At 40.6% G+C, this 60824-nt stretch overlaps 3 protein-coding genes across 3 annotated transcripts; all 3 read right to left on the bottom strand.

Annotated features, from left to right (window-relative positions):
* Positions 1–471: 471 nt before the first annotated feature.
* On the bottom strand, positions 472–25132 carry LOC110984758 (GMP reductase 2-like). Its single transcript, XM_087138421.1, has 9 exons — positions 24907–25132; positions 20340–20459; positions 18805–18888; positions 16739–16912; positions 11050–11131; positions 9394–9500; positions 8918–8960; positions 7058–7217; positions 472–5498 (listed from the first exon to the last, which is right to left on the bottom strand). Exons 1-9 carry the CDS (start codon positions 24991–24993, stop codon positions 5309–5311), a joined length of 1047 nt encoding a protein of 348 aa, XP_086994547.1. The 5' UTR covers positions 24994–25132; the 3' UTR covers positions 472–5308.
* A 302-nt stretch (positions 25133–25434) lies between these two features.
* nedd8 (NEDD8 ubiquitin like modifier) lies at positions 25435–33281 on the bottom strand. The gene is made up of 5 exons (XM_022245255.2): positions 33132–33281; positions 30078–30095; positions 29603–29632; positions 28793–28875; positions 25435–27257 (listed from the first exon to the last, which is right to left on the bottom strand). Exons 1-5 carry the CDS (start codon positions 33147–33149, stop codon positions 27170–27172), a joined length of 237 nt encoding a protein of 78 aa, XP_022100947.1. The 5' UTR covers positions 33150–33281; the 3' UTR covers positions 25435–27169.
* A 5511-nt stretch (positions 33282–38792) lies between these two features.
* Positions 38793–60179, bottom strand: LOC110984775 (uncharacterized). Its single transcript, XM_022245261.2, has 22 exons — positions 59613–60179; positions 58293–58656; positions 53560–53682; positions 52983–53102; positions 51743–51862; positions 51346–51480; positions 50214–50345; positions 49513–49638; positions 49265–49387; positions 48517–48639; positions 47399–47518; positions 46570–46695; positions 46215–46337; positions 45357–45482; positions 44743–44835; positions 42933–43028; positions 42274–42369; positions 41355–41450; positions 40941–41042; positions 40438–40543; positions 39841–39957; positions 38793–39325 (listed from the first exon to the last, which is right to left on the bottom strand). Exons 1-22 carry the CDS (start codon positions 59949–59951, stop codon positions 39259–39261), a joined length of 2973 nt encoding a protein of 990 aa, XP_022100953.2. The 5' UTR covers positions 59952–60179; the 3' UTR covers positions 38793–39258.
* Positions 60180–60824: the final 645 nt, after the last annotated feature.

Genomic DNA, 60824 nt, shown 5'->3' with positions numbered 1-60824 from the left:
CTCTCTCTATTTCAAAGACCATTCAAAAGCATTTATTATTGCCAAAGGAAGCTTGGACTCGTGGTGCTATGAAAATTGGGCCCTAATGTGCTGTCTATGGCGAGGGTAGACCCAAGGTATTTTACAATCACCTAGTTCTTCTGTGAGCTCACTTTCATCCCATTGGATCAAAGCCTGGTCAACAAGTCTGCTGGTCTGCATGTGGAATTGATGGTTGCTTCCACCCAGCAGGTCTATCTTGTCAGCAAACCCGAGGTTTCACGGTGGTTCTCACATACACCGAGATGGTGGAGTCCTGTATGGTGTTTTTGAGGTAGTCAAGCAGGATGGAGCATGCACATTGAGGTATCATCACAAATAATTTGTTCCATTAGAGTTGAACAGGCGGAAATGTACACGCAGCACGATAAAGTGGTTGCTTGCTATATCTGCTATATTTAAAACAGAAATGAAAAACACGAGCCTGCCAAAAAAGATACCACAGCAGTACTTTATTGTCATTGTATGGAGTTCATTCAAACTTCTCAAAAGCACACATTTGTACATGTCACACATACATGTACATACCGAATCACTTGCAGTAAATGTTTATGACCAGCAGGTCATATGCTGCAATTACCTTTTCAATTTCCCTGTTTAATGATAAAATTCCAGCTACATTGTTTCATGAGTGTCACGGGCAGCAGCATGCATAACAAATGTGTCCAACTCTCTCGTTACAACACTGTTCAAAACACAAAAATCATAAAACTTCAATGACAAGCACCAAGACTCATCAAGAGACCAAAAATTGGAGACGGACAGGTTTCTGCATTAGTACTTTCAGTGACATTTGTTTCTGTACCATGATACAGAGCACTTTGAATGCCGAGTAGCTACCTATAAATACCTAAAACAAGCTGGAAATGCCATGCTTGATTTTTTTTTGGGGGGGAGGCTTTGATACTCAAAAGTCTGTGCCATTTCTAGAACACCTTCCTAAAACAAACCCAATTGCGAACAAGGTTCTGATGGCAAATATGGTTCTGCTAAAACCTTTAAAAGTGTAAATTGTGCTGTAGTGAGGGGACAAAATGATGCAGCCCCATATAAATACAACTGAGTTGCACTATGACACCGTTCAGCAAGGGCTGCAGCAATACATGTAAAATCATGACTGTTGTTGAGTGGCAAGATAAAAATAATTTCACGAGGTGACATAGAACGTTCTGTTCCACAAGGTGAAGTCAAGTGGAATGGAGCATTCCACCTGTCACCTGATGCCACTCTGTAGAGTGCAAACGAAGTGCAAACAAATGGAGTACATGCACATGTTGGTCCTTGCGCTGGTTCTCCCGCTATTTTACACACGTAACTGTATGTGAATCACTTTTGTACCCTATGGCCCGCTTGTCTGACATTGCTCACATGGTCATTCCAAGTCGAGGGTTAACCCATGGGAACTACTTCAATGCACCTACTGTATATGATAGTTATGCGCCAATGTACAGTTGCATTTCCCTATAAGCTGGTGATAGAATTGTGCCAATGTGATGCAAATCTTTTCATTCTATTCCATACCATGCAGTCATGTTATAATCTGGGTAGTTGTGTCATGCTTTGAAGTATTTGCTCCATGGTGGTACAGCTGTGCCTTAGATGGTTTTGGAGCTAAATACAATTGATCCCTATCACCTGATGTAATTAAAGACTTGTACGATACCTACATACAATGTATATACAAGTAAGTTGCTTCCTTCCAGTTGAGGCAATTACAGCATAAGTCAACAGTGGGATACTTTGAGACGCTGGTGGCAGCAGACATACCGGTCCTTATTCAAGCGCACATGCTCATAACTGGTAAACGGGACCGGTATATTTGTCGCCACCACACGTCTCAAGGTCTCCCATCATTTGTTTTCAAATTACCTTCTTTTTGAATTGATCATATACATGTAGTTGTAAAACTGCAGCAGAACCAGAAAAGCTGAGTTAAATACCGAAGGAAAACAGTACAATTACATCGACACTTATACTTGCAAATATATTGGAACTAGACAGTCATTTATGCGTCTGCATGAGCTTCTACAAATTTACCTTTTAAAATTTAACCATAGAGTATTACATTGCTTTAATTCCCCCTTACGTGGATGGAATTCCATAAACAGATGACAGTGCCTTCCAACACCAAAAAATTAAAATTAAATGTCAAACGTCAACACAGACAGTGGTTAAAATATGCAATATTCATTTACATGTCAATGCCATTGATGCGTACAATATTAATTCAACTTCTTTTAAAAGTACAATTTGCTAAAAAATAAACTATTTTTTCAGTTCTGAGGACATTAAATCCTAAAATAAAATTTAAAAATACAATAACATTTCAAACAAGAATTATTCCATGAATTCAAACATGCATGCACATCAATCGCACATGGTTAAGCGACTACAATTGTTTTGTTAACACCTGATATGCACGTTTCCAATTTCTACTTACAGTGGTTATACGGTGTACTGAGACCCCTTAAGCAATCTGTACTTTATGGGTATTGACCTTATACCCAACGTTTATATTGATAATCACTGTATGCTCAGTGCTTGTCAGAGAGCTTGCGAAAAAACTCCCAAGCTTACTCGGGTGGGACTCGAACCCATGACCTCCTGCTTACTAGTGCAGACGTCTTAACCACTGGACCACCCGACTTGGCAAGCTCGATCAGCTGTGCTTTCAAAGGAATCCATATCAACTTCATCCACTTCCCAACCCAAGAACCTCGAGCCTTCCTCTTCCACGCCTCTGGATGACATCACAACTTCCAACAAAATAAGCGGCGAGTTGATATGCTCCAGTGTCAGCACTTGTCGTTTGCCACACAGTGAAGAGGAACCAAAGAGCAGTTCCATTACTGGTGGTTTTGACGGCCCTAATAAAGAGCTTGCCAGTAAGAAGTTGACCCCAGAAAAAGGCCTTCCCATACACCATCTCAATAGCAAACTCTGGATCCTCCTCAAGCAATGGAGCAGAAGTAAGTAGGCTAAATAGTTGCTATCCGTACTCCGTGTTCAAAGAATTGGAGAAGTACATCCGAGAAACGGGCAGAGCTCTACCCCATTCAAACTACCCAAGGGAGGTTGTCCAAGTGGAGTCAAAGTACATGCATTTTGCTAACAGTGGCCAAGCAGTAGAGAATGCCTTTGACATACCATGGGAATTGTTGGCAAGGCAAGACAACATTCAGATGTGGTTGTCAAGGTATCAAGGCACAGGTATGAGCTGCAGGGACTTGTATAACAAGCTGGATTACATCAATCGTGCTGCTAAATTTGTGTGCACCATGAAATTACAGAAGCTCAGCAACAGGTTTATCACATTTGTCTCAAGCCCTCTCTCCAAATTCCATCCCCAAAAAAGCAACATGCATATGAAAAAGGAGCAAGAGAAGGAGCCAGCCAGTCCTTGATCTTCAGAAGGTGTACCACAAAATTCTGGTGGGGGAAGATGTCCTCAACGTCTTCAGTGACATCGTTCATGAAGCTGAAAGCAGCAAGTGGCCACTTCCAAGTTCCCATTTTCTCATAGCAATGAGGGTGGTGATGGCCCATGCCTTGATTGGCATAGTCTCAAGGCCAAGTGGAATCATCTATATGCATATGTACCGTAAGATGCACTCAAGCTTTCCTGTGGCACGTGTGACGAGAAGAAGACAGTAAATTTCAAACAAAGTGCACAAGACTATATATATAAGTATGCGTGGTGCCTTAATGTGAGGCTTTCATTTCAATTTCGATTTAAAGTACAATAAAACTACTGTAGAGTGTCCAGTGACCAGTGTTTGTTTTAGTTTGAGTTTTTGTTAATAAATATCACGATAGATAAAAAACACCCTTTATTTGATGAGTTCCCTGATAAGGGGCAGAACATACTGTCCAAAACATTGAGTTTTTCTCTAGGGTACTTTTGATAATCCCACAAACAAAAAGAGAATTTTTACATGGCGCTGCCCCACTTACACCCGTTTCTTGTGGCACCTTCCACACTTCAAAATGTCACCCTTAACTAAGGCTTTCTCTTCCATATAAATATTTTTCTCCCTTGATCAGGGTGTCATTGGAGGGTACGAGAAAGACTAGCGTGTGGCAGCACAGTATATCTGCTATGTACCGCCAAGATCACCTTGGACTTGTGAAAAGGATTAGGTTTTCTTCAAAAGTGAAGGGAAACCTCTGAATAACTGTGGATTTTTCTAAGGCACTCGAATCGGTGCAGAAGACAGCAGGGTACTCTGGTGTGTGAGCAAACCACCTCCAGAAAGCTGTTGTGACATGCCTTATTAGGCAGGTAGTGCATGGGGTCATGGGCCGATGTGTGCCAAAACCCGGTACTCAAAGCCCACGACCATGCGCACATCCATGTATCTGGGCTGAATCAGCCCAGCACGCTGGATCATGGGCAACTTTGAACTGGCTTAGCACTAACTGTAAAAGAACGCAGCATGCTGGCTCATATCAGTTGTTCTTGATGACAACCATTACCAACTATTAAACAACTTGATTTCAAGTCTAACTATTAATAGGCAGTTTCTTGACCCCTGAACCCTAGAAGCAAACACCCCCCCCACCCAAAAAAGCAACCAGTACACAGCAACAGGTCAAAGGACACTCATATTCATGTACACAAACTAGAATTCAGCAAACCCACATAGGAATATACATGTACAACTACAGAGTAACGACTATAGCTATATGCTCCACATGTGAACAGATTGTCAGTGTTTTCACAAAGTGACAACAACCCCAAAATCTTACCAAACGGACAATTTGAGATAAATGCATCTGAAAATACCAGCCTTTTCAATACACATTTTCAATCACTTTTATGTTACGGATTGAAGAATTTTTTACAAAGTCATGAAATGTAAGACTTGGAAAATGGTAATTCATACCTAGTTGCAGATACATGTTCACGTACATGTATACATGTACTACCCAGAGAATTCACAGTGGGCAAAAACTTGTACGCCTTTTAACACAACTCCCTAGTTTAAAAGTTTAATTGTTTGATCTGCTAAGAACTGTCGTTAATTTAAATGTACTTTCTAACATTGGGCAAACTGTTCTTAAAAAGCTTGCCGCACATTGGCTGTGATTTTCCACGAGCTTTCCTCCACTTCAGGTTTGTTTTTCCTTTCAGATTGTTTACTAAAAGTATCCGGACAGCTTGTGAAACACTATCTTGGAAGTAAAGCTTTTTTTATAGGTTGAACCAGCATCAGCGAGGATGCATGGAGCACAGCAAACAGGCACAATTTTCTGTGCTGGCCACGTCTTATGTTGTGGTGCCAAAGATATCGTTTGTCTGTTGGGTGACTCGGATGAAAGTGGTCCGCCTGCTGAGTTCCTTGAGCTTCCCCGCCCCTATGTAGGTGCATGCTGAGCGCAGCCCGCCCAGGATGTCTTGCACGGTGTCCGTCACATCACCCCGGTACTTGACCTCAACTGTCTTGCCCTCGCTGGCTCTGAATCCAATATCAGTAATGATTATATTGATGATGAAAATACATGTAACTGTGTCCTGCTACAGAACAGCACTGCTGTAAGGCACACCAAACATTTCTGTATAGAGTACTGAAGTGAATACATCACAATTATGGGCGTAAAAGCCATTAGCGTGTATTAACCAATACATGCGCGTACTCGTTCATTTCATACTCATTCGTATTAGTTCATTTGCACTACACTTTCTGGTTCACTGTGACATCGCACTTTGGTACTCTATACCGAATTCAATGTACCAAACTTTTCACTTGGCACACAATCAATTTTCCGTGCACTTTTACAATGCATTGAATTTGCCTTAAACAAACATCATTTATTTACGGTGAAAACAAACCGACTGGCGAAATAAGGAAGGAAAAGAACATATATTCAAAATATGCACAAACTTTGGAGTTGTTTATTTTAAATTTGATTTTATGAGTTGGCCAGTTTTTAAGTGTAAAAGCTGGTCACAAATCCTCATGTAGACACATTCGTGAGGCAGGCCGCCACACATTTGAATGGGCCAGAACCAGGTGCATCACTAACAAAATTGCTTTACTGAACAACCGCTATACATGTACTGCACATCTTTATGCACCCAGTCATGTCATTCAACGATATAAGTACATGTAGGGCATTTTACCTACACATTTGAACCATATGCTGCGGGGTTTAATTTGAAGGTGCATGACGTATTCCTGGAGGATTTTCAAGATTTTCCATTTACAAAATTCTTCAAAAATTCATAACTTCATTTACTGGACCTTTACATCCACACGAATGACTGTCTGGAGGCTCCTCTAATCTGAGGACAACATCTATGGACCAGATTAGGTATTGTATCGCTCATCCCTGAAGCGCTTTTGTCCCCGGTAATAATCCGCTCATGCTGAATGCCACAAACACTGTTATAATCATTCAAAATAATGACGGATTTCCTCCGCAACTGACAACTGGAAAAATGTTGGCTATTCCCAGCAGCCAGTCTTTTGTTCCCAAGTATGGTCTTTTGTTACAAGGCCAAGCTCCTTTGTCCGATTTCGGGCACCGCTGCTTTGCGTACAAGCCAACGTCTCCAGTACAAGGCACCCCGGCATGAAGTGGTTAAAACACCTTACAATTCAAAAGATACAAGTGTACTTTTTTGTATTACACACATTTCAGTTTACTTCAACATCCACTAAAGCTTTGAATCTTTATGTTCTGTTTTTCAGAGCTCCATGGGTGCTCTTCAAATGATTCTGGAATCATTGGTACTGGACACTTTTCCTCATTCAGGCAGTGTGGAAAGCATGTACATGTGAAATACCAATGCATGGGTGAACCACCTGGAGACAATTAGTTCTGGTCAAATTACATATAAGCCAGATTTGTATGACAATGTTCCCATTTCAAAGCTACATGTACATCATGAAAAACTGCAGATTTTGTTTTGCATGTGGGAACTTGGTTCACCATGCACACATTGTACACTTTCCGTGCAGGGATTTTTTTCCTGGGGGGCTGGAGGTGGTTGGGGGAACCACCTTGTACTCACCGGTAATCTGCTACTCCTCCGGCATGTTTATTCATGGCAGTCGATGAGCTCATGCCATAGAACAGCTTCAACCTTTTGCCACTGCGTTCTATAATTTCCCCTCCGCTCTGGTCGTGGCCTGCCAACATGCCGCCAAGCATCACGTAGTCTGCCCCGGCTCCTGTTAGAAGCAGATCAGTGCCATTCACATGACAAACATGTGCTGCAAAATACCACTTCAGATATGGAAAGTGTGTCAGATCTGTCAAATCTAGAAAACTGCACAACACGAGAGCAGGTCCCTATATGTGATACATCAGTCTGTAGTGTGGCTCAGGCAGATGAAAGGATTGTCATGATGACGCTCTGACAACTGCAGTGCTCACTTGTTTAAAATACTGGATCAAAATATGCACTTCGTGTGCAAATAAAGTTCACCGTTATTAGAGCAACAACATATAAAAGTCTGATCATGCACACAAGGCGCATCTCTCATTTTCAACAAATGGACCATCTATCGTGTCTAGAAACCTTACAATTATAATTTGTTACAATTGGAACATCCAACCTAGAATGGAGGCTAGCTGAAAAATTAGGGAGTGCACAACACCATACAATTTCATACATGTATTAGGCCATCACTTCCACAGCACAACCGTGCTGCCGGTAACTACGGTAACTTCTCTAAGTTCCGTAAGGGATCCGGTTCAAAAAAGGGGTTAATGTATCCCTTGGTACATCTACGTGTACTCAAACTGTGTACGAGGGCTCTGGGCATGCTTGAATGCATAATCTGATTGTCATACATTTGTCTTGCATGGTGATAACAGATGGCATTTTATAATGTAAACAACAGGTGTCCTAGTTTGCCACCATGCTGTTACAAGCACTGTGCGGTCTGCTAGTTGTAAAAGACTGACAGTAAAAGAGACCGAAAGCTTGTTTGGGTGGCAATCAATTATCAACTGCAAAATGCACATGTAGTTCAGAATTCTTAATCAGTTCACTACTAACCCTATCTAGCCATTTGCTTGAATTCTGCTTTAAATTTTAACATTGGCTCGATTACAACCTCTGAAACTCTGACACTGTGATGTCAGTCAATGGCCTGCAGTAGAACAGGGGCTGTCAGGCACATGCCAAAAAACATCAAGAAATTAGCCTGTTCCGCCAGGTTTCCATATACAAGTAGTGGTAACGAACACCAACAGTACGTACGTGTAAGAAGTCATAAAGCCAACAATCATGGGAGAGACACTGCATGACGTCATTCCACCCAAAAAGTGTAACAAAATGGCATCCAAAACTGGAAATACATGCATGTCATACGAAATGCCTTTTTAGGCGCCAATACCACCTCTAGAAGCCAAACTGATACTCCCAGTTTGATGTGTTTTGTTTGTGATTAACTAAATTGTTACCACTGGGCTACATATGTTAGTAATAAGGAGAAATGGGCAAAATATGAGGTACTCAGCGAATGAGACACTTTTGTAAGCCCTTCATGCCAGCGTACGTATTTGTATAGGCCTACCCTGGTGACTCAACGCAAATGGTCGGCGAAGTTGAATAAAGTTCAATTTCACTGACTGTTGCTGTCTCTGTTTGCATTGCAATAATGTGTTTCCTATTACGATTGTATATCTTCGGGAACTGATGGGTGATGCTCGCTGCATCTGTTTATGTCGATATGGAAACTAGGCTTGTTGAAAAAAAGAAGGCACACCAACTCCAGTGGTCCCAAACTTCCAAATCATTTTCTGAACCTGTCTCTCAAATTTTGTTATCCTGACTAATAATGCAAAATGACTTTAAAAGTTACTTTTGGCAAGGTCTTATGGTGTGACCTGAAAAATTAATGGCAACTATTGTTCTCCTTACCAAACGCCTTTACCACATCCCCAGGGCAAATGCAACCACCATCCTGCAAAAAGAATTAAACGTTGAGAAGACATGATATCATACAGGTTTCAACATATCTGTCATACTGCAAAAAGGCAGATGTGCCTGAAATGGCCTTATGCATTCGTTTTCCTCAACAGCCCTAGCCTTTAGTCAAGGCGTCTGGCACACTAGATGCTGGCAATACAACAGCCACGAATGCTTTAACTTGTGGAGCTAATCAGCACTTATTAATTCAAGTTGTTTCACATCACACAGTAAAGCAAATGCAAGTAATTCCACATTTTATTGGTCAATATCCACAGCATGTAATGCATTATGCATGAGCATTTCTCTACTGAATCGGTAGATGAATATACAGAAAAACACAAGCCTTCCTCAAAAGATAGCAAAGGCACTTATAGCTGCGCTACTCGCACTGTGCACAGGGGGCATGTACATGTTCATGTACTTACTGATATGATGTGACCACCTAGTCCATGGGCCGCATCAGCACACTCCAACACGGCGCTGAGTTGAGGGTAACCCACCCCGGCCTTCTTCCTTGTGGTACAGACAGATCCTGAGCAAAGGAAAACAGTACTGCTTGATAAGCAGATTTGTATGTACTAGAGTCCTAAGACCTTGAGTCTGAGTTACCCCAGTTGAGTCCAAGTCCTGAGTCACCTACATGTACCTGTACATGCACATTCAAGTCTGACCATGCCGACAGAAAGTACAGTGTTCAAGTCAGAAGTAGAAAGTGTAAGATTTTTTAAAGTCTCAAACCAATTACTCATCCCTAACGCACCTAAATCCAAAGAACAAAAATAGATCACCTATATACAGTTATCAGGATGTAATGAACAAATACATCAGCCACAAAGGATTTGCTGAGACAATATACAAGTACAGTGGGTTTAGTAGTTGGTTTGTTTGGTTTTGGCTGTTTTTCCTGAATTCAAAATTATCAGTATTACAGTGTCCAAAGGGATCGGTCTGAGCCCAAGTCACGATCTGTATTCCACGGTCATCAAAGAATTTCACGGTTCATCCAAATGTGAATGGTATTTGACTTCAGCTGAGTCCACAAAACTCGTAACCAAGATATTTGGAACATACATGTACCCGTAAACGGCAGAAGGAAGTGAAGGCAGATTAAAGAGGTTCGCTTCAAAGTTCAAATCAAAGCATGCTGGAGATTTTTATCATCATCACTTTTCATCTTTTATTTGCCCAGGGATTTTCTGTATTTCTTTGTTTTCATGTTTACATTCAGGTACATGTTGCTGCGCCGATAATAAATAATATTAATGAGGAAGCATTTATATTGCACAGATACTATACAAATATACTCAACTGCACATGACAACGCCCATCACTGTAAATTAGGTGTTGGAAAAAGCTTCCTACAATAGATCAGTTTTTTGAACAATGCATCCATGGATTTGGCATTTCTTACATGAAAGGACAGGCTATTTCAAAGCCTAGGAGCTGCACAAAGAAATGCACGGTCTCCAAGAGTAGCCTTAGTTCTACAGTAGGGATGGCTCAGGATCAACCTGTCCTGAGGATAAACCGATAAATCCGTTGGCCAAAAAAATACCAACCTCTGAAGAAGAAAAGTGCACTTGTACCTGAGTACATGTAGTTGGCCAAATGATTCCACTTATACATGTAGATGTTAATGTGCACTGTCTTGCTTTGTATCTAACATTATATGGACTTGACGAAAATTAGCGCAGCTTTCTATGCCAGTATTTTTGTGATGATGTCATATACTAAGAACTGAAGGGCTCACAGGACATTCAATTTAAAACACGCAAAGCCTGTAAATAATTACACATCAGTTGAAATATTTTTTTAATGCAACATTTTTGCTTTCTTTGCAAATAAAAAAAAAATTTTCACAAGTAGTGATTTTTTGTAAAATATCATTTAATTTAAATCAAGGTGATTTAAACAGCCAACCTTAAGCATAATCCTGTCATGCCAGTCATGTATAATAAGGGGTCATTAGGGATTAACATTGAGGCAAAGTTGTACTTTAATGAGAATTTTAAGGGTGAGATGTTCATAGTAAGAATTGATGGCAACAGTCTGGACAGATGAAGATCTCACATTGTTCTTACCAGGTCCAATGCCAACCTTAATGATGTCAGCCCCAGCGAGGATAAGCTCTTCCACCATCTCGCCGGTCACAACATTCCCAGCCTGTCAATAACAAGGGGGACAGCGATGCATAACATTAGTCATAAAGTATTCTGAATTATGGTATTTTGAAGGTTTGGCAGCACATCCTTGGAGAGTTAGGTTCCTGCCTTCCACCTCTGCGGTCCGGGTTCGAATCTCGGCCTGGTCCACATGTGGATTAGGTTTCCAGTCCCTACCCGATTTACGTGGTTTCCACCCAGAATATTCCTCTGGGGTTTTCCTCCTACCTCTAAAACTGTAACTGCTTCTCCATGTCTCCCCTTTACAGGTTTCTTTGGGCTTGCGAGCTACAGTGCTAGGGAATTTTGAGGAATCTTTGGTGTCATTACCAGAAAGATTTCAGAATAATAATAAACAACAGAATAAGAATGTCAATGCCGTTGCTAAACACATGTCTGTACTAAATTCACGCAGACATTTTGCAGTCACGTTCATGTCCCCCCTCCAGGGCATGTTGCTTTAAAACTTTACTAAACTGGCTTTGATGACTCATTGACTTGTTGCTGCAGGTGACTAAAACAGGCCAGCCAATCCGACTGCTTGGCAGTTAAATATTAATAAAATGAAAAATAGTAATGATAAGACGGAGTGGCTCAAGTACCCAACAAAAATAGATGAAGGAAGTTTGTCAGTTCTTCCGTAACAGGCTAGCAGTGCTTCATCCCCCACCTCAAGCCCGTGCTGTGTGTCATCATGCGTTAACTTCTCATTCGTCTCAGCATTTTCATAATTGCCTGTGTCTACAGGAACGGTTACTTGTCTCGGTCACAGCCATTGTTACATACTGTATTTTCCAACATGGACATAGGACAGTAAATGCACAAAACCATTAGACACTCCCAGTTTTGTAATAGTTAAGTTTTAAGGAGAAAAGTAATCGAATACAACTCGGCTGAGTACGGTACTTTCTGAGTACTTTTGTAATAAAAACTTAATCTTTTAAAAGTGATGGTTTGAAGTCATTTTATTCTGTAATCTTGATGTATCTTTATGCATGTACCAACATTTGCATACATTCTTCAGCTTTTTTCCCACATAACTAGTTCAACATTTGGCTGAGAATTTGGTACTCAAATATTTCTCGACTACAACACTTTCCTCCCTCCCCCTTCCCAGGGACAGCAACGCCCCCTCCTGATAACGCCTGTCATTATGACGGGGGTACATGCACTCAGATACATATGGTACTACTCCCGGTATATGAATGTTATCAAAGTTTTTCACAGATGTCAATTCGTGGCAATTTTCCCCAATTGAAATAAAGTACATATGCCATCAAATTTATAGGAAAATGAATTTTGCATTTACCAAGCCATATCTAACTAGTTGACGATACTACATGTAATTTCCTTGGTACATGTAAGTGCAATGTCATCACTTTGTCTCGAGAGGAAAAAACCATGTCTTCTTTTAATGCATTTACTTTTCTGCGATCAATCAGATTTGCCACTGTGAGCTGTCTATTGATTTGATGGAACAGAGCTTTATAAGGGTGACCATGGTAACGGCTAGCATTGACATTTTACCGGCAGACGTGTACTAAGATGTCTACACGTAGTCCTAGTAAGGCTTCCTTTTTACTGCCAAGTTTTTTTAATTAAATTGTCCTCCAAAGCTGCTTTCCTGCATTGTTTTTTTTGGCAGTGAGCAAATTTGCTTTAAGAGGATTCCCCTTACCCATGTTTGCCACATCTGGCTTCGTTCACACTGCTCACTGCTTGCAGGTGACTTGGTCAATTTTACCTTAACTACATGTAAGAACGTTCATGCATGTACAATGTACATGTAATGTACCTTCACATAGATTCTCTGAAAGGTCCGTCATATGAAATCCAGATTAGTTTCACCTCTTGACGATTAAAGCTACATCGTGCCAGTAATGGTACATGTATACATGTAAGTTCTTGTTAGATAGGAACCTTTTTCATTCTTTAATCCATAATAGCAAAAACTTGCAGGCTTTATAATGATTGCAACACACTCATCAAACATTGTACGCATGCCTCACTCTAAAACCTCTATTCGTTTTGAGTGAACATTTACAGGTACAAAAATTGTACAAGTAATGTACATGTATAAAACTGTGCACTGACTTTTTCACAAGCTGCCAAAAAAAGTTGCTCCCATTATTTTTCATATTTACCTGGTACTCTAAGTCAGCATGTGTCATGTACATAAAAAAGAAAAAACTGCCAATTTCCTTAATTATTTATTCATTTATTTATCTTAGCATGCCATGCCCTATTCACACCGTGTAGTGCAAGAAGACAATGTTTTTTTCAGAGCTTAATTGATTGATGATTGCATTATACATGTACCTGCCTCAAGGACTTTGACAAATGACTTGAAAACTGCTCCTAAGTGTCATTGACCTTAAAGTGTAGTAGCACTGAATTTTTCTAAGAAACAATGTTTCTATAATTTTATACTCTTCTCCAAATTTATGAAAAATATTTGAAATCTTTTTTGTTAAATTCATTAAAAAGTGCCATATTCAAACACTAAAAATTGCCATTGCTTTCCTAGACAACTGAGGGCGCTGTTGCTGTGATGTCATCCAGGATAGATGTTTTTTTTCAAAGTGTGAACCAAAATTTAACTCAATGAATACATAGCTTATTGCTGTGGATTTACACAACAACAAATCACCAAAGAAAAGAAACTTGAGGCCAGCAACATCAAAAAAGATTTCAGCAGTTTTTGTGCTCAAACCAATGCAACATTGAGATTCATTTCCTAAGATGACATCACAGTTTTGCTCACGAATATGGTAATTCTCACTAGTATAAAACAAAAAGGTAGTGAAATACCCTTTAAAATAGTGAAACAGAAATTGCAAATAAGGCTAACTTTTTATTAAAACATCTGCACTGCAGCAACCCTTTAAATTTTTGAAAAAAATTCTTTGATGTTTTGAATGCCATGCTGATTGAAAATATCCCCTAAGAAGTACAAGTCACAAAGACTTATGGATACAATCCATCACTCCAAGGTCTGCAAACATCCCGCTGAAGCATTTTAATGAACTGAGCGGACACCTACATGTACATGTACAGGTGGAATACACCCCTGTAGCTTCCTAAGCACTCACTAATGCACCTCATCTGGTGCATATAATATAAATTTTTAGTTTCTTATCTTTTATACATGTTTTCCAAATTTCCGTCTCAGCGGGTGTCAATAAACTGTCGGCTATTAAAAAAAATGGTAACGATTAAAACGTATACATGCACATACATGTATATGTAGAGTACATGAAGCATTTAGGCCCAGTACATGCAGGAGACAGGGATTTTGAGCGAGCAGCACAACACGCCACTGCGATATGTAGTTGCTATTTTTAACAGGCTTTTAAAATACATGCATCAGGGTACTGATGCGCAACTAATGTCAACAGGTCAATGAAATTGCAAATACAAAATTTTGCAATTGTGTACTGTGTTTTATGGAGTGAACTTTATACTGTAATTTTTAACAGTATTCAATGCATGTTTCACCTTTACAATTGTGGATTTATGGATGTGTATGCATACCAATCTTCGGCTCGGTTCATTATCGTAGTCAATCCCCTATCCAGTTTTAAATGTATTATAATAGTTTGAAACCACTCCATCATGCTTTTATGCCCTTAATAATGACTTCAAAACTTCTATGTTGATGCCCTTTTTCCAGTAAACAGACAGCATCTGTTGCGCTAACTACTAAGTGAGTCAAAGACCGTGCATCAAATCGCAATGAAGAAAAATGGGTGCATCAACAGCGATTAACATTTCAGCAATGGAAGGGTCTCTGGTAATGAATCAACCTGCTGGATTGATCTGGCATAAGGGAGTACATGTGCGTAAGCCCAATTGGCCTTTTGCGAGTGACCTTTTAATAAAATCTGGTACTCTGGGTTCTTTAAATTCACAGGAACATAACAATTTCTATTCTCCATACTAAAAACCCTGTTGCTGTACCTCGTGATTTGGGGCAAGCTTTTGCTTAGTTACATAAGAGATGCCTTGCAACAATACACTATTCCCAATGGATAAGAAGGGCACAAAGGAACCAGTCCATTCCAGAGATGGTTGTTGCTATGCAAAAGCTTGTCCCAAATCATGAGGTATAGCAACAACGTCTTGGTGAATTAAAATTGTTACGTTTGTGTGCAATCAAATAACTCAGTGTACCAGATGTTATTCATATTTAACTCGCAAATGGCTTATTTTTACAAAGCCAAATTTGTGGGTCAATCTGAATTCGGGAATTTGAATATTCTTGAATGAAAATGTTGCACAACGTGTGGAATGTACAGAAAGTGATGCGACGGGACAAGTGCATTGTAGCATTTTTGCTTCTTTTCTGATAATGATCTGGATGGTCTTTTTTTTGGTCACAGTAGGCAAAACGATACTCCCAGCTCATTCCGTAAGGCCGTATGTAGGTAAAGAAATGTTGCAGAGTCGAATGGCAAGGTTGTGTTGGGTCAGGCAGACTTTATGCATCGAATGAAAGTGTATGACTAAAGAAAATGAAGTGTAATCAGGGTGCTTTCGTGAACTCCACAATGAAGGACACAACCACTTGTACATACCGGTATTGTAAGCACAACAGCAATTTGCCGAGTGGCAGCTGGGGGCTACCATAGTTGTCAAGTAGACAAGTACCCAATCTTCAGCCAGGGCTGATATTCAACACTACAGCCTAGCACCAGACCATTCACAACCTGTATAAATATGCGCTGTGAACAGGAGACCGCAGGTCCTCAGTTCCCTATACACCCTTCTAATAATGACTGTGATAAAAAGCCTTTTGCGATTTAAATTTGAATAAAATCTGGTACACTGAGTTATCTGATGCACATAAGTTGAATTCCCTAGACTTAAAACACTGTTGCTATACCTCATGCTTTGAGGCAAGCTTTTGCATAGTGACCAGCATCTCTGAAATGGACTGGTTACTTTGTACCCTTCTCATCCATTGAGAACAGTGTATTGGTGCAAGGCATCTTTCATGCAACTAAGTATGGCAAATTCAAATTGTTTCCCAGTATGTTCGTGTGAATTTGAAGTGTGGATTTAAAGAACATGTACATGTAGCTCACAAAAAGGCTTATTGAAGCTATCATGATGAGAGAATAAAGCCTCACTGGAGATGAGACACAGTCTTGTTCCAATTCACAGTTGAGTAACCCATCCCACTACCCCTTCCCTGCCCAAGTGAACGTGTGGAGTTGCAACATTTCTAGGGTATTTGAGGTAAAGAGTGGCGCTATGTACTGCGCTTGGTGGTATTGTAGACTACCCCAAAACGAGCCTGTTCCCTTGGCATTGCTTGGCCTTCTTAGTTAGAACACTCCCCGACGTCGGCCGAGGACGGCTCTGGGTTTCCGTCAGTACAAGACTACTACAATATGTTATGTGCTTGTAGGGTACTGATTCTTGTATATGACAGGAAGTACATTTTTCATCCAAATACATGCAAACCAAATAATGCTAGACGTTTAGCAGCAATGGCAGTCAGGCATTTTTGGACATTTAATAAATATGTTTTTATGACATAAGAGCGCCAACTGGTGATTTTTTTTCACAATTTCATATATCAACAAGGGTATACTTCTCTCACCAGGATCGTGAGCTCGGGGAACTTTTCACGCATGTCCTTCACATGCTGGACGAAGAGCTCTGAGTAACCGTTGGCAACATCGAGGCAGAGGTAATTTATGGCTGGTACAGCAGCAATGATCTCAGAAGCCTTGGTGACATCACTCTGGCTGGTGCCTATACTCACAGCTACATTCTGGGAGAAATTTACAGTATGGAAGTTTTTTGTTACTTTACCTCTTTTAGATTCTAATAATAGAATGACACAGTTGTAACAAGTCACTAAAGTCAAGTCATTTCAACATAATGACTCGAGTTGAGAAGTCGAGTTGAGTCATAGTGTGTGGCTGAGTCAAGTACTTAGCTTGAGTCAATGCAAGCCTCACAATTAATTGAGCACAATACACTAGATAAACACAAGTAGCAAAGTCATTTTTTGTATTTACACCACGGTTACTACATTAGGTCACACCACATTTTACTTTTGTTAAAAATTTGAAAGGGTTGGCAGCTGATTGCCACCTGTCTAAGGGAGGCACAATTTGAACTGTGCAAACCATCTGTATACACAAATCTGAAAGAGACTTGTCGGCAAGTCGAGCCTGGTGTCGTCGACCATGGAGGAGGAACAACGGACATGGAGGATGCCGTATTCATGACATGACACAAAAATTACCAACCACTACCATTCGTCACATGTTGCAAATCCTTTGCAAAGAATTTGTCGTTGGGACTCGAGTCTTATAACCTTTTGCTTGACTTATGTCTTCTCAGTGACTTGGGCTGAATTGAGTCATTTTCTCACAGTGACTTGAGTCAAGTTGAGTCATTTACACGTCAGGACTCGAGTCAACAAAAAATGTGACTGGAGTTGGACTTGTGTCAAGTTATTGACTCAATTTACTAAAACTAGGCAGAGTGGTAATGGCATGTGAAAATGTGACCTTTCCTCCTAATACCTTGTAAAATCTAACCCAATCTACCACCAATCTCAAGGAAGTAAACTTCTGATACAAATTAAACATCCAATATCCTGAAGTCACTTCAAAAGCTAGTACTGTGACTATGATGGAACAAAGTATTGGTCAAATAAAATGCCTTGAACATGTTGAATGTCATTGCAACCAAGTTACAAGTATTTTCCAAGCATTTTACTTCATGTATTGTTTAATATCAAATTCTTTGGTTGCAAAAGGAAATAAACTGGTTACTAAAAATCATGCTCATACTCCAGAAAGCAAAATTTCGTTTGTCTATACACAAACAATGTACAAAAATATATGAGTGAAGAAAAATCTTGTGAACACAAAAGCCCCGCATTGCCACCAAGTACATGTACATATTTTCGAAAAGGGGAGTATTTTTTCCAGCTTCATTTTTACGAGATACATTTTTCTAAATTTTGTTTGTTCCTGACATACATTCCCCAGTTAGTTCTAATGAGATCTATATTTAGAAACACTGTTTCTATGTTGAGATAGCAAATCATTTTATGAATTATACATGTATTTTTCATGAAGTTTGTTTTTATGAAATATATTTTTTCTAAGGTAATATTCAGGAGAAGTACATGTACATGTACATTATCAGGTTTGGATTTATTTCTCACCAAACAAACTTTCAAAAAAAATATAACTCATAAAAAGGAATATGAAAAACTCCTAAAAATGAACTTGGCAAAATATATCTCGTAAAAACGATTTGTTTCCAAAAATAGAAGAGCATTTCTTTTAATAGATCTCACGAGAACGAAAACCTCAAGTGGAGAGTAAGTATCCCGAACAAACTATCATGGGAAAAATACACAGTTATCTCACAAAAATAAAGTTGAACAAATTTAGTTCATAAAAACAAACTTTGAAAAAATATACTTCACTCTTTGAAAATATATACTTAACGGCACTCCAGGGCTTTCATAATTAAAAGTATCCCTAATTCTAATATGGGCAATTTACAATAGTGCACCACCAAGAGTCTGCAACGTGCTGGCTAATCTAACGCACAAAATCTGTCGACCCAATGCACCAACGCATTGCAGACTCTTGGGGGCTCACTCTTGTGAATCGCCCATATTGCATGAATATGTACCTTTATTGTGTCAGGATTTTCAGCTGCAAACTGTTTCCATTCCTCTGCTGTGTAATGCTTGTGAATACAGGTGAACAGCCCATGCTATAAAAATCAAAAATATTCCACTTAAATAAACACTGACACAAAACTCAAACAGATGGCACTAATGAGATTGCACAGGTACATGTACATGTATGTCCCATGAAAGTTGAGGGCCCAGTACTTGCTGCAGCCAGTTGTGAGGGCAGACGATTCTACAAACCAGGTTGGACGACATGTTTGTTACATTGTCACTGGCATCCAGGGTATCAATTCAGCTTTCCAAAGCAAACTTTTTACAACACTTTTTCTCTCAGTTTTAGTTGAAGGGGGCACCTGAAATTTCATTCACATGTTCCTAATGCCTGGCATGACGTAATGTACCTAAATGCTTGGCCTAGAAAAATTACATGCAGGTACATGTAAGACCTTGTGTAACATGTTTGTAAAAAAATAAAGACTTACACGTGCGACACACATCAAATTAAGTAGCAACTCATACCAAGAGATACCACACATTATTTTGAGCTACATTATCTTTGATGCAGCAAGATTCAGCCGGCATTAGTTGAAAGCCTTCACACTCGAGGTTCATTAGGGATATCTACCGGTACAGTGGAAGCCTGGAGCTGTGGTGAATTTTCTACAAATACGTCGCCTAAGGACGAATTTACTCATTCCAAGCCAAGCATTTTGTCGTCGTAATTTTCCGACAGAAGGAATCTGTGAATGAAATTTCAGCTGCCTCTGTCAGATACAAAAGGGTGAAAAATAAGTGTTGCCTCCCACACCCCCATGATGCGCTTGTACATGTATCCATCATATGGGATGGTGCCGGGCCATTTTACATTCCATGCCTCACTTTCAATTTCTTCAAATTCTTCACACAATATTTTTAATAACAAATTTTAAATCAGTCATTGGCATACATTGGTATCAATTTGTAATGAAGTTTCAATGGTTTTATTTCTACAAGTACAGTACTTTCAGGTTCCCAAAATGAGATTTTAATGTCACTTTCCATTCAGTCATCATGCGATAATAAAGAAACTAGATATTTCTTTTGTCTACAGTATGTCCAAAGCGCAACAGGTAGGCTGAACGTAAAAAACTGAAAGAATAATCCACAAAATGTTGACATTTCATGTAAATTATATTAAAACACTACATGTAATTAATGAATGCTCCTATTAAATACATGTACAAACAGAAAATGCAACCCATGTTGACAAGGCTGCATAATGCCCATTTTGAAGCAAATGAAGGTGACTTTCCTGTGAATTCAGGCCCCCCTACAAAATGGTGGTCAGTGTTTGTAAATAACAAAAGGTCTATTGTTGTCTATTTGATATCCACATTTGTGGGTTCTCCCTCAGCTATGTGACATTTACATACACTCCACCTCTTAGGGCTAGATTCCCAACAGTTCCAAATCCTCTGATTTCACTATGATTTTACGTACACCCTAGGGAGTTAGGGTTAATTCATTACAACATGTATGTATTGCACCGTACCTTGGATAGGGTTTTGGCCATCTCAAAGGTACCAACAGTGTCCATGTTGGCAGCCATAACAGGGATGCCATCGTAGGTCTTCTTGGAATTACGGAAAATAAAGGACCTCGTCAAATCCACCTAGACATGTACATTATTAAAAAAAGAAAAGAAGTTGCATGATGGCAATTGGCCAAGCTTGCTACGCATTTCCGTTCGACCATTTTTGGAGCCGGGGGGGATTACTACGATCTTACTGCCACAGGCCAAGTCCGAAATGGGCTTCCAGAGCTACATGTACAGCTAGGTTTACTGTTAGCGCATCATCATGTGTTTCCAATGGAGTAAAACCTTAGACCTACATGTATCAGTAGACAACAGATTCAGATGTAGCCACAGCTACACAGGGCAGCGCATATTGAGCGTGCTAGCTGATGGTACACATGTAAGCTTAGAAGTCACACAGTAAAGATGGTTGCAAAATGAAAACAAGATGCCATCCCCGCCTCCGAAAATGGTTAAATCAAAATGGGGAGATGACACATGTGCAATGTATTAAACACAATGGCATTGTTGGGTGGAAACAAGAGATTGATGAATAAAAACGTCAAATTTTCAAGAGATACTTGGTCTCATGTTCTGAAACTCCCGTGTGAGCATTTTCAAGAGCTATACAGGTAGGTATCTCATGGTTGCTCTCACGGGACAATCTGATTGAAAAAGCCGAGTTTGCGCCATTGGATCTCAACTGTAAAAACTGGATTAAATAACACAAACAAGTAGGCTTCACATTACGACTCCATGAAAATAACAATGCCTGTAAGTCACATAGAGTAGTGATTTGGAGTTCTCGATGTAACACAGGCTCATATACTAGGCCTATCACTTTCACACTTGTGATAAGCCTTATTGCTAATACCAAGAGTGATTTTTGCACAATGGTACCGGTAGAAAGGCATTGCGGGAAGGGAAAAGGAGCGAATGCCTTTTTCCCATTGGACTTTTTCTTCCTCGGGCATGCGGAAACTCACATGTACATGTTACTGTCCATGCCATCAGCAGAAGTCTGATGTCCCTAGAAAATATGGAACTCCTCCTCAGGCAAACAAAATCAATCTGGGCTGGGAAATTACATGTACCTCCCATGGTTTCTTAGGGTCTTACATCGACACTTATTAACAATACAATGACACAATAGACACCCATACTGCACGAGAGCACCGATGTGAAGTTAGTTCCACGTTCGACATTCTATGTGGAACAAGTGCCCATTTGATATTCCAACGTTGAATAAGTAACCGTTTGACATTCAGGGTGCACACCCCAAGCAAATGATGGAGTGAAGAAGAGAAAAGAAACAGAACTGCACCACCATGCACATCCACTCACACATATAGGTACATATACCATTTCACAATGACGTATACGCATAACTCTCTCCCACAGAGGCAACCCAGGGCATGGGGTTTTGCGGGGTTAAACGAGCCCTGAAATGTAGAAGACGATTTATATGGCAATACAGGTATAATTATTAGAGGAAAAATGGTTAGTTGTATACCGGTACTTGCCGTTTTCATCAAAACTACATGTACTTCAGTCAATCCAAATAATATACATCAAGCCCATGCCCCGGGTCTAAACTTACATGTATTTTCAAAGTCTTTCTTTACACTTTAGCGACTCCGTTGCCTCCATTTCAACCAGAACAATGCAGTTTTCTGCGGTTAAAACAGCTTTGACTTTAGTCTTGTTTGTGGAGTTCTTCGCTTGCAAACGACAAAGGAAAGTGAACGCATCACACCGCACTTCTCTTCAATTGAAATAAAATACCCAAACCCCATGTCCCGCCTGGCGATTACAAAGCTCACGCCCCGGGTCTAAGCTTTATTTTTCAAAGTGTTTCTGTACACTTAAACAACCCTTCTGCCTCTATTTCATCCACGACAATGCAGTTTTCTACCATCATAACAGCTTTGACTAAAGTCTTGTCAGTGGAGTTCTTCGCTTGCAAACAAGAGAGGTAGATGGAGACCCCTGAGAAGCATCGCTTGTCAAGTGGAGGTTCCACAGACGCTTATGACAACACTATAGGAACTACTAACGTTATATACTGGACATGCATCACATCACACGCCCCGCCTGGAGATTACATTGAATCAAATCTCATTGTTCTCCTCAGTCAGTGACAACTCATTGCACCAGGGACACAGGGTTTTTCAGGGTCATACAAGCCCTGAAATGTACATGTAGGTGGCATAGTTTGTTTTTTGTCCCTTCAACGAATGTCAAACGGTTATTTATTCAACGCTGAATATCAAACAAAAGTTTAACATTGATTGTTAGACCACGGTCATAGATAGTGAATTTTAATTGGCCGCGAATTAATCACCTGATATGTTACAAGCATGCATGACGCATGTGCATGTATCATTTACACGTCGAGCACCCTGGTGATGTTGCTGGGTTGCAAAAAATGATGGATAATGGTGATCTTTCCCACAGTTGATGTGTCGTGTCAACTGTGTTATAATTTTTTTAACCTTGGGTACGAGGGTGGATAGCCGCAGTGGTACTACGCGTCAATTATTGTAGGAGATGTGCTCTGTGTGTGGGACATTGAAGCACTGTGTTCTGTTCACGTGCTACTCTCTTCACCTTGAGCTGTGGTCGTGAAACGCGAGTATGCACTCATCACTTTTTCTGCTGCGATCGCCATTGCTGTATATGTAAAATGCTCACGCGGTTGTCTCTTCTTGTCTACTCTTCAATCTTGTCAATCTTGAAATTCAACCAGTCGACAAAAACCCTAGTACTTTATGGATCTCAGGTTGAAACCAGTTTGTTATGAATCCTAGATTCCTCTCCCCCCAAGCATGCCAAAAAACAAAACAAAACATAGATGTGGGTCAACAAAGGATATCACAATCAATATTTCCCTAGCCCTTTAAAGCTCAATTGCAGAATACCCCGCCACCCCACATGATCAACCTCATCGCCAGGTACAAGTGTCACACTCTTCTCAAGATGTCAACCAGCCCCCTGGCCGACTCGCCCCTTCCTGACTCGCCCCCTTGCCAACTCACCCCCTGACAGACTCACCCCTTACCATCCCACCCCGTAGCCAACTTGCCCCGTGGCAGTGTCTCCCCCTAGACGACTCGCCCCTTTAACTTGCCTCCCTCCCCCCCCAAACTTGCCTCCTGACCAAGTCGCCCCTCAGAGGACAGTCTGCAGGTTTGGACCATCTACATATTTCTGAAGTGATAATAGGCCTAAGTGTCCTGGCAGAAGGCGGGAAATTGAAGAATTCACCCTGAAGGGGATTATTGAGAATTACTCAATAAACTTGCATTTGGTTGATTGACTGATTGTAGAACAAGCAAGGCTTATCAGAATTCATTATCTGGCACACATCATTACCTCGACCTACTTGTATTTAAATTGTTCTGTGCAACTAATTTTGTGTAAATCTCACTTTAAATATAATTAAACAAAATGTTCTTTGCTCTCAACTTTAAGCTGCGTTCGTCTTGTTTTAATTATAACCATGTTACAACCATGATTATTATTTTCATAATAATTTATAATTATTATCCCGCCTTCTGTAAAGACACTGAGAAGGGACAACTTGGTTAGGAGGCGAGTTTGTCAGGAGGCGAGTTTGTCAGGAGGCGAGTTTGCCAGGGGGTGAGTTGGCGAAGGGGTGACTCGGCTAGGAAGTGACTCCTCTGGGAGGCAAGTTGGCAAATGGGCGAGTCGGCCGGGGGCGAGTTGACCTGATTCCCTTCTGAAGGGATTTTCACCTTGTACCCACATAACCAGTCATTCCAGGGGTCTTTTTTAAAGTGGTGGGGTATTCTGCAATTTCTCCTATTTTAATATTTGTCATAGACTGTTTTAATCTGGACGGTGACCACATTTCACTGGAATTTGAGGATTTTTGGAGAGCTGCAATCTGACTGAATAATTTCGCTATCTTGAACTGGTAAAACGACTGTATTATGTGAAGAGATCTCACTGGTCGAGTTGTCTCTCTGTCAAAGTCGAGTTGTCCTAACGGACGACTTGGCAAACGGTCAAGTTGTCTGACATCCCCTGGGTCCGACTTCTCCTGGGGCCGAGTTGTCCTGGGGCCGAGTTGTCCTGGGTCCGAGTTGTCTTAGGGCCGAGTTGTCCTGGGTCCGAGTTGTACCAGGTCCGAGTAAGTCTTGGGGCCGAGTTGTCCTGATCCCCCCCACAATTCGGGGGTAACTACAGCTACATGTACGAGTACTAGAATTATTGTACTGTATTAAAGTACAGGCTGGGAGTCGGAATCTGGTCTTTAGCCTGTTGCATGTCTGACGCCACGATAGGATGATAGGCCTAGGGATTGTAGGTCAACTCGCCCCCTGACCGACTCACCCCTTGGCCAACTCGCCCTCGGGCCAACTCGCCCCCCTTAAACTGTTTAAAGCTTGGTGGATGTTCACTTTCTATAGAATTTGGGGTGAAAATATATTTTTTTTAACATTGGTAAAACTAATTCAGTATTATCGTGCTGACCTGACACCAGCCTAGGCCTAGCTCATGTAGACCCCTTGCTTACCTCAGATCGGCTCTTTAGTGTACTTCTTTTCGGCCGCACAAGAACATCTTTGAAGTCCAACTTGATGTCGTTGTCAATGCGCGGCATTTTGCAAAAAAATATGTAGGTCAATACCAACAAGGGGGAAAATACACAATACCGTCGATTCCGCCGACAGCAGTTCCGAGGTAGGATCCTTACTGGGCCTACTACATGTACGTGCGCTGCATAAACGTCAAGAATTTCCCGCGAACTCATTTGACATCATATACACGTTGAAAAATTACTGCAACTCTAAGTTATTTCACGTGCTAGCTTCGAAGAACGTCTGATCTTTGATCTCATTACCGCAAATGCCTTTCAGAGATGTGTTTTGCCCTTTAAATAAGACACATTTACTTATTCTGTTCGCATTCTACGCTCCTTTGTTTTGCCCCTCCACGTGAGAGTAAGAGGAATAAATAAATGTAGTATACTTAAACTCGTACTCCCACTCACTACCTATACACACAAAAAATTCAATCAAAAAAGAACAGCACACAATCTCACTTATAACTACACAACCTCTTTTCAGTTCAATAATTTATTAAACAAAACGCCAGGCAAAACATTTTATACTGTATAACAAATATTTGTGAATGCTTTGCAGTTAGGAAATTATGATAACGTCATAGCATGTATGAAAAGTGTTCTTTCTAGGAGTTGGCCGAAATGAAAAAAAAAGCCTAGTAAGAGTGGAACTGAACCTATAACATGCAGAATACCACGGCAGTGTTCTACTAATCGATTAGGCTAATTTCAAACAACATGCCAATGGCTGCATTCTGAGCATACAAATCAGTCAGGTCAAGAACATCAGAACAGTATTCTAGAAGAAGCAGGTTCAAATCTTTTTTTTGACTCAAATTTATACCTGTCCGTTCGTTACTTTAGGCAGATGTTTTATGCACTGAACTGTTGACAGCAATCTTTTCATTAGGATGCGGCTTAGTGACAAACAATACTTTAATTCGTGTGCAAACCTCACGGAACAGGTCCCGCCCCTTAAAGTCTAACCAGAAAACACTTGTACATGTATGAACATTTGTCTTTCTCGCATGCTCAGTGTCACACGACCAACTGTCTGATGTACATGTACATGTATTACGAAAACACACAGAACAATAACATAACCTACTCCACCTATGCTTATGTAAGGTAAAAATGGCATGCAGGTTTTCGGTGTCCAATTTCTTTCAACAAAAGAAGAACAAGCAAAAATAATGGGACAAGCAAAAAGGTTCCATACAAGTACGCTTCAGTTTACACTTTGAAACACTTCACAGATGTTTCTTTCCAGCATTTACCTCCCACAAAGTGACTCTATGACAAGCTTTCACACTGGATCCAACTGCCGAAGGTGACTTAACAGGACCCATGTTTTGTGTCTGAGCACCAGCACAGAGCACTGGAGATTTATACTCCTCAATATAATCTATATGTATGTGACTACCATGTTATGAGTTCATCTCCCGTAAAGCAATCCAATACAGCTGCCTACTTCCCCCCTACTAGTGTCACAGTTACATTTCTCCAAAACACTGTATTGGGCGGTTAATATTTGCTTGATACCAGGTCCATCCCAACCTAGCAATGTCCAGAGCTAAACCACCTGTCAAAATACACACCATAACAGGTTACATACATGTGCACTGCAGCATTACCATGGGCCTTTTGAGCAGTTGACAATAGACATTTGACCAGCAGAAACACTAACCATGCCGTTATCAACCTGTTTCCCCTGCCAAGTCATGCATTCAGTTCCCCCTAAAGTATTTCTGTTTGTCCTGGTTGGAGTCTACAGAAGTGGCACGGACCTTTTATAAACCCTGGTTCCATGCCACATGTATGATACTGCATTACTTTTTCACCTCCAGCAAAAGAGAGAGATTTGTTCAACATTTAGTGGCAGGAAAATGAGGATATATCACTTCCTTTGTTTATTATATACTCATGTACGCAACGCCAGGTTCATTCCAAGGTCTAATATTGACTTAAGACATGACAAAGAATGGGTTGGAACCAACATATTCAAGTTCCCGTTGAAGTTCTTGAAATCGGTCCTAAAGTATACTCTTACATCCCCCACCCATTTTTTGGTTTTAGTTTTTGCAATACAGATAAGGAAATTGCCATTTACATGTGTTTGTACCCCTCTCCCTTTTCGTACACGTTGAGTAACAATCAATACACACTTGATTGTAACTGTTTATCAAAACTCCTTGACGCCACATCTGTGGTGGGGTCACAGTGCCCCTCCTCTCAGGGCAAGAACCAGATGAAGCACCGAGCCACCTTGGACCTTGTAGTCCTGAGCTGTCTTGTCGTCATTCCTGAACAATGGAAATGACAGTGTGATAAGGCATTAATGTGATTTGACAGGTGGAAAATCATGGGCGTAAAGGGACGGCACAAGTGCTGTACTGCAACTTTACCATTTTAACTCCTAATTTCTGTTATCTATCTTAACCACTTCATGCCGGGGCATTTTTCAATGTTGATGATGCTGGGTCGGCATGACTATCATTTTTTTCCGTTTTCAAAATCCTTCAAAAATTCATCATTTCATTTAACAGTCGTTTATAGCTGCACCAAGTAATCTTTAGGCACTACTCTAAGTTGACTCGTGACCTTCATTGACGCCCGAGTATTTCAGCCAGGCCAGTAGCCTTGTAAACCGAGCCCAGATTGTGCGGTGTTGTGTAACTGCCTTTTGTTCACAAACCTGGCTCAGTGCACTGCTGACCTCTTTTCACTAGGGGCCAGATTAGCATGCAGCGGTGCTGTGTGGCTCATCGCTGTGGTGGTGGTAATCCGCTCGCTCTGAATGCCCCAAACCCTGGTATACGGTTTCAAAACAAGGCTGGATTATCACCACTTTTGAGAGTGAAAAATGCCCAGCAGCCTGGTCTTTCATTCGGAGTACGGTCTTTTGTTACAGGGCCCTGTTTCCTTTGTCCAAGTTCGGAGACCCCGGCCACCCATATAAACCATACGTCTCCAATCCCGGAGTCCCCGGCAGGAAGTGGTTAAAGTGTAGCTACAATGAATCTTTCTTAAACACAATTCAAAACTTGTTGACATCCCTATTGCACTTTGAAATGTGCACTGCTCATAAATATTTACAATAATCGATGTTTTTCTGGACAACTAGGTGTGCTGTTGCTGTGATGTCATCCAGGGAAGACATGGTTCACTGCATAGCTTTTTCTATCAAATTGTGAACCCAGAATTTACTTACTGAGAAAGGGTTGATTGTTTGCTTACTGCTCTGTATTTACTCACCAATGAATCCTCAAAGGAATGAAAATCAGCACCAGCAAAAGCTCAAGAAATTGCAGGAATTTTTGTGCACATAATGATGAAACATTGTGGTTTCTCTTCCCGGGATGACATCACAGTTTCACTCATATTTAAAAATGCCCCAAAGTACAAAAACCAAACAGGCAGGAAAATACTGGTACCACTGAAAATAGTGAAACAAAAACTGAAAACAAAGTTCACTGAGACTCACAGGAGCATTTCGAGAATTCTACATCAAAAAATTCCATTCCTGCTACCCTTTAAACTCAAGAAATCAAACTACTCGATGAAAGAAATGTTAAGCGTGCAGCACACATGCATACTTGTGAGCAACGGTTCATTTCAAATTTTTTTCTCTGAATGTGCCTTTTCAAGGTGTGCCTTCACCACACAACGGAATGACAATGTTCCCCTGCCCGTGGAGATCATTCTTCAACTTTCGTCCGAAGTGACAGGTGTGCTAGACTCAGTAGCATTTTGATTTCACTACAGCCAAGTTCAACAGAATTTGAATGCTTTGGTTTCTGCCAAATGACTCTCTGTTTCGTTTTCTGGTGACACATACATTTGCTTGCCACTGAAGATAAGTCTCTGCTGAGGGGGCGGTATTCCTTCTTTCTCTTCAACTCGTTCCTTTATCCTCTCAACCTAGGGGGATGAAACATGAAGATTTCAGTTTAGGGTGAATATATGAATAGGGTGTATTTATTACTGACCAAAAAAGGGAGCTGTGAAAATGGGCATTAACTATAGCTTAACTATATGCTGCCGGGTTTAATTTGAAGCTACATAAACGTATACCTGTGGGATTTTCAAGATTTTCCTTTTTCAACATTCTTCAAAAATTTGTAACTTCAATTACTGGACATTTAAACCCACAAGAATGATTGTCTGGTGGCTACTTTAACTTGACAGGCAACATCTATTGAAGCCCGAGTATTTCAGCCAGGCCTGCCACCTTGTAAGAAAGCCCAGATTGTGGAATGTTACATAATTTTCTTTTGTTCCCAACACTGGCCCAGTGCGCTGCTGGCGTCTTTTCAAATGCCGACCAGATTCGCGTGCAGCGGTATTGTATCGCTCATCCCTAGAGCGCTGGAGCACTTTTGTCCCCAGTGGTAATCTCCTCACACTGAATGCCACAAACAATGACGGACTTTCTCTGCTATTAACAACTGAAAAAATTCCCAGCAGCTCGGTCTTTTGTTCCGAGTATGGTCTTTTGTTACAAGGCCCAGCTCTTTTGTCCAATTCCGGGCAACCAGGCAATAGGTATAAAGAAAACGAACCTGAAACCAGGCTCCCCGGCGCAAAATGGTTAACTGTAGCTTAAACTTTCCGGCTGAAACCCTGAAGGGAAACAAACCGTGCTTACCTTGTCTGTTGGCTCAATGTCAATTTCAATCTGCAATGGGAAAGCACAAATTTTGCAGACTGTAAATCTTGTAGGATTTGGCCAAACACAACTTCATTTACTGCTGATTGGCACAATCTACTTTATAAAGAAGGCAATGACAAGTGGAGCGGTGAGGGGCTGAAGAGACGTGCATGGTTAGGAGGTATCTCTAAGCTTAAGATTCTTAACATGTTGACTGCCAACTGCGAGTATACTTGTAGGAAATGAAAGGCTATTGTAATGTAAATTGAATACACTGGCATCAGTGAGAAGAAAACAAATACGCTGCTGTACATGTAGTGTGAAGGACACACATCTGTGAAATGCTCATGTTCAAACAGACACCTGAAAGGTACCTATTAAATATGTGCTTAAGTATGAACTTGGCAAATTGGAACGCCCCTTTGAAATTATGCGCAAGTCTCATAATCGGATTGTCAAATCTGTAACTCACCTCTTTGCCAGTCAGAGTCTGAAAGAAAACAATTGAAGTGTATTATGTTAGGCTTATAATCAAGAAGTGGCTCATTACATACACAGTGGGGTGGGATACGAAGCGGGCGGGATTAGGTTTCATTTCCATGTAGGATACCCGCCTGTCCTTTCACAAGACAAGTCAAAAACAACTGCCCTACTCCTACTGATGTTTGAAGTTGATACTCACTTGGTGCTATCGGAGCCCAAGTTTCCATTACAGCAAGTGATTTGGAATGAGATATGAAATTATAGTGACCAGTGTTTAAAGATGTACAAAATGAGATTCTGTGACCTTCTTCCAAGGAAAAACTGCCTGTCCAGCTTGATGAGACAGTGGGAAAAGTTACTGAACCAATTTCAACCCCATCTTTTGCAAAGCATGTTTCTAGGGACTGCGAATCGCCCAAGGCCCAACGCCGGGCAAGCATCCTGAAAACCATTCAGGAAGCAGTCACCAGATTACGTGTGCACGATTACGTGTGCCTGAATGCAGGCACTATGTGGGCGGGTACCATGACACCACTGACATTAACATAAAGCTTGAATTGTTACAAGATACAAGATGGCCAACACAAGCTTGGCAACAGGTTCTTCCACCTGAAGGTGAAATTTCTCATTTCTTCCAAAACTTAAGTGAACCTGACCACCACAACCAGTATCTCCAAGTTCAAGTCACGCCGAATCATACAGTGGGTGCACTGGGCAGTTTCCAGACTGTCTTGGGGATGAATAATCTATTTTGAGTGAAATCAGTTAATGGTACTTTTGAATACCAAGTTCTCCGCCAAATACTGAACTAGTTAGGAGGGAACAAAACTGAAGTACACGGGCATTTGATGGTACATGCACAAAGACTGCGAAGTAAAATGATGCCTTCAGACTATCACTGTTTAATAAAAATTAAGTTTTTAGAACAAAAGTACTCAAAAAGTACTCGGCTGAGTACATGTATTCTCTAAAGTGTTTACTCCATAAAACTTAAATTTTACAAACCTGGGAGTGTCTGAAGCCCTACATTTAGTTTGATAGCTTACCTTTGAGCATTTTATGCCTAGGCTATGGCCAACTCAAGCTTTATTCCCTTTTACCCAGTTCAATATTTGGCAGAGGACCTTGGCTACTTGATACTTGAAAAGTACTTTACAACACTGACAAGGTCTTGGCAAATGGAAGGTTCTAAAGACTCTATCGTCAACCATTTGGGAAAGAGTTCCATATATGGACAACACGAATTTTCCCTTAAAATGTCACAGGCTAAGTAGCAGCCATCAGAAAGTAATAGGCCCTAACTAGCCCAGATTGAGCCAGTCTACTGGACTACATGTACCTCTGTATCCTTGGCCCCATGACGGTCAACCCAAAAAGTGGAAACTTGGTGAAAAAGCCTTCTATGAGTCCCATTTGTCTCATACGGCTCACTCACCCCATCTGATCATCACGCTCCTTGAACTATTAATACGGGCAATTTCAGTTGGTTTCTGTTCATGGAATTTTGGCTTCTATTTGGTTGTCTCAAAACGGCCATTTGCTTACTACAGCAATTACTTTGCGATCGTTTGGCGGGTGATAAACACAGTCAAGATCTGTTTGCTCTGGGAACCAGACAGTGTTAAAGACATAGGTCCCCAGAGCGTGATGTTAAAGAATAGTAAACAAATGTGAACTGAAATACATGCAATACTTGGGATTACGTCCGAAATCACTGTCAGATACATGTACATGCTGTGGGGCGCGCACACCATTCGCTCGTCCAATCCGGCTGCGCAACACAACGACAACGCACCACACATGAATATACTCAACAGCTGTTTTTTCAGCAAATTCATTGCATTCACACAATTACAAAAAGCTTTCTTAGGGATGACACAAACTCGCTGATAAAACAGCAGTTGGGATCACTGTGTTCATCACTGTCTGGCAGTAGAGGCGCACATCACAACTCATAGACTGTCCTTGTTTTTGGAGAAGTCCCTTTATTCAAGGACAACATCAGTCCCTAGAAGAGAGAATGTCCCTAAATGGGGATATTTTTTTTCAAATGGGCTTGGCGATCCTACCATTGTCTTGGGGATTCTTTTAATGCCTTCACTGGATTCAGCAGAAAAAAAACCCAAGGCTGACATTTAAAAAAGGGTGGGGCAAAGAACGCATCAAAACAGTTTTTCTAAAAATCAATTCTTTATGGTATATTATCGTCGTAGTAAACAGATGGCCATGTTGAGATGACCAAATAGAAACCAGAATTTCATGGACAGAAACCAAATTGCTGTGTAAAAAATATGGGGCTCAAAGACATTTTCGCAAAGTTTCTACTTTTTAGGTGGGCCGTCATGGGCCCAATTGGGGTAGTCCAGTAGACTGGCCCCAGTCTGGGCTGGCCCTAATTTAGCAACAAAATTCCAAAGCATTCACTTAGAAAACACTTAAGTTTTTCAGATAAGTCTTGAAGGTTTGTGCACAGGGGCATTCCCTTGGGGGATTGTAATTTGCATGCTTGGGGACCCCCCAGATTTTTTACATTTCAATCTTGCAAAACTGGTACATGCATGCCCCCCCCCCAAAGGCAACACTCTCTGTAAGTTTAATGCACTGACCCTATTTTGGGGAAATTTCAAATAGTAAATTGTGAAAAAATGTGACTTTCTTACTGTTAAACTAACTGTGCAAATTTCAATCCACCATGTAGTTTCCCCTCAAAATTTCCCTCAAAACCCTGCCCTTTTTTTACATTAACCCTACACTAGCCTACAGTTATTGAGCACAATGTCACAATCATCTCCCAAGGTGAATTCAAAAGTTAAAATGTTGCTCTCCCTTCTGTGATAGGAACAGGATCCCCAAATTTACAATCCCCTTCCCGTGTACAACTCTTCATTTGTTCATCTGTCATTGTCATGTATGTCGCGTCATTAGGTCATCCGGGTACAATGTCATCTAACCACCATTCACCAGTTCCTCTTACTTCTACGTGGTTAACTAACACTGACAGTATGTCCATAATATATTTCGTCACTTAGAAAACATAACACACCTTCACTTTTATCAACATTTTGCCGTGTTTGTGACGTTATAATTTTCCGACGGACTAGCTCACTTGCACTTGGCTGATCCACGGGACTGCGCACATGAACTCTCTTAAGCCGCGACTGATCTGAAACCCAAACTCATGGTATTGGTGATCAAGTGATAGTACAAACTGATAGATGCCGCACCAGACTTATAAATCACGAACTACACTGTGAAAACTACTGTAGAGCTGGCTGCAGCTGTCGAAGGTAGAGTCGGATCTTCTGATTGGTCTGTATTCATACATGAGTGAAGTGATGTGTATTTTCTCACCATTTTGTTTCTGGACGCAACCAAAATCTACGTTAGGGGTCCAGTCCACTAATTCAAGCCCCATTGAAAACAGTGTAAAATCAGCACCGTTCAGGGCCCAATAGCATGCACGCCAACATCCCTGAGATTTCTGAAACACAAATGAAATTCTTGTTTGGTCACTTATCTTTCAATTTCTTTTCAATTTTTTGTGGGTTAACCAATTACATTTTTAATTATTCCCACAAAACAAAATCACCCCCCAAAAAGTGATTTTTCCGAAGTCTGATTGCAGCCATTTTTCAAGTGGCAACCCTCAACTTTCGCGGGCACTTAGGACCATTTTTCAACCGTAGTTTTCAGCCCTTCTGCCCTCATATGAAAGCTCAAAGACCCGGGGAGTTGATTCTGGCAACGATTTACACAATCTCACCATTTTGGGGGCCAAACAATCTCCTTCTTCGAAAGATACTGTGGAAGTGGGCACTTTTAATGCTAATGAGCTGGTCAGAAATTCTCACTTGAATTAGTGGTCTGCACCCTTTGAATGGTTACTAAGTGCTTTACATTCCATTCACAATAACTTGAGTTCAAAACCGAAGACTTTCACTAAAAGTCCATTAATTTTGGGCCATATCTGTCAGTGGTCATTCTGGTCCAAATTATGATTTTAAGAAAATTGGCTCTTTGGACATCTGTGGAGCAACTTAAGTTCCTGGGCACCAAGTTTTGTGGCTGCCGTACCACTGATGAAAAGCATCTAAAGAAATTCAGGACGAACCTAGGAGGACGCAATTTAAAGTGGGTAAATTTGGTAAATAATACACTAAAAAATTTTACCCAAACTAAATAGCGCCCTCCTGTGGTGTTTATCGTACCTCAATAGTGAAGGTAAAGTTGTACGCCCAGTTACTGGAGGGAAAGTGACCGTTCCCAGAATCACCAATTCAATATTTTTTGTAATGAATTTTTTGTAGAATGAAACAGCATGAAAGCCTAAGAAATCAAAATGGACAGTTTAAATTCATATTGCGCTGTTTGCTATTAAAAATGGGCATGATGACGAAGTGCTTCAGCCAATGTACGTAGGGGCCAGCTAAAAAACCGATTATCAAATGCACCGTCCGGAAGGTGACGTAATTCCTTAAAAGTAACTGCTTCAGTGCAAACCATCATCCGTATCAGAAATAAAAACACTTGAAACGTCATATTTTTGTATTTTTGATCCTACAACATTGCTGTACATGACAATTTTATCACCTTTCAAACGTAACTTTCCAGTCACTCGGAATAATTTCCCCTCAACCATAGGTCCAATATTGATTAAGAGGAAACATTTCGGCACTCATTTGTGTTTTAGCAGCGAAAAACAGTATTTTTGAGACCAAAATAGATTGTATTTTTAAGTTTTTCATTTTGTTATAGATAGATTATGTATGAACAGGAGGACCTCCCGAATTTGGTATAATTATGCTTTCAAATGATACTGTCCATTACTTTCGAATCAATCACAAAGTTCCCCTCCCCTACCCTAGTCTCGCGTGCTAGTACCTGTCAACTGTTTACCCACGCCGACAGTAGCTACTCATTTTGAATATCACTTTGAATGAGATATAGGGCCTACAAGGGACGTCGACGGATCCGTGAATCTTCAGAATGGGAAGTATGCTTGATGTTGGAACTTTAAGTGGAAAGGAATATAATGACGAAGCACAAATCTAGGTAATTGAATGGGGCAGGAAATATTGCAAAAGTCCGTTACTCGTTAGACGTGAAGAATATGGAATATGAATTAGTTGCCTCTGGTACAGGATCGATGCATCACCCACAGACATTGAAAGCTTCATGACTTCAGAAATGGTATGGTCAGCCTCGTTTGAGAGAAGTTCTTTCATTAAAGAAATTGTAAGATTTTTTTCAGACGAAACAACCTCGCTTGGGCTCCGAGTCAGAACTATTATACGCAACTGTTCAAAAAGTTCTTTTGTCCCCTCTCAATGTTGACTATATGTGATGCTTTCATCCAGGCTTGCATGACTGAGCTATAGGACATTTTGATAAACTACAAGACCTTCGATTTAAGCGTCCATAATGCAGCACTGTTTTTCTTGATTTTTCACAAAGCAGTTGACTCAAACGGAAACAAATGAGTCAAATGTAAGTTGCAGTGAATATTATACACCGTAATCAGCCAATCTTGTGAAGTTAAGAAAAAAAAAAAACAAACCAATGGTGTACACCACCTTTAATGCCAAACTCAAAATTGGCTTTTGTTCACGAGAAGCACTCAGCTGGGTGTGTTAACTTGTGTGGTGTGATATTTATTGTGATACGAAGAGAGTTCATTTTGTTCAGAATAGAGTTTTCGAAAGTATCGTGGGTGGTCTATATGCGGCACCGTAGATTGATCACGAAGGACAGATTGGTGAACTCTTTGCGATACCTTTGCGACGTCAGTAAAAAAGCCGGATCCTAATCTCACCCCCAGAGGACTTTTTACTTGCTGCGTCATCCCAGGAATTTATCCAGGGGGGGGGGTTCAGGCCAGATATTTTTATGTCTCATTTGGGTGGACAAGTAGAAACGATGATGCAACATTATGCATGACGTGGTGAACTATTTTCTTTTATCTTCACCGCTTTTTAACGTGTTTCCCCCTGTCTTACAGGGGGGGGGGGCGACTCAAACAAGGTTCACTCCCTATATACCTCAAGGCACTTGAGACCTACGAAACAGCTGAAACAGCAGAGGGACAAGTTAAGAAATCATGCAATGAGCTGCCACAGCCACGCTCTTCTCGGATGGCGGGGGGGGGTTCCCACGGGCAGTATATTGAATATACCAGCCAACTGTACTTTATGGCATGCGGTTAACCGCAGTGGTGATAAGTTTTTCCCACTCACTGAGGTTAAATCAGCGTAAATCATCGTACATGTGGTTCTCAGCAATCCAATTATAGTAAAGAGAAGTTTGCCAGTATTTGAAATGATATATGTCTTTGTCTATAATTGCTTGCCTTAAGAATGCTTTTTGGGATTAGTCCATGTTTTCATTACTGGAATAGCCGTTTTTGACGAAGAAAAACCGGCCTACCACATCTCGGATCACTCTAACCCATACAGGCTTGCTTTATAACTTCATTCTTCGACAGTGCTGTTCTTGAAGACTAAACCCGCTCAATATGTAAGCCTACATTTTTCGTCTAAAAATCTGTAGGGCTTATATGTATTTCTTTCATGTTTTGAGTTGGTCATAGATTATAAGTCAAATAGCACGTATAAATTTAATGCTCAAACCGATAGAAGAGCCTTTGAAAGTTTCTGCCCCGTCCCTAATTTTTCTAATTGACTTAAATGGACCCGTAGTTTCATTGCGTTTATGCTACGAATGCATTTCAAAAGCTTGTGCCGGAAACCTGGAGAAGTGACCCTGAAAAATTCAAACGTGGAGGGAGAGGGGGTGCAGACGCCATACGACACTGTATGGGTGGCGATGTCTACGATACAGGTGTTGGCTTACATCTGTTATGTATTACATTCCTAGAGAACTAAACATCCCATCTGCATATTGATGGCTGTTTTGATTGTTCTCCCTAGCTTTTTCAGTGCTATTGAATAGGCCTTACGTTTTGGTTGTTAGGTAAAATTCTTCACAATTCCGCGTTATTATTTTTTTTCACCACGAAAATGTGTGTGTAATAAATAAGGGCTGAACTAGAGGAGTACGAAGAATTTGTTGCTTGTAAAATATAGGGAGCAATCCAAAAGGAAATTTCTAGCATTTTCAAAGGCAACTTTCATTTTGAAAAGTGCTGAGAGACGTTCATACAATCAAACGAAATTAGGATGAATCAAAATTCAAAACAATATTACTTTTTTTCATTTTTCGTTTTCAACAAAAAAAAGGAAAAAAAGGAGTGTTTTGTCTTTTTTCTTAGTTTTCTTTTCTCATTGAAAAACGAGAAACGAATGGTTGTCTCGATTGTTTGTTTTCCGTTTTCAAATAAACAACGGAAAATGATTCTTTGTCTTATTTTGTTTTCAAATCGAAAAATGAATGAACGAAACGCACACAGACCTTTTTCACTGAAAGTCTAAATTAATTATTTTTTTCCAGTTTTTGTTTGCAAATCAACAATAATTTGGAAACGCTTTTTTGTTTGATTTTTCGTTTTCACATCGAAAAACGTACACGGACTACCCTTTTTGCTCTAAATGTAAGCTAGGATAAACAGTGCTCTCTCTGGTTCTCGGTGTACCGTCACATTAATTGACATGGTTCCTTGACGTCAGTTCACCGCATGTTTTTGAAAAAGCACGACAAAAACAAGTAGGCCCTATGGGCTATCAAGGATTTCTTCTACAGGAAGCACTTTTTCTGGGGGGGGGTCCGCAAAAGCACACACCAAGGACGAACTGATAAATTTTGTGAATAAATCAGTGAAAGGGAGCCAATTTCCATTTTTTAAATCCTTTCATCTATTTTTTTCAGTTCATTCGCTCCCCCACCCTTTTGGGGTGGGGTGGAGCACCCCCCCTTAACCCCTAGCTCATGACGCCCATGAAAATAGTGACTAACTGTACCGAACCCTCACAGGCAAGCACTCTCATACTTTTTTGTTTGCAAAGAACATGTATATTTTATTCACTGACTTATGGCCATTTACAATACATTTATTTTCTTACACAGAAATAAAGGTTAGGCCATTAACACTGAAACTGAGTCACAATATTAAAGGAAGCTATAAACAATGGGGTAGCTTATAAAATGTAATAACAAAGGCCTACATACAGCCAGGGCCTCTATCTGTGTATGAATATTACTTTTCAAGTACCGAGGTTCTCTACCAAATATTGAACTGGTCAGGAGAGAATAAAACTGGAGTGTATGGGCACTTCACGGTAAATGCACAAATGTAGGATTACAAACTAAATGCGAGACCTTAGGCACTCCCAGTTTTGTAAAATGTAAGTTTCAATGATAAAAGTACTCAAAAGGTACTCAGTTGAGTAATTTATGAGTAGTTTCATCATGAAAACATAATTTTACTAAACATTTTATTCTGTAATCTCCCATTTATGCATGTACCATCAAATGCCATGTACTTCAGCTATGTTCCCTCCTAACTAGTTCAATATTTGGCAGAGAACTCAACTTGAAAAGTGTTCGACTACAACATGGAAAGGAATGCTCCTGGCGTTTTAAGTACGATTTGTTGACACATCTGTAGATCTGGCAATACGCTTTGGGCTTTCAGACGACAGGCAAACTTTCTGAATTTTGGCAAAGAGTTCGAAGGTAAGCCTTTCTACAAAATATCCCCGACTTCACCACAATTTGAAGTATTAATCAAGAATGACCAACTCATTGAGTGTCATGGGCATAAGCCAACCTCCAGTTAGTTTTCAGTCCAAATTAAAATTTGAAGTGGCAACTTTGGAAGAGGGTCATTCTATAAATTTGGGGTCCAATTTTTTCCTGTCCCTGTATCATCTGACAAATAACTTTGCAACTTTGGAATACAAGTCTTTAATTTCTAGGAGTGATTAAGTAACGCAAAATACTTGTCAAACAAATACACATGTACAAGAAGCTTACAGTTAATTTTAATGATATTCCCGTGTCAATTTCCACAGGTAGGGTGAGACAGTGACACCAAATATGTCACACGTTTGGACCCCAAAGTTATTAAGTGACTCAAGACTTTAATTTCATTGCACAGCAAGGTGCCTATACAGGTCAAATTTTGGTGAACTTCACGAAATTTGGTTTTGGGTTCAAGTAAACCACTCCGCCTCCTGTCGCGTGGGAACACTGACAGGCCTATTAGCTGAATTAGCTCACTGGGGACAGGCGATGCGATAGCCAGTCAGGTACTGAGTGACGTACACAAATCTCTGCACGTACCTGGCAAAAAAACAAAGGAAAGTAACAAAATGTGAGTCTTTCAAAGCTGAAATTGACGGAAATAAAAACTGAAGTAATAAGACGAGTATTTCCGTGACAGTTCTTTACTTTGGCAAATTAATTTTCTGTTTTATTATAATGCATTATGTGTACCATAGGTATTCAAACACAAACCAGAATATGTTCTCGAGAGCAGAAAACGAAACTTGTGCACATAAATCTACATTGGTTTCATTGGCGAAACATCCAGATATCAACTCAATCTGAACTCTAACTACAACTGTTACTTTTGCATTCTCTGCACCAAATGAGCGGGGAAGAAACCGACACTATTTGTCACACTTCGGTTCTCCATCCTCCTCAGCTTGACGACTTCAATTGTCACGCACAAGCGAAAACTGTACGGTGGGAATTGTTTAAACAGAACCAAACTTTTTGCAAAGGGCAAAGAAAACTCAGTTTGCAACCCGGCAAACTGCTCACGAGACCAATTTTGGTGGGGGTTGGCTACTCACTCAAGCGTGGTGCAGGTTCTCCAGCCAAAGGGGCCGCATGGCTTGGTGACCTCCTCCCGAACGCGTTTCCTGACTCCCCGTACAATGGACTTCGTGTAGGTCTCCAGAGGACAAGTTCTACGGGCAATAACAATGTACTGTGATTTGTTCCCTTCTTGTTATAAAGTCGAGTACATAACGATTTGACTCACTCTATAAATGATGTGATGGATTAATACGGACAATCTCACATTTATAACCTTACAGATCTCATCACTTCTCTGCTTGTTTCATTATTGTTGGAATTCAGTCCAAATGAACATAAAGTAGTTTACCTGACAGTTTTAAGAACAACATTAACTGATGCAGAACATTTTCATTACAAAAAATTACAAACCAGAATAAAATGAACAATAACAACCATCTACTATACATATAATTTGATAATGACAGAAAAAAAATCAAATCAAGAAATGAAAAGTACAAGGCAAATTGGATGTATGTAGCAAATGGGCAAGAACTGGTGTTCAGCTGGAAAATGTTGTTGGAGTCCTTGAGTATTAACAGCAAGCTGCGTAATACGCCTTCAACGAGGTAACTTGGCGGGACATTTCTCACCTTCTCTGGCAGTGTAATCCACTGGTTCCCTTAGGGCATCTACAGATATTTCCAGGCAAGCACAATCCGCCCTGCTGACACTTTGGACGACACTCGGTCATCTTCACTGTGTTGAAATAAAAAATGCCCACACAAGTCCGGATTGAGAATCACCACGCATGCTTTGAAAGCTCCTTGCCTAACGAGCCCTCCAAACAGCTAACTAAGAGAGCGGTAAACTTGTGGAAAATTAAGAGAATATGCTTTTATGAAGGAGATTGAGAGGTATTTATTTTCCCACAAGAATCACCACGTCAGCACGAACAAAAATGTTCAGTGAGGCTAAAAATAATTGCCTGCCGACTCATTCCGGATCTTGAATCATTTTTCAGTCGACATTGAAAAACAAACCACAACACGTTCTTGTAAATTCACTTTTTCAAAAAGGAGACGAGCAGGTTTTCTTTTTCAGGGGGCTTAACGCATCAGGTCGTGGAGACTTTGATCAAAACAACAAAACATACGTGTTTGGCAGCGGGATCCAATGTAGTTGGGTGGGCAGCGACATCTGTTGTTTCCAATGCACCGACCACCGTGGAGACAGGGCTGATCACACCTCTCTAGCTCTAGTGCATCAACAAAACCAACATCAGAAAGGCTACTCAAAATAAAAGGATTCACACTCAAAGAACCACAATAGCTGGCCAAATGCCAAAACACAACACTTATGACATAATTTTGTTGGTTACATCCCAAAATGACGTATAGCATAGTTTCGATGATGAACCACAAAGTGACATATTGTCTACAGATTTCAAACACACAAGACAGCAACTATCCATTATACATCAGGTTGTGATATAACCGACAACTTCAAGAATAAATTCATCACTAGATTTTCCTTGAGTTTTTATGAACACAGCACACAATGTGCTTACCTATTTGACATCGTGCGCCCCGGTAGTTCGGTGGGCATAGACAGAAATTGACATTGAGGCAGGAGCCTCCATTCAAGCATTCAGGCTGGCAGGATGCTGGAGAAATCAGTGTGAAGAAAAGCGGTACATGCATTTGGGAGCAAGAGGTACAAAGTAAAGAGCATGTCCCCAATCCCACGGGAGTTGTCAATGGTGAGCCCCAGCGTTCAGGGTCTAGCGAGGCAAGAGCCCCCCTAAAAGCTCTTTAGGCATGAAGAAAAAAGTTTATTAAATGTTTGTTTTGACAAACGAATAACTAACAGCGGTTCATGGTTTGATGGAGAGATTTTTAGAGGCACTGTTGCTCTTGATCTCTAATAGACCGATCCATCAAGCATCGGATGTACCATTGTGTGCTTGTACATGGTGCCTTGTGGGGTACCGGAACAATGGAAGGTACCCCGCAAGGCCAGTTTTGATCCTTGTGGGGTACTAAAGTGGTACGCCACAAGAATTTCACGAAATAGATATTTTATATTTACTCCAAAAGGAGGAATTTGTGCCATGACAGTGCCATTCATCTGTTGCAAATTGAAGTATTTTATATAAGGGACATACAGTCAAAATTTTAACCCAGGAAACTGAATTTGGTTGAAATGGCAGTGATTTGAAATTTTTTCTGTGTTGTGTGGGAGTTTTGTACATGAGAACAAAAGAAATACCCCACAAGTATGCATATGTAAGGGTGGGTGTTCCAACCAATCACAGCCGTGATTTATGTCCAACGAGCGTGCACTACAGTCCATCATGTGCGCATGGGCGTATGATGTGCAAACTGGGATATGCGGCATGTCATTGGAGAAGAACATGCGTTAAGTGCCCATGTGCACAGTGGGTGGAGCTTTCTGGATCCGTCTATTAAAAACACTTTGGTACTCACGTGTTTGGCACTGGTCACCGACGTAATTGGAAGGACACTGGCATTCGTTGGGACCGATACAATTCCCCCCGTTCTGACAAGGCAGCTCGCAATGGGCTATCAACAAAAAACGTAACTCACCAATTAGACATTCATGTCGCATTACACCTGTTGAAGAACATCTCGAACATGAACGCTTCTTGGCATCAATGCTGGCAATGATTACCTCTTATCTATTTGGCAGCACATTTTCGACAACTACATAACTGCCATTGTGCCCGCTCTCATCAGACCCGATTCTGACCTTATTCACAAGGTATATCTGTTACAAAACAGAGTCAGATTTTCCTAGAACTCAGAGGTGAAACACACTGCAATTGTAGTTGAGAACAGAATGGGATCTCAACCATTCAATATTACGCATTGAGAACCTGCTGTCATGAATTGTTAAAATACACTTTTCCCCTCAAAAAATGATTTTGAAAGAAAATACATCTTAAGAGTTCTGCTGAGTTAATCAGGCTCACGATTTTGCTCTAATGTGATACACAAAAAGAGCATGCTGGACAGCCTGCCATCGACATGTAGTGTAACCAAAGTTCAATGCATCTCAAACCTGCATCTGGAAGGTTGTTCATAAAAGAGTGAAGTATTCCAGCCTTCCTGGCATGTTGTCTCACCTTTCTGACAGCCTCTGCCGCTGTAGCCTGGAGCGCACATACACCGGTTCCATCGCAAGCAGGTACCGCCATGGGAGCATGGGGGATTACAGGTGGCTGGACATGGACAAGAACAATAGGTGTGACACAATCCCCAATATCATGGACATGAGCAAGAACAATAGGTGTGACACAATCTCCAATATCATGGACATGACCAGGAACAATAGGTGTGACACAATCTCCAATATCATGGACATGGACAAGAACAGTAGGTGTGACACAATCCCCAATATCATGGACATGACCAGGAACAGGTGTGACAAAACCCCCAATATCATGGACATGACCAAGAACAGTAGGTGTGGCAAACCCCCAATATCATGGACATGACCAAGAACAGTAGGTGTGACAAAACCCCCAATATCATGGACATGACCAAGAACAGTAGGTGTGACACAATCACTGACACTGTCATTATCATTTTCCTGGATTCTTGTAACTGCTAAGGGGGGCTATGCTGAGGTTATACAGAATCAAACTTGTAGAGGTTTCCCTTGCTCCAAGCTGAAGTTCAAGTTTTTATGCAGTTTGGAGTGGAATCTGAGCCATTCACATTTCAGATAGCCTCTGGACTAGTTTTTTTTTCCTTTCTCTGCATATCCTGAGCCGACATACATGGAATGGTAATAGCTTGTGGTGATTGAGACCATGATTGGCTGCAGATTATGAGTCAAGACAAGGTGCACATCCACGTCAGTTAAGAGGGAGGTATCTCCTTGGTTGAACTAAAACAGTTGAAAATAACAAATAGAAGGAGTAACCAGTGTGTGTAATGGAAGAGGGACATGAAGAGGGACCTATCTCATGTTGCCTGCTGTTTGTACGGGCGGCCAAGGTTTGCGGAAAGATCACTTTGGGTTGGTGACAGGCTTTGCCTCAAAATAAATACTATCCTCATCCTGAAAACATTAACAACCGGATGTTTTCATAACTAGCATTCAGCAGAGTTTGTAGAGTTGAATCACTTGACTTGGACTCCAGTCTGACTCAAGTCACTTTTTTGTGACTCGTGGCTTGATCAGTCTTTGACTTGTGACTTGATTTGGACTTACAATAAATGACTTGTGACTTGATTTGGACTTACAATAAATGACTTGTGACTTGACTTGGACTTACAATAAATGACTTGTGACTTGACTTGGACTTGCACATCATGACTTGTTACCAATGCAAGTCAGAAAACTATTTAATCAAACCCATTAAAGTTTTGAATTAGATCTATCTACTCATGCCTTTCGTTCTTAAAATAATCAGCGCAAAGTTCAGCTCGCGGCTTCTACTTCAGTTTGTCTGCCCAAGGCCATGTCTGAATCACTTGGCTGTGGCTTAAAATCACACAGACCACGACTTGACTTGTACTTGGACAAAAGACTTCAGGCTTGCTTGTGCATGGACCGAGTTGTCTTGTTACTTGACTTGCCCTGTGATCAAATGCCTTGTGACTTGACTTGTGACTGGACCAAATGACTTGGCTTAGACTTGCACAAACTGGCTTGTGACTTGACCTGTGATCAAATGCCCTGTGACTGGACTTGTGACTTGGCCTGGATTGCAATAATTGACTTGTGACTTGATTTGGACTTGCAAAAATTGACTTGCTACCACCTCTGGCATTCAGTAGGAATAGCGTATTTCTCATTGGTGTTTTGACAGCGAAGTGAGATTGTGTGATACTTTTGCTGACAACCAGTCATGGTTTCCTAAATATTTACAGGCAGCTTCAACATGTCATGCTAACAAGGAGAGGTCTAAATATATATATACTCACGAGTGCAGGTCTCACCACCGTAGCCAGCGGGACACACACAGCGGTTTGGACCGACGCAGACACCGTAATTGCGACATGCTGGTTCACAAGTGGCTAATGAGTAAAAGCATTGTCAAAATGTAAAATACTATATTTACTTTCAAATGGAGACAAATATATAGTTAAAATCCACATGGTTCGTGTTCAAGAATCATACAAAATGGAAGCAAAAAACCCTGCTCAACACGAAAAAGATGAAAATAAGGTGGTAATATGTAGAAATGGCAACACGTTTGACTACCAAAGAAAAATCATAGGATACATGTAGCTGTAAATAGCATTGAAATGAACAAAGTAAATGATCAATTGTCATAATCATAGAGTTTCTTTAAAGATAACAGTGAAATTCTAAGACAATTCTAAGACATGCACATTTTCCTCCAGTGAAAATGCTATTGAATGGACAAAAAGCTCTTTAAGTAAGAATCCGAATCAAAAAAAAAAATTTAGAAAAAAAACCAAATGCATACAATACAAAATTGTATTTTCTATTCTTTTTATAATTTTTGACTGTTTTCTGCCAAAATTAATGATCTGCTGAAACAAGGCAACTAAAAAGTTAGTTTCAGTTTTACCTTCACATCTGTAGCTGTTTGCCGGGCTAACCTGGTACCCTTCACGGCATTCACACTCGTAACTACCTTCTGAATTCCTACAGAGCTGTTCGCAGCCACCATTGGCATCGCTGCACTCATTCACGTCTGCGAAAAAGCACGGCATCGGGAATTCCGGTTCAGAAATAAACCAACAGCACTCACGTGCCAAACCTTTTATTTCGAAATTTACATGCTCAGCCAAAACTTGCAGAGAGCCAGTCACACAAGATACCATGGTTACATGAAATAAGGCGGCATGTTGACCCCAAGGATGGGTTTCCAGGTGCAAGTGCATGTTTAGACGTTTAAAAAAAATCACAATTTGTCTGTCCAGTTGGCTTTCGGTCTCATTAATCATTTCAGAGTTATTTAAATAAAATAATGTAAATACAATCACACTGTTAAGTGCTTAAGAGCACTAATAATTCTGATAATAAAAAATGTTACTGTTATAAGGAGATAATCTGCAAAGTCTATAAGACCTCTTCTTAACAAGATTTGACTGTATTCAATTTTCAAACACATGTACTCTACAAAATCAAACGTACATGTATATATATACAACAGCTGATGATGCCTAGACCTTGGCATTATGATCATAATTAATTGTGGCAAATTTGTGAATTTAATTCTTTAAGATGGAATCCATGAGTAAACGTTTATTCATCTTTGGATATACTCAGATATACTCATGATTTATTCATAAGGGATTCTGTAAAGCGTGACAAATAACACATGAAAGATAATCAGGTAATAAAAAGTACCAGTAAAAGGATTATTCAGAATGTTTACTGTATTTAAAATCTATTGGTATTGCCAACTATGAGGCTAACCTACCGATGCAGTCTCGACCATTGTTATGAAGCACAAACCCAACCCTGCAGTCGCACACTATACCCCGCTGGTCCAGCCGGCACAGCTGTGCGCATCCACCGTTCTTTTCCTCACACGATGTTACATCTGGAAAAAAAACAGTTTCCTCTTTAAAAGACAATCTGCGCTTACATCGGTTGCAATCGAATCTCAAGCTTGATGACATGACGCCCTGTCTTAATTTCTGTGTCTCGAGCAATGTTGCTAGTAACAATGCTCGGAAATTTTGTTCGCGTTCAACTGTGAACGGTACAAGATATCAAGGGGTTGAGGACAAAAAATTCTGCAGTGAGAATTCAACAAAAGCAATGCAGCATACTTCGGCAATGAGTTGTGCTGTTAGCAATGAAGTATCTGGTACGACCACACTCGCAGTAATACGATCCCTGGGTGTTAATGCAGTTCTCCTCACAGCCACCATTGCCGAGCTTACATTCATCGATATCTGCATTGTGCATTGAATGAGGAACAAAAGACCAATGAAAACAAGGTTTACCACAGGGGAAATCGTCATCGTCTGTTGTGAGACATAAAGTGTCTACTTCTATAAATACCCTAGGTTCTGATGATGTAACCGATTCGCAAGTGTGATGTCACTTTGGTTTACACCACGCCCATTGTGCATAGTGACCTGGAACCAGGGAACCAGAAATCAATGCGCAACTGGAGTATTTGTCCAATGGGAGCTTGTAACCGGTGGTGCGTGCGCATGTACAACCAAGTCACTTACGAACCGGAAAGCGCTTTGAGTTTAGTTAAACGTGCTATATATGAAACTTGGTTATCATTATTATCATTCAACTTTCTGGCATTACATGAGTTTTCAAGTGGTAATCACGGAATTGTTTATTTGTTATGCATTGTCTTTCTCCAGCTCTCTGTAAATGTGTTTTGTTTCTGTTTGTTTCCATGGTGCAACCATCAATGGACCTTTATTTCAGCAGGCATTCAAAGCAATTCTACACACACTTCTTTTGCCCAGAAAACTCATCTATACCCTCTTTAATTTGGGAGTTACTTACATTCAGAATGCGGGATATTAGCAGATTTTTGATTGATGACAATGGTGAAATGGCAAAAGAACAAAAGCTGCAGACCACTCGCCATCTCAATACAATTCCTCAAATGGAAGTAAGTGACCGACTTACCGACGCAAGTAACCTCATCATTGTGTAGCTGGTACCCGGCATTACAGTAACACTTGAATGAACCGTAAGTGTTCTCGCAATGCTGCATGCACATGTGGTCTTCCAAACACTCATCAATATCTGAAGACAAATTCGGAATCTCATTTAACTAATTTGTCACTTTTGTGGTGCTCAATCTTTTAATACTCTCTGATTATCCATGCAAAAAAATCCCATTCTGCCTCAACCCTCCAAAATCCTCCAGTATTTCTTGAATATGCTTCGTTGGGGACTGCCCACTCCCTCAAATCCTCAGGCAATTCCTGTCATTATGTTGATGCAGTGCGAGTGGTATCTTGGAGCAGTATGGAGGATTTTACATATAATGTGGGCATGAATTTATGCATGGCTGAACATTAACAACACAAGGTCTAACCTACAACCTTGACACAATGCATCCTTAAAACCAGCAGTAGCTGGCTAGGATTTTACTAGTGGGGGGCACCTTCATTTTGTGGGGGCACCAGCTTTCAGTGGTATGGTTTTTTTAGGGTAAGCTTTTGTTAGCCTTGTTCAATATCCATTCATCCATTTTTTAAAGAGGGGTTACCTGGGGGGCACCGGGAATTTGTTGGTGGGGGCACATGCCCCCCAGACACCCCCCCATGGCTACGCCATTGAAAACCAGTAATGCAATTTAACTGTTCTTCCTCAATCGTCCAAAATCCTCCAAGACTGCCTGGAGGATTTCGGAGGATTGAGGAAGGTTACGGTTAGTTAATTAGAATTCAGGAACCTAAAGGGCCAAAGGCGTCCAACATTTGAGGGGGAACCTTCAACAACGCAAAGAAATAATATGTCTGCACAGTCCACATTTCTGTGGGCTGAGACTCCCAACAACTTTCTGAACATTCACATAAATTAAAGAAATAATACAGTGAGAGTCAATTGAATTATGGAAATGTATACTCGCTGGTACACAGTATACCTTGACAAATTTCTCTTGGGTCATAATGGCTATGCCGATTTATCGATTGTACTTCTCATGGACTGCTGATTGAATGCTTCTCAAATGAGATTCAGTCTACTTCATTCGACTCGTCAATGAATTGATCGAAGATCAATTTATATCGATTTACCTAAGCAATCCAGACCGTTGGGTGCCATGATGTATCCGGCATTGCAAGCACACCTGAAGCTCCCTTTGGTGTTGACACAGATCTGAGAGCAGCCACCGTTGCCAAGAACACACTCGTCAGCATCTAGAGAGTGAGATGGCATAAATTTCGATCCTACCCTCACTGGAGGAAGATAAAGCTTTGGCAGCTGTCAGAACTTGACAAAGGTCACTATTGTTTGCATGTGGGGGATGTTTGTTTCTTTGTTTTGTTTTGCAAATTTCTGCCTAAATTTCATTGTTTCATGCCCTTGTGGAGTTGGAGGATTGGGATGGATAAAAGTAAAAAAAGAAAGACCAAACCATCTACGAAAACTGAAAATTTCATCTGAGACACTTCACTGACACAAATTTGTACAAAATTTTTGATGCTACATTTCCTTTCTGGTGAAATTCCCTTCAGTATTTGAGGAAATGTAGGTTTTTAAAATTGTCAGTGTTCAAACTATCAAGGAAAATTACACTCACAGCATGAGAAACAGATTGTTAAAAAATGACTGTCCTTATAAAAGGTGACAGAATTTTAATACAAATACTAAAAGGACGATGATGTGCCATCAAAGAAATTTTGCTGATAGACAAACTTTAATTAGATTGAAGTGCATTATTTAGTCACATCTCTATCCCAACTACATGTATAAGCAAATGAAAAAGAATACAGTCTTCTAGTACAAAATGGGTCGGAATATAAGACGACAAAATTGCTTTACCGTAACAGTTTCTTCCATCCCCATGGTAACCGATCTGGCACTGGCAGAAGTAAGAGCCAATCAAATTGCCGCATCGAGCCAGCTCGTGGCAGTCTGAAATTTCCAGTTCACACTCGTCTACATCTGAAATCATAACAGACCTCAATAAAATATACAAATGTGCAATCATCGAGGACGAAAAACTGCAGATGCAAAACATTTTGATTGTGAAGTGAAGTTCAAAAAGTTCTTTGGAGCTCTTAACGGACCTTCGCAGGTGACACCGTCACCGACAAAGCCAGCTGGGCACTGGCAGAAGTAAGACCCAGGAAGGTTCTGACAAAGAGATGATCCAGAACACACATCTAGCTCGGAAGATCTGCACTCATCGATATCTGAAAAGCCGGAAAAAAAAACCACAGCAAATAAATGGATTGCAGGATAGGCAAATTTTCAAAATAAATAATAACATTAAGCTCATGCATGAAATGCAGCGGTGGTAGAATGATTTTAAAAGTGGAGGGGCCAGATATGAGACTATCTGGCATCAGTCATTAATAAAACGATCCATTACACCCCATCCTATTATAGGACCTTCCAGAAGTGGGGGCTAAGTCCCCCCTCTGTCAAGAAAGTTGGGGGGGCCACTGGCTCCCTGCCCCCCTTCCACCGCCAGGGGTGAAACGGTTGTTTAAAGATTTGCCTTGATACCCTTGCTCACATCAGCTATTTGACGTGGAAAACACAGAAGCAAACTGATTCAGCAATGATGTTGAAAATATTATGCCTCAATAAAAAGTAACCAGCAAAACGACACATGACATCAAAGACAAACAAACAGACTAAAAGATACATTAAGCCACAAAATCCAAACACAAAACCTATAAGACAACAAAACAAAGGGGAATTTTTTTCAACTCTGGGCAAGATTTCAGATAAGATTTTGTCTGTGAGGAACTCAAATAGTCACCTCTGCAACCACCGTCTCCGTCCGTGGAAAGCTCATAGCCCACATCGCAGTCACACCGAAAGCTGCCCTCGGTGTTGACACAGAGAGCTCCCTCTCCATCACAGACATTAGATGAACTACACTCATCGACATCTGCAGCAGGTTGGGGGGGGGGTTAGGGATGGAGGAATAAAAGGTCAGGTGAATGGCACATTACATAATGATAACTATTATTATCACAGGTTCATAACAGACAGCTGAAAGGCGGACAGTGTACAAGTACAGTAGGACTACACCAAGAATCCTTATTTTCAAAGAGTTCATTAGACACATAAACACAGATGGAGTCCTAAAAACGATTTGTTTAATCCAACCTTAAAACCAATCACAATGCGACCACAAAAAATACAAACTCAACAAATAAACAACAAATCTAAGCTTAAAAACCAATGTTAAGTGCAATCTTGAACCTTGAGCAAATTTACTGTACAGTACTCCCTTCTGAGTTGATTATCCTATGAATGGATGTTATTCAAAGGCAAATCAATTCTGGGTTGCGGAAGGTTCAAGATTGCATTTAATACCAACAACATCTACATATATGTGTAAAACACATTGAGTAAAACAATTTAAGCTAAAACTGATAATGATGCTGAAAGCAATGATAAGTACCCAAGTAATTATCGCCTTTTGAATTCTGATCTTTAGGCTTACTAATTATACTCAGTCAAATGTTGAAAATAATAAAGCTGATTCAATTAATATGTGCAATAAGCCCAACCATACACAGGAACATAGCAGAGTAGCTAGAATTTTGAGCGGGGGAGGGGAAAGCGAGGGACTTCATCTTAAAGTGAGGGGGCTGACTGGATGTGAGACATATACATGTACATAATCGTGGTCACATGAAATTGGGGGATGGGACGACAGGGGGGCGATGATTTTTCTTGGGCGGCGTGCGCCCCCACACCCCCCTTAGCCACACCGCTACAAGAACAAATGCTGAACTGATAAAATTTTAATTCTAGAATTGACTGAAATTGCATTCAAGTTCAAACCACTCCTTCAAAGTCAAAGGTCGTAATTTGGTTTTTTTTTTCCTATTTCACTTAGTTTGATATGCATGCACTTCAGGGGGAGGGAGAGGCCTTACCCTGGCAGCCAATAATTGGCACAGCCATGAAGCCATCTGCGCAGCCGCAATCATATGAACCGGGAGTGTTGATGCAGAAAGAATTGGGTCCGCACCTGGCCTCCCAGAGCGTGGGGAACTCACACTCGTTCACATCTGAGAAAAAAAAATAAAATAAAGTTCTTACAACATCACCACTGATCACCCAAATAAGTCTGTGGGAATTAGAGTACACATCAGGGACTACACAATTGGTCATTTCTACTCCTATTGTTTTACCTTAATATTTTTTTAATTACCTGAAAATAATCAATAATGTTTCTGTAACAGAACATCTCCGAAAGTTGGATTACTTCTGATTTTGTTCAAATGAAGGAAAGAGTTCCACACACATACGTAGACATTAGCTAGTGCTAACCTTCGCATACGCCCTCTAGAGTCGATACGAAGCCAGGGAAGCACAGGCAGTCATAAGATCCTGGCACGTTTCTGCATCCAGCATTAGCACCACACGGTTCATCCAGACACTCGTTGATATCTGCCATATCAACAATTTTTTGTAAAGAATTTAATCATTTAATTTTAATTTCAGTTGCATATTTTCGCTTTTAAAAGGTATTCATTAATCAGTCATTTAATTAAAACAAGGGTGTATCTCTCAAAATCACAATCTGAGATAAAAAATCTTAAAACGTTTCACCACTTTGAAGAGAGTAATTTCAAAGAAGAACATCAAAGAAAGTTACATCCATTTGCCACAAAAATACCACTTGCAATTGTGACAACATTTTATTTGTACAAGTGATATCTCTTGTTGTAAAATCATTGGATCGAGCAAAAGGGTGAAGCTTACGATAGCATAGCATCTATTTGTCATTGCTTTGTACAGGGAACGCATAAAACGCCCAGTTTTAAGAATGACTAAATGAGGCAATAGGATGTGTCATTGAGATAATTGCACATATGCATAAATGCTTTAAGAGAGCCACATATTTTCGTGGCAAACAGATGACAAGGATAGAGGTTGACAGTGCTGAATCGCACTGGAACTTCATATTATGCTAGCAGTCTGGGGCAATAAGTTCTCTTACAGTGCAACATGCACAGAAGCTTTTAAAATGTTTCTTTTTCAGAAGCTTTCTCAGAGATCAAACTTCAGGAAAGTACCTCAAAATTGTTATGTTTTTTTCTGTATAGGTCAGTGTATGTGTCACTATTAACCTTGAAGGGGTCTATGATTACACACTCATAAATAAGTTTTTCATATAGGCCACTGATTTTTTTATAGGCCCTTCAACCCATGCCTTGGTACGGAAGCAAATTGCTACTGATGTGAAAAATTATTTTAAATGGCTTATTATCTTGTTTAAACAACTTATTATCTCATTTAAACGACTTTTTATCTGGTTTACACAACATAGTTATTTTTTTAAACGACATAGCGATCTCGTTTCAACGACTTAGTATCTCCTTTAAATGACTTTGTATCTTGTTTAAATGACATAGCTATCTCGTTTAAACGAAACAATCAAGTCGTTTAAATGAGATAAAAACAATTTTTTCATGTTGGCAGCAATACGCTTCCGTACCTAGGACTGGGCTATTGGAACATAAATTTGCACAGTCTTTCAGGGATATACATGTATAAGTATACTTACCTTCACAATACCCGTCATCTAGCTCCATGTAACCTTGTGAACAGAAGCAGAAGAATGAGCCATAGATGTTGTAGCACTCCTGGTTGGCATCACAGGGGTTGTCAAGGCACTCGTTTTTGTCTAATTCATCGTGGGATCAACAGGGACACAATATGCATGTACAAATTATTCTAACTGAAAAAATTGTAAAACGAGACAGACTAGTGCAAAATGTCAATCACTGCATATGGGAGTTCATTTTCATTGATATCAGTCACCTTTCCTTTGCACAGAGTAGTGTTTCTTTCATTTTTATACTGTGACAATTTTCAACAGCAATTGTTCCACTAGCACTGTTGAGAGGTTTTGTATAGAAATGAAAATTTCATTTAGATCTAAGTAAATTTATATTTTAATGATTAATTGAACTTCACGAAAATCCAAGATCTGAAAAATTTTAAGTTTTTGCTTTCTGACAGTTAATAAGTCACTGTAGGGAGTAATTACTGGCGTCCGTACATGTAACTCTTCCCTTCATAAGACTTTTTAAAAGTGAGATTCTGTCTATTACTATATGACGTTCTGCAGAGTTCCTAACCTTCACAGGTTTTGCTGTCCTCCCCAAGAATCAGTCCCTCGAAGCATTCACAATCGTAGCCTCCTTCCGGTTTGGGTAAACAGATGTCGGAACACCCTCCATTATCGAATAAACATGGCTCCACTGAAAAACAAAGTCGTCACTTCCATATCACAACATTTCAGCTTGTTGAAACAGATATCGATAACGCATGGACCAACTTAGTTGTACTCTTCTTCAACGTTTGAAACTCTTTCATATCCTTATGTTGGTTAAATGCATTAACAAGCGCACTTTTTACACACTTAAAAATCTATGCTTTTGTAGACAGCTGAGGGCGCTGTTGCTGTGATGTCATCCAGGGAAGACATCATTCAGTTCATAGGTTTTTTCTGTTAAAACTGTGACCAAGAATTAACACGTTGCAAACTTTCTGAGAAAGGGATCGATGCTTGCATATTGCTATGCACGTAAACAGCAATGGATCAGGAAAGGAGAGAAAACTTCATCCAGCAAACTCTTTAAAAAATGCAGGTTTTTTTGTGTACAAACGAATGCAACATTGAGGCTTTCGTCCTCAGATGACATCACGGTTCTGTCGTGAATATGGTAATACTTATCAGCATAATAACCAACCAGTCAGTAAAATACCCATTGAAAAGGTGAAACAAAAGTTGAAAATCAGGTTAACTGAGACAGCGAGGTGTATTTTGAAGGTCTGTGATAAAACGAATTGATTGCAGCTACCCTTTAAAGATCATTTTGTGTATGCTGTGCATTTTTGTAGTTCTCTTAAATTCATGAAAAACCACGTTCGTCTTTCTCTTTTAATCCGATTGAAAAAAAAAGACTTTTTGAAACATTTAAATAAAAGGCTTTTCTCAATAAATGAGAGAGGCGCTGCGTTGCTTTGGTGTCATCGTCAAGACAATGTTCAAATATTCATTACCGAGTCATAAAGTATAAATCTGCTCATTGCAAGTACCGTGTACATGTTTTATGAGAAAACGTCTCCTACTGGCCCACTGCCAGGAACAGTAAGGACAGCAAAATATTCACAAATCTGGAAAACGTTAGCGCTGAAATAATGAAACGAAAATAGAGGGCATAAAGGTGCAGTAACAAAGGTCAGTTCATGAAAAAGACAATTCACGGAGCATGTGCCGCAAAGCACGCGGAGTGCTATTTTGTAAAAATGAAAATAACACATTTCTGTAAAATCCGCACTGAAGCGCCGCACACATCTATGGATGAGTCCTACTTTGTGGTGTTGATGACGACGTAATCACATGACTTTTCAAAGCACACGTAAATGTTCGGATAAGAAATAAATGCAAACCACTCAACGAAAATTCATGTAAATTGTGCGAGGATGTGGCGAAGAAAATAATGCGAAACCATTAAAGCGATGACATCTGGCAAAAATCAAAGCAAGTTGATCTAATCTTTTGCAAAGCTTTAAATCAAAGTTCAACGAATTTACTTCGCTCGTGGGGAAGAACGCAACTTGATAAAAGCACAATTGATGCAAAAGCTAAGCCAAATTTTGGTAAAGCAGGCTTTAGAATAACATTTCCACACCGCTCCCAACATAAATCAATAGCTCGACCGTCACTATCATTTTTTATGATGACTTATACAGACTGTTGCTCATGGACAAACGTTTCTTAGAAGACCCCAATTGAATTCACACGCTTCTCTAATAATAAAAGTGCCCGTGCGGCAACATATACAGTATATCCGCAACAGGCCCGAGGAGTCGCCAACTCACACAGGTCAACCACATTAACCTGCCGACAAATTTCACGGTAATTTTGAGGTTAACCAAAACCTCATAATCGATGGCCTGAACGATTGATGGCACTAACCTTGGCAGCGTGATGTTCATGTAGACAGGATATTTTGTTATACAGACGCAACGGTTCCGAAGGACTACAGTCTAGAATTTCCGAGATTTGGGAGGTGATATTATTAAGCGAATACAAAAGCGAACAAGCATTGTCAGCGTTCGGAAAACAGGTTGTGAAAATGCAAACAAATTTTGCTTTTAAGTTTGTGATTTTATACAGTTCGAACATACATAAACTGTTATTCAATTTTTTTCTTTTCAATAAATATTCCGTAATATTTCCGAATGTCTGATTTTTTTTACAAAAGATTGGTTCGTGTAATGAATTCAGTTTTACTTTTCCACGTGGAGCATTTATTTTTGATTGAATTGAATTTGACTAAATACATGTATTTTCTAAATAAAGCGACTTTGAAGCAGCTTTTCATACAATCTCACCCACATTTCACGTCAGTTTGACAATTTGTACGCTACAACGCTGTGCGCATTTCAACGATACCGGTACACAATGTATTCATAAAACGCCTTCCCTTAAAGTAAATTATCACTGCACTACATAAAAACAGTCATTATTTTTGGACAGACGAGTTTAGATTAGGATGAAAACCTGTCGTTTGTTGTGGGGAAGCATACAATGTATATGTCATAGGGATATCGAGAATCTCTATTCTAACGTTATACCCCGAACCAAACTGAAACGAAGACTTCATGGCGTGAAAAGACGAGGAGGGTATTACCACGTCGGCCCTGCTCGATCTAATCTTCCTGCGTGACAGTAACTGCCGGGGAGAGATTGCTGAGAGCTATTCCCAAAGAGAGCTCACAATACCTCCCTTGAGGGTTGCCAGTCACTTCGCCCCGTTTCCACTTCGTCCGATCTCCATAAACTTGTTTCGACTTGGGGCTGCTACAAACTTAAGGCTGTTTTTTATTTTAAGTCTTTAGCACACGGAAGAAGTGGCGCGTAGGCGTGGGCATACCCGGCGTAATTGCAACATAATGGCTGAAGGACTAAAGCGGTTGTGGGAGAAGAGATATTAAAATAGGCAAAGTGACTGGTGACGTTGAAGTGCTTGGGTGACTGTGACGCCTTTCAACAGCAGGAAAATAAAATCTGGCCATGCAAGAGAATATTTTTATCAAAATCAAAATATGGAGGGCCTGACGTTTCGATCCTAGCAGAATCTTTCTCAAAGACAAAATTTTACTCGTAGAAAAGGTTTGATCATCAAATTGTGTTGAGCCTATACACCCCACATTCTAGAATGATGCAAAGCTCTTGAGCTTTGGCATGTATCAGCATAGGAATTTCATCATTAGAAGCGTGGCATCTCTGGCCAATGGCTTAATTACTCCATGCTTCGACCACAGAGCTATGCTTTGACCACCCCAACCAAGATGTCCTCGACTTCTCTGCTGCTTCAAATTAGATAAAGACCGTGGTCTACATTCCGTCCGAAGTTAAAACAGACCAGCTGTTTAAAACATCTTCGGAATTTGCATGCAATACCATGAGGTAACCAGGAGCATGATGTAACTACATGTAGGCCTACAATGTGTATCCGACGGATGGTAGATGAAAGCCTCCAGATTTTTACTCGCTCTTATTAAGAGAAGAAATAGCGTAAGTCATATTGCATTCGCCATTTTTTCTAATTTGCTCCGCCAAAAGAACTATACCCTATCCGCTCCGAGCAGAACAAAAGAGGGCGTGTTTTTTGGTAGTCACCGCATAGGCGCGCCATGAGGCGCGCAAGTATATGCGCGTTTGACGCGGAGCACGCTGAGTACGCGTAACTAATTGTTCCGGCATGTATGGTCTTTCACGCAGGACGCCCTTGTAACCACGTCTTTCTTTCGCCGATTGGGGGTGCACTTCAGCTCGGGGCGATCAAAGCGCTATACCCGTCACAACTAAAGAACTTCACCCATGACCACCGGCACCGTATGCAAAATGTATACTGGTGTGCGCGTAAATGTACGCGTATTAAGAAGTGCTACTGGTAGTGGAGCTGATGGATTCAAACATTGGAAAAGTATTGGTCAATTAGCGACAAATTTCTTATTCGAATAGACTTACTTTTATACTGCAGTTTGATCAAATTAACAAGGTCAATTACGACGAAAAACCAAAGGTGTCATTTCCCTTTAAAATAAATATTGACTGCTTTTTCTCGTGATGTAGTGAAACCGCCTTAATTCCCTCGATACGCAATGTTTGTCCAAACACTTCAAGAGGAAAAGTGTTGGCTTAAATCCACGACTTATTATTAGTAGTTTTGGGCCCATATTTTTAGACTGGGTTTGATAATAACCAGCGGTGTTTATCCCTTATTGTTTATTCGCGAATTAGGCCTTTGTTTGGTACATGTAGATAACGCTGGGCAAAATTTCAAGGCTGTTTCAACTATATAAAATAGTAAGCAGGTAAACAATCACCAATTCTTGTAATACATCGTGCGTTAGCGTTATGTAAATTAAGTACAGAGTAGAAACAACAATCAACACTCTGTTATTTAAAAATGTAAAAACGAAGGTTAGTTAGCTTAAAAATGATGCGAGTGAAGATAAATTAAGTCCACATGGCAGGGGCGGATCCAGGAAAATTTCTGGGGGATGGTCAGACCGGAATCCTTTTTTTAATGTCTCAATTTTGCGGACGAGCGGAAATGATGATGAAACATACATGAATACATCGTTTACAATGGTATTGGTGTACATGCAAGAAGAATCTTGCAGGATGCTATCTTGTTTTCAAATTTACTTTAGTTATTATTAAATTATCCCCCCTTTTTGTCTCAGATGGGGGGGAGGGGGGATTCAACCAACCGGATCTGCTTCCGAATGGAGACACCATGCTGGAGCCAAAGGCATTTACCCCCTATAGCCTATACTATGAACCCACCTGTAGTTTTCGGACCTGGCGTTACAGTGGCCTCTGTAGGACTAGTGGATGAGCTAGTAGTTGATGGGTCAGTGGTGACGTCATCGGCGGCGGATGTCGGCGCAGTGCTGATGTCAGAGTTTGATTCTGTGGCCAGGTCGGCGGTGGTAGCTGGCGGCGTAGCTGATTCTGCGGCTAAGTCCTCCAAAGCTGCTTCTTCGGCACCGTCAACACTGGCAGTGGATACTGCTGACGAGGGCGTCACGTTTACCGCTCCACCCTCTGACGTCGTAGCTGCTCCTTCCGATGCCACCGTTGGCGAAGTTGTGGTGTCAGTAATTGAGCTTGCCTTGGTGACAACATGTGAAGCATCTGTTGTGACGATCTACAATATGCAGTGAACACACAAAATATAACGATCCTAACAATGTTGGTAACAATTGGTATCTGCATAATCAATCCATTAACAATTTCAATAATCTTCGTGCATTGTGCACCAACCGATATTCTTTGAAAACAAAAAAGGGAGCTGCGGAAGAGAAGGAGGTGCAGCAAGGGGGAAGGGTACCAACCTCCCAATTCATAAACAGGAGAAGAAAGAAGATCGAGAACCCGACTATAGGTGGTTGCAAATGAACAAAACACTGTAGAAATTGTATGCACATTTTCAGTGCCCTTTGCAATTGTCGGTTTATTCGTAACCAGTGGTAACCAGTTGCATTAAAAAAGTGTTAGGGCAAGGTGCAATAACTGTATCTTTTGTAAAAAAATGAGCTCTCTCTTAAAACTGGCACACAATCATGATTACTTTAAGAAGCTCTTACAGGGGAAAAGAAAGTATATACAACAAGGAATGCATTTATACGCGTACATACAAAATGATTAACAAAATTGCTCAGAACCTACGAAGGCCGTCAATTTGGCCCACCTGGACTGGAGGTTTGATCTGATACACCTGACATAATATGCCTGATCGAAGAGCATCGAACATGTTATATAATAATTACACATTTGTTTCGTTTCTCCTAATTTTAATCATTTCATCCATGCTTGGAATTATCTTATACGTCTAAAACACAGCTGTAAAGTTTTAAAGAGTACGTCATGTAAGTAAGGATTTTTGAATTAAATTAAATGTTTACTTATTAGTAATTTTCAATGCCCCCAAATAATCTTCTCCTCTCTGTTCCTTCGAGCATGAAAGAAAGAAAATATAGACAGGGAACCCAACAACAGATTCTTTTCCTAATTTCCAAGAGTCCACGACACTCTACTGACACCATGGTGGAATCTTTTTTTTCTTTCGTAAAGGAGAAGAGAAAAAGAACGATGAAATTTTACCTCCGAGCTCTCCTCGACGCCGGCTCCATGCGGAGAGGTGGTTGTGCTGGAGTTGCCATCAGCGGCTATACTGCTATTTGTGGACGAGTGCTCCCTGCATGCACTGGAAACAGGCAACGACGAGTTCTCCCCCTCCACACATTCACGTGCAGTGTCAAAGCCCACCGTCTGACACTTTCCACTTCCCACGAGCAAGACGACCAGCATCACAACACAGCAACCCAGTTTGAGCTCCATTTTGAAAACAAACGAGAAGTCACCCACAACAGAACACGATGATAAGTTCTCTGAAAGTGGCAGTCCGTTGGTGTTTCGTATTTTACCAACTCTGGACTGCATTCGTTGGCTGGTGGCGTGGAGACTTAGATTTTGTTATCTTTCAACTGTGGGATCAAACATGTGGTTTTGCAAACTAGAAACACTGCATGACCACTAGACGTCAGGATGTGGCCAGATGTGACTTCCAGGTTGGGAAAGCGACGTGTGGGATATTTCGGGTCGGCTGGCCTGGATGCTTTGAGGGGGGCAAGTTTCGACAGCTTATTTCACCTGACCTCCTTCGTGATTGGCGTGCGGCTTTGCTCGTTTTATGTTCCCCCGGTGGTGCACGAGCTTTCATGATCTGCGCCGACTGTGGATGTTTCTTGTTTGCCCACAATAAACAAACCTCGAAACAATACCAGACTTTGTGGTTGTAAATGAACTGTGCAATAAACGAAGGAGGAAGGCATCGAAGAGACTGCTTAATGTTGAGCTTATACGGACAAAAGAGGAAGGGTGCTAATGCCCACTGTTTACCACATCCGAGGGTTGTTTATCGCTTGGAAGTTATTACACAACGTCCCAGATTTGGATAGAAAAACAAATCGTTCCATTACAGCCGACTCGCCAAATCTGTGAACTACACATCTGATTCGTTGCATCTGAATTGTGAAAATAAAATCTCCCTACTTTTTCTTTCAATTAGGGTGGGTCTTCACGGCCACAATTGCGAAATGGCCATATTCAAAACTGATGAGTAACATGAAACCCAGGTCCGGGGTCGCGTGAGAATATGAAATGACTCGTAAAAATGGATGAACAGTTACTGCAGTGACTACTGGCCTCGAGGCCAACTCCTTGAGAAACAAAATAAAAAAAAGTGGCGTGTAGGTTTGGAATTCACCCCCCCCCCAAAAAAAATTGAAATTCACGGCAGCAACATTCTTAGGA

Source organism: Acanthaster planci, linkage group LG06 (genome assembly GCF_054643075.1).
Source record: "Acanthaster planci isolate LZ-2023a linkage group LG06, COTS_SCS, whole genome shotgun sequence".
NCBI lineage: Eukaryota > Metazoa > Echinodermata > Asteroidea > Valvatida > Acanthasteridae > Acanthaster > Acanthaster planci.
This window is presented reverse-complemented; position numbering and strand designations above follow the sequence as displayed.

What these genes read in the sequence shown, in the direction of transcription:
- nedd8 (XM_022245255.2), bottom strand. An exon ending in ACATTGAGCCAACAGACAAG is followed by an intron (nt 28,876 to 29,602) that starts GTAAGCACGGTT and finishes TCATCCCCCTAG; the next exon opens with GTTGAGAGGATAAAGGAACG. An exon ending in ATCTTCAGTGGCAAGCAAAT is followed by an intron (nt 27,258 to 28,792) that starts GTATGTGTCACC and finishes TCCATTGTTCAG; the next exon opens with GAATGACGACAAGACAGCTC.
- LOC110984775 (XM_022245261.2), bottom strand. Translation starts at nt 59,951, where the DNA reads ATGCAGTCCAGAGTTGGTAAAATACGAAACACCAACGGACTGCCACTT. An exon ending in TCTAGAGGGCGTATGCGAAG is followed by an intron (nt 51,481 to 51,742) that starts GTTAGCACTAGC and finishes TTTTTTTCTCAG; the next exon opens with ATGTGAACGAGTGTGAGTTC. An exon ending in TGATGAGGTTACTTGCGTCG is followed by an intron (nt 46,696 to 47,398) that starts GTAAGTCGGTCA and finishes TGCACAATGCAG; the next exon opens with ATATCGATGAATGTAAGCTC.
- LOC110984758 (XM_087138421.1), bottom strand. Translation starts at nt 24,993, where the DNA reads ATGCCGCGCATTGACAACGACATCAAGTTGGACTTCAAAGATGTTCTT. An exon ending in TCCCCGAGCTCACGATCCTG is followed by an intron (nt 11,132 to 16,738) that starts GTGAGAGAAGTA and finishes TGTTATTGACAG; the next exon opens with GCTGGGAATGTTGTGACCGG. An exon ending in GGATGTGGTAAAGGCGTTTG is followed by an intron (nt 7,218 to 8,917) that starts GTAAGGAGAACA and finishes TGCTTCTAACAG; the next exon opens with GAGCCGGGGCAGACTACGTG.